At 35.8% G+C, this 72,089-nt stretch overlaps 1 protein-coding gene across 1 annotated transcript; it reads right to left on the minus strand.

The window, feature by feature from the left end:
• Positions 1 to 19,056: 19,056 nt before the first annotated feature.
• On the minus strand, positions 19,057 to 20,370 carry LOC125230838 (fork head domain transcription factor slp2-like). The gene has a single exon (XM_048136074.1). The coding sequence runs from the start codon at positions 20,315 to 20,317 to the stop codon at positions 19,343 to 19,345; it is 975 nt and encodes a 324-aa protein (XP_047992031.1). The 5' UTR covers positions 20,318 to 20,370; the 3' UTR covers positions 19,057 to 19,342.
• Between the last annotated feature and the right edge of the window lie 51,719 nt (positions 20,371 to 72,089).

The raw sequence follows: 72,089 nt of genomic DNA on the forward strand, positions 1-72,089 counted from the left end.
ACATGTTAATTGCTAAGGGTGGCACTGAAACTGGAGCAGTTTCATGTGTTCTGCCTACCTTTTATGGGTATATCTACAGGCGTGAATTTATGTATGTTCATATCTATTAAAAAATAATGTTATAAGTACCTAACAGATAACGAAATACATATCTATGAGCGTGTCGAAGTACATGGAAACTAGGAACAATATGTAGTTTATTACTTACAATGTATTTTTACAAGCATGTACAATATGTACATATAAATAGGTACTTATGTATGGTGCTCGTGTATAAGTAAAATATACAATGAATTGGAAAAATTAAGTACAAAATTATTGCTTGTATAAGAACAAATGTCTGTAAATAATGGGTGCAAATAACTATTGTTCAGCTTATAAAATGTTGTTTGGTTTATTGTAGTATTGTGGCGGTGTAAGGCCGTAGGTCTCGCATGTATCGTTCAACCGGAACGAATAATGGTGCTGCTCCACGTGTAAGCTCGGCAAACAGTATCTTGTACACAAAATTTGAGCAGCTTGATCACCTTTTATTGTACTCACCTACCTACCGGAATTGTTACCAATACCATGCCACAAAACACTTATATGAACGGTCAAACAACTCTTGTCACTAATGAAAATTCTACGTTCGCCCCTCACGTTTCGCCGCCGCTGCTGGTTGAAATTGAAAAACTCTGAACAATCTGAACGGACCGCCACCCCTGAATCCGCGTTGAGCACATTATGCTCGATCAATTTAAGAAGGCTCCGTTTCTAAGTAGGTATATTACTAGCGAGTGTACTTACAATCTCAACTCTATTGGGTTTTCATACATTAGCACACAAGTGCAAAAAAACACACGTGTGAAATAAAAGCGGTTCAATAAGATCCCAGGTGTTGAAACCATATCAATCTAATTTCCGATATTTTTTTGTTAAAAACTATATTAACAAAACTGAGCTCTTTCCGACTTCATAATAACGTTATAGTTGCTACGAACTCCCACTATTGTCATGCTTGTCAACAATGTCAACTCATATTATGTTTGTATTCAGAACGGCATATCAATACATCGATACTATAGGTAAACATAGTAATATCTGACTTGAGCGATTATTACCATTAGAATTTTAGAAAAGTTAATTAATAGTATATTATATAACGGTAACGTTATGAAGGCTATAAAAGTCTCGTACCTTACTTAGGCCATTCGGCATAATATACTATTGTATATTATATAACGGTAACGTCGTGACCTAACCTCGCCTAACCGCGGTACTCAACTTTTATAGCCTTCATAATGTTACGATTGTATACTATACTTTTTCTACGACAGCCAAATAAATACCTATTCGAGAACAGAGATGTTAACTATTTGAAATAAAAGCATTTCAAATAGAAATACAAAATACCTATTTTGTATTTGGTATTTTAAATACTTTTATCGAAAACTATTTTGTATTTTATTTGAAATACTTTTTAGTACAAGTATTTTGTATTTTCTACCACTTCAAAATACAAAATGCTTTTTGTCACTTTTTGACGTAAGGTAGGTGGTACCGAGCGCGTATTCTATTTTTTCTTTGTCTGTCTAAGTTATGTACTGACCGGAACAACACGTTCGGAAGCGCTTAATTTAATGTTTTACAAAATTCGATAAATAGTAAGCGATTTGTTGCAAGATCCCAAAGCACCCTGACCGTGAACATCGAAAAATCGGTGAAAATCTATATCGATTCCTATACCTAACCTAATGACTGTAGGCATTTCTATTTAGTACATCTGTAATATATGCTTAATTAATATTACTATTGTTTTAGGATTTTTTTTTCATATTTCATACATATTGCAATATAACTCTTTCATTCGATTTTTATAATATTAAAGTAAAAGACATATAGACAGTCAATTTTTGGCTTCACTTTTTAACGTGTTAATTTTATAGAGCAAGGTTTCTGGGCTCTCTGGCGATTCTGTGTTTTAAACACATCTTTAAAATAAAAGTTTTACCTTATGTCAAAAAAGTATTTTATTTGAATAAAGGTATTTTGAAAATACCTATTTTGCATTTTGTATTTCAAATACCTTTTTGTAAAACTATTTTGTATTTTTATTTGAAATAGGTAAAAAACCAAAGTATTTGCATTTTGTATTTATGTAAATACATTGCACTACCTATTTTTTAACATCTCTGTTCGAGAATAATAAAATGGGTTGCTTACCTACCTACTTCATATAATGAATGGGAATATTTGTGTGGATCTTAACTCTTATATTCTGTCCACAATGTTGATGGCGAGAACTTGTTGCACAATTCTTCAAACAAAATATGCCAACAACGCGGTTTCAGAGAAAGTTGAAACATTTTTTTGCAATTTCCATTTCAAAACAATCATAACATTTTTGGTGCGCTTTATCCGACTTTTCAGGTAACGAATTGTCAGTCACTTTGATCGCCATAGCGTTAATGTCTTCGGAAGTACATATTTCACCAGAATCACTTATAATTACTTAAGTTTTTAAATATCGTCGAATTAAAATAAACTACACAACACTATAAAATACTTAGTTCAAAAAGTTTCGTCAAAAGTTTACAAATGTCAAACATGCCATAGACAAGAGAAATAGAAAATAAGCCGGTTTTCAATTACGAAAAATGTCGTTGCGTTCAAGAATATTTAAATGTCGAATGTAAAATTATTTGATAAACTTATGATTTTTACCTTTGTTTTGCAATATCTAATATGTAAAACGCATTTCAGTTTATTTTTTCATCTTGATTTAAATTATGAACCTTAACATCATATTATTTATTAAATGTTACAAATGAAAATATACCTGATAAATTGGAAGTTGTGTTTTAAAAAAAAATTACAGAACTCCTATAATATTACTGCTAGCAGTAATCATATGAACCTATAGACAAATAGACTTTCTTATCGTTACTCAAATGAACTTAATTTGGATACCGCTGACAATAATCTAATTGGCAGATTTGAGTGCTGGAGTCATTGAACTACTATGTACTACGTACTAGAAATGACAACTCGAACATATTCTGTGCGCCGACCGGCAGCGGCGGCAGCGCGAGGCGCATGCGCGTGAAGCGAACCGTGTCATAGAGTAAGACTTGACCACCTAGACGCGACACTTTTAGTGTAGACCTTTGTTTTATACTTTGTGTGTGAAATACTAAGTAGTTTACTTTTAGCACTATTATACATTGTGTTATATTTAATTTCTACTCAGTGAAATAAAAATAAGTAATTGTTTTTTTCATAAATTTTAATTTCCTTTGAATAAAATTAGTTTTGTAAGTTTCTGTCGCTCAGAATAATAATCGCGCCATTCACCTTGTTTTACCTCCCTTAAACACCGGTTGCATTAAATACTATTTCAGTTTTTGTGTCACTATTTTTCGTCAATCTGTGTCTTCAATAATGAAAATCCATTTCTCTCCATTTAGTCCTTTTGGTAGTGGCCCAAATAAATCTATTGACAATACTTCAAATCTTTGATTGATGGCGGTGGACTGGAACAAGCCACTTGGTTTTTGATTGGATGGTTTGTACCGTTGGCACTCAGTACATGTTTTTATATATTTAATGACATCCTTGCGTAAACCTTGCCAAAAGAAGTTATTCTCAATGCGTTTTACAGTTCTGTCTACTCCAAGATGACCAGCGATTGGTGAATCATGATATGTTTTCAATAACTGTGGAATTTCATGTCTTGGAACTACTAATTTAGCGTCCTCATCTTCTTATACAATTTAACTCCATTGATAAACTCTTCCACTTTAGTGCGGTCATTTTCGCCATGGAATCGAATGGTGCATGGAACAAAGTTCTTCGTAGGCATCTTAGGAAGGCGTTTTAATAACTCTGCAAACTGATCTTCCGTTAAATGTACCGAAGACACTGATGATGCTTGTGCAAATGCTCCCCGGCAACACTGGTACGGGCAGCGGTGTCCATATAAGCGTACCCCATCTCGTCCATAACTTTTAACTGTGTATCACTTCAAACAATGTGTCAACAGCAGAAAAAGTGAATTGGACTTGCCCTGATTGCAAAGCGGCATCGAAGAAGGGCGGTGATAATTCCAACTCTCCGATTCGTAATCATGTCGTCGATAACGTTACGTTGCGAAAAAAGGCAATACAAAAGTCCGTGGAACCTCTGGGACCGCAATCCCCTTCGACTTTGGAACCCAAAACCCAATCGTGTGATGTGACGGCCGTGACGGGCGATAGTGAAAGTAGCCTTGCCCGTGAATTACAACTGTTTCGACTAGAGTTAGCGGGCATGCGTCAAGAACTTAGTTCGATGAACATCAATCTAGAAAAACTCACAAACACCGTCAATGGGATAGACGACCGACTCACTAGTCTCGAACAAAGGGTACAGGCGTTGGAAGATCAGCCCGTGCAGCCAGCTGGCGTGCCGCATGATATCCAGGATTTGATGAATACCGTAGATCGCCTAAAGCTCGAGCTTAACGATCGGGATCAAGAGCTCCTATCAACCGAAGTCGAAATAACGGGAATTGAGGAAACAAATAATGAAAATCCGGTCCATTTGGCAGTTCTTGTGGCGCAGAAGTTGGGCGTGGAAATGGATTCAACAGATGTGGTTAGTGCTGAGCGCGTGGGCGTGAAGCGCGCCCCGAATGACGGCGACGGCAGCGGCGGCGGCGACGGCTCAGCCGGGCGGCCGCGGGCGCTGGTGGTGCGGCTGACGCGCCGGGTCCACCGGGACAACCTGCTGCGCGCGGCCCGCCGGGCTCGTGGCGCAGACACCTCCGGCTTCGAACTGCCTGGCGCGCCTCGTAGGTTCTATGTGAATGAACGACTTACGCGCAACAATCGGCAGCTCTTCTACAAGGCGCGCCGCGAGGGCGCGCGCCTTAACTGGAGATACATCTGGACTCGCGACGGTCGGGTATACGCCAGGCGCCAGTCTAACACTCAATCTCACAGGGTGCGCTCGGAAGACAACCTAGTAAAAATTTTTGGTGTTGCTTCTGTTGGCTCGTAATATGTTGGTTATGTTATGTAGTAGGTCGTTTCTTAGGCACTGTCATATTAACAGTATTGTATAATTTAACCCTAGTAATAACCGTACTATTTAGTTTTTGCTACATAATAAGTATTATGGGGGAAATTTTGTATAGTAATTGTTGGCTTAAAATGTGCAAAATTAATAATGCAAGTAATCGTTCTATAGTAACGTTTGCAGTGTTGTATAATTCTATTCTGATATCAATCATAAAAAGTAGTTACGACGATCTTAAACATATAATGGCGTTAACTTTGTATACATTCTTACATTTACTCGGAATAACTTATTATTTTAAATTATATGTGGAGAAATATGATGAGTATGATGTTATATTGCTTATATTTCTACAATTCTGTCCCGGTCTCAACATAATAAATGTCACACTATATATTATCTACTATACTATATTTCAGCATATTATGTTTCATATCTTATCGTATAAGTATATTATTGGTTTATTATTTTACATTGTAAAGATTATCATAACATATATATGTATCAGGTTTTGTACGCCGCATGAATCTATATATGAATAAACCGGTTTCTTTGAGAGTACTTGTTATTTTTCATTTTACATTTTTGCACTTTCATTATGACTATTTCTTACGGTTTCAAGGGCGCGGTTAAGCAAAGAAAATTGAAATTAGGATTCCTAAATGCAGGTTCTCTCGGAACTGGTCATAATGAATTTATAATTGGTGTACAACAACGTAATATTGACATAATGGCTATCAATGAATCCTGGCTCCATGAGGGGAGGAGGAGGGCGCCGGTGGTGCCCGGCTACCGCCTGCGCCACGTCCCGCGGCCGCGGGCCGTGCGCGCGCGCGGCGGCGGCGTCGGCTTCTACGTGAGGAGCGGCGTCACCGCTCGGCGCCACCCCCACCCCCGACCTGGGAGTCGAGCAGATGTGGCTCAAGTTATCAGTTAACGGGTTGACTTTATTAATTGGAACGGCGTACCGGCCGCCTTGGCTAAGTATTGATACTTTTATAGACGCAATGACAGACACTATTTCCTCGTTTTCTAAATATGATCATATTTTGTTGATGGGCGACTTCAATATAAATTTATTGATAAGGGATAGTAACTCTTCGAAACTCTTACAATTTTTAACCTATTTTAACTTGATACAGCATGTTGACGAGCCTACGCATTTTACTAACACCAGTAGTACATTGATAGATGTGATATGCAGTAATAACACTACCGCGACAAATGTTCTTGTAGATCATATTCCTACCTTGAGTCATCATGCGTTTTTATCCTGCGAATTAAATGTAAAAAAATGCAAACCTATACCACATAAGATAACTTTTAGACCACTTAAGGATATTGACCTAGTTCTATTTGGCCAGTCACTAGAGACCATTCAATGGGAAAACATATCTTCCTTGATGACTGTTAACGACATGGTTAATGCCTTTAATTTCATAGTGTTAAATTTGTTCAATGCGTATGCACCTCTTAAAGAAATCGTGATTAGAGATAAAGGCTATCCATGGATAACTAATACGATTAAAGAAATGATGCGCTTACGCGATGAAGCATATAATAAGTATAAAGCAACTGGCTTAGACGAACATAAAAGATATTATCTTGACCTAAAAGGCTGCGTAAATAAAGCACTGTTTAACGAAACTCGGGCCTATTTTAACCAAAATATTAATTGCAATGCCAACAACCCTCGAGCTCTCTGGAACAATCTTAAACGTAACGTCCGAATAACCGATAGCTCGCACAAATCAGAAATACCTGACAATTTATGTGATCCGGATACTATTAACGCACATTTTTTAGAAGTTGGGGGCAACACAGTCGCACCAAAATCATACGTCACTAAATTCATAACTAATCGGTTCCACGCCGCGACCTTCACACTAGAGCCAGTGAGTGAAAACCTAGTGCTTAAAGTAATCAAGTCACTGAAGTCTGCTGCTTTGGGTTATGACGGCATCTCTTTGGACATGTTGCTTCTTACTCTTCCACATTCTCTAGGCGCGATAACGTCCATAATAAACAAGTCCATTATGTCCTCTGTTTTTCCTGATGCTTGGAAAGTGGCATTAATAACGCCACTTCCTAAAAAAAGTAATGTCTCTAACCTTAAGGATTTAAGACCTATTAGTATTTTACCGTGTTTATCTAAAATACTCGAACGAGTGGTATATATGCAACTATCAGCTTTTCTTGAAAAACATAAAATGCTTCCCTCCCTGCAATCAGGTTTCCGCAAGGCCCGTAGCACCACAACGGCATTACTGGATGTGATCGACAACATCTTATCTGCACAAAACGTGGGCCAAGGGACGATAATGGCACTCCTTGACTTTTCTCGTGCATTTGATGCCATTAACCCTCAGTTGTTGTTGTCTAAAATGGAGTATTACGGTTTTGGGTCACATACAGTTGCATGGTTTGCCAGTTATCTTAGTGGTCGTACGCAGGTTGTTAAACTTCAAAATGACAGAGGTGTAAGTGCAAAGTCAAAGCCTTCCGCTGTCTCCAGAGGGGTACCGCAAGGCTCTATCTTAGGTCCACTGCTTTTTATACTTTATACAGCGGATGTCCGTGACGTCATAAAATATTGTAATTATCACCTATACGCGGACGACATTCAGATCTACATCTCCTTTAATCCAACTTATACGAGTCAAGCTATAGCCAAATTAAATGAAGATTTAGAACATATTACAGCTTGGTCAGAATCTAACTGCTTGGTGTTAAATCCAAATAAGTCTAAGGTTATGTATTTCGGCTCCAAAAACCAGATTAAGCTCATCGAATATCATAAACCAACAGTTATAATCTCGGGAAATGAAGTAGAACGTGTATCCGAAGCACGTAATTTAGGACTACTAATGGATGAGTCGTTGCGTTTCGAAGGGCATATCGCAGAAGTGACGAAAAACGCATTTTATAGACTCAAAATACTCTATAGAATACGGAATTTTCTTAGTGTCGATTTGCGTATTAAACTTTGTAATTCTTTAGTACTTTCCAAATTTGATTACGCTGACTTGGTCTATGGTCCTCGCTTGTTAGCCCGCACAGACCGTGTAGTACAGAGGGTACAGAATGCATGTGCTCGATATTGCTTCGGAATTCCGCCTCGCGAGCATGTGACGTCTTACTTGAACTCGGCAGGAATTCTGAAAATGGCACTACGCAGAGAGCTGCACCTGTCATCGTTATTGTTTGGGGTGTTTAAAACCTCAGAGCCACAATATCTGTACGATAAGTTCAAGTGGCGTTCAAGCCGATCGAGCTTATATGGCGTCAGATCGGTATGTAACGATCTGATATTACCACGTTGTCAAACTGCTGCGTTTCGAGGTAGTTTCAAATATACTGCAACTAAATGTTGGAACAATATACCTCCACCTCTCAAAAACTTAAATATAATTACCAGTTTTAAATTAAGGGTAAAAAAACATCTTTTAAGTATTCAAAACATGCTACCTCCTGGTACTAGAGCCACACCGACATATTTATAACAATATTTATATTGATTGTATCTTAAAATTAATATTAAATTATTATATGTTTTTGCCATTTTATAAATATTTCTCTTTTTTTATATTTATTTCCTACACGTACTCCGATCTTGTGACTATATATATTATATTATTGCGAACACTACTCCAAAATGCCATTCTACCATTTCTTTATTTACACACAACTCCACATTCAGCACAATTTTCAAGCTAATCGGTTTTCGACTAACAGCTGTAAGGTGACAATATATCAAGGGCCTGCCTGAAAACCAGCGTTGTAGTTAGCATGCTGCAACATTATGCTGAGGCAAGCTCCTATTTAACGCACATGAATATTTTAATCTCACCTGTATAACTCATTTTCTTAGATGCTTAATCTAGATTTAAGTTTTTTTACTTTATCAAATCCTAATGTAACACTTCATTGTTTGTAACATTTTCATGTGATGTTGAATAAAAATTTTCTATGTCTATGTCTATGTCTATGTCAATAATGAGAATTATAATTCAAAATCATAAATTGAAATAAATATTTTTATATTATATATTGAAAACAGAATATGATCACAATTATTATACCTTATTACCTACATGTCATGTCTGCGCGATTCATCTATGATTCCAGTTGTCAAAATGGCGGCCATAGCATCGCGTTTAAGGAGCCCGTCCCTTCATTATAATAATTACTTAAATTAAGTTAGATCAAAATAGCTTGTCTACTAACCGATGAAATGTGACACAGTCACTTTTATTAGATTTTCTCGTATGGCTTCAACAGTATCTTATAGCACAGGAAGGCATTTTTTCATTTTATTTGTGTGCAGTCAGAGACAACCTCCTCCCACCACGCGCAGAGACTGACTGAGGCAACATAAGTCCACTGGACTTATGTTCGTGGCGCAAACTTTTTGTTCGCCGTGTCCTCTCTAGTACATTATATAGTCATAGGGCTTACGGAAAAAAACTGCATTTTATGCAGAAAGCAAGCCACTTTGCACAGTGATACTAGGGACCAATACAAATGATTTCATCCGAGGAAACACGATTTTCATCCACTAGAATTCAAGATGGCGGACATTTTCCAAAATGGCGGCCGCATATTTTTAAAAATTTATAGAATCGTAACGGCTGCACCGATTTTGATGATTGAGGTGTCTATCGCATCGTATTAAAGCGTTCATTAATATAAAAAAATAAAGTTATAAAAAAATTTAAGATGGCGGCCGAATAATAAGAAAAATATGAAAATTTCAAACTATTTTTTTCATTCTCGTGCAATTTACCAATAAATTTTCTATGATATGGCCACATTTTTATATATTTAAATTAAACCTGATAATATTATCTACATAATAAAATAAAAACCATGAAAATCCGTTAAGCAGTTTTTGAACTATACTCATTTGAAATGGAGCGCGCGGATTTGAAAGACGTTTTCGCACGTGATGTAAACAATTTTGGAATCATAACGGCTGCACCGATTTTAATGGTTGGGGTAGCTATCAGTTTGTATTAAAACATTTATTTATATAAAAATTAAAATCATTTAAAAAATAAAGATGGCGGCCGAATAATAAAAAAAATATGAAATTTGCATTTTTTTTTATTCTCACGAAATTTACAAATAGTTTTTCTACCATATGGTCACATTTTTATTTTTTTAAATTAAATCTGATATTAACATCTGCAAAATAAAACAAAAAAACATTAAAATCCGTTCAGTAGTTTTTGAACTATACGCATTGAAAATGAAGCGCGCGGGTTTGAAAGACGTCTTTGCACTTGATATGTGATGCATCGTATCGTTTGGTACCGCTATACACGCAAGACTGATTATTTATTTTGGTCACAACTTACTATATTACTATTCAGAATCAATGTTTTTAGTATTTATATACATTATTAGTTTTTTATTCCGAGTTTAGGTATATTTAGATAACCCGCGTAAACTTGACCATCGCATAATTTGTATTTTAATACGTAAAAGAACTTAAATGCACATAACATAACATTTGTATTAATAGCAATTGTCCTTTCCGAGGACTCCAGAGATAATTTTCGACAACTAGGAGCGTATGTTTTTGTAGTGCTGGCGATGTTGGTGGGATGCTGGTTATTAATTTTGGTTGGAAACAGTTCCTTGCGCACCAAATTAACCGATAAATGTTGAGCCTGCGGATCAAGTTTTCAAGCTTGGCCATTATTCCTCCAGGAATACACTGTTCAGCATGACAACCAACAAGACTTTTTCCAGAAACTATAGCCTGTTGATGTTATTGTAGTATTCTTGATTAAAACACTTGATGGTGGAAAACTGGTATTTATTTTAAGAATTACTTAACTTAATTAATATTAGTACATTTAGGTGTTTGGTGCGACATCCATGCGTCACCGTGGCTGGCTAGCAAGAGAGCTGTCAAAAGTGACAGCCACCGATATGACATTTAAAGAGTGCGTTCATAAACGTCACTCTGCTACATCATCCCCTTTTTGAAAGAAGATCAATTATACAGAACTACGATGTGATTTTGCAAAGATGAAGTACTCTAAGTACAGTTAACTACATTTATCATAAGAAGTTAAAGTTATACATAATTACAATTTCAATCTTGGCAAGCCAAGTAAACTTTGTATCATAATATATCAAATTAAAAGTTAATGTTATACATAACTGACATATAAGTTTGGTAAAGCTACTTATCAATACAGTGAGTTACATTTAGAGAATGTTACACAGAACTACTACAATAAATACTATGTTAACAGGAACTTTAGGGTTATCTAAATCTTATCATATCTTTAATTAATAATAACTGCAGTGGGGATGCAATATCAGCCAAGTGAGGTATGAATTTTCTCAAGTAATTAACCATGCCGAGAAAAATTTGTAATTCTTTTTTATTTTTAGGACTCTTCATATTAATAATGGCAGTGACTCTATCCGGATCAATTTGCATACCTTGGTCTGAAAAAATGTGGCCAAAATATTTGACTTCTTTTAATTTGTACTGAAATTTGTCTTTGTTAAAGCGAACATTATGTTCCTTAGCTCTACTCAATACCTTGTCTAATATTGCATCATGTTCCTGCTCGGTATCGGCACATATTAAGAGATCATCGCAATAAACAATAACACCCGGAATGTCTCCAAAGGCAGACTCGCTGTATCTTTGGAAAACCTCTGGGGCTACTGAAATGCCAAAGGGGCATCTTAAAAACTTGTAACATCCGAAAGGGCTATTAAAAGTGCACAAATCACTTGAACTTTCTGTTAACTTAATATTGTAAAACCCATCTGACAAGTCTAATACTGAGAATATTTTCTTATTACTTAATCTGGGAACAATTTCGTCTAAGGTTGGTATTAAATGATGTTCTCTTATTAGTACCTGATTTAAATCTTTTGGGTCAAGACAAATTCTAAGTGAGCCATTTTTCTTTTCGATTACAACTAAGTTACTCACAAAACTTTTTGGATGATCGACCTTAGCTATGACTTTGTGCCTCACCAGCGCCTCCAGCTTCTCCGCAAGACGTGTGAGTAGTGCGTTGGGCACTCTGCGGGGCGGTCTCACCACAGGCTCCACTCCTGGTCGAATGCGTAGCTCCAATTCCTTTTTAAATTCTCCAACACCCTGGAATAGTTCAATGTTGTTATTAATTATTTGTTCTTTTTTACTATTGGCACTAACAGTTATATCATTAATTTTTCTCTTATTTATCTCCTCTATGTTTATTAGTTCTAGTTGGACCATGGACGGCAGACCCAAAATGGGACGAGCATTTATATTAATAATTAAAAAGTCAGTCTCAAAAAATTTTTCTTCATTTTTAGAATATAGTTTTAGTGTGACTTTGCCTAATGGTGTTAACTTGGCACCTCCATACACTTCAAGTAACACTCTTGTCTCAGACATTTTAATATTAGCCTCATCATCGACAATTTTCTTAAGAGTATTTAAGCTCATCACATTTATTTGAGCCCCTGTATCACATTTGAAGTAAACTCTCTTATTTTCTACCCTAAATGATTCAGACCACTCAATTGTATCAAGATTGATAGAGTAAACTTTATATACTAGTCACAAATTCTGAACATCATTGCAGGCATCGTCACCTTCATCCTGAGTTACATAATGTACCCTACGATTAGCAACGGTACACCCCACACTAAAGTGATTAGGTTTGCTACATTTATTGCAAATTTTGCCAAAGGCAGGGCACTGCCGTGGCCCATGTTCTGTATTACATTTTCTACATTTGTAAAACATCTTGCTATAGTTAGCATTATTGCCATTTTTAAAATTTTCAGAGGGTGACAAGACCTTACTATTATTATTGCTATGCCTATTGAAATACTTAGCTTTGTTGTACTGTTGTTCATGGACTGCTGGCCTGCCGGGCTGGACCGCATGCACCTCCGGGTTGTTGAGGCTCTTGACAAAGCCCTTCGACAGCTCGGTAGACCGACATATGTTCACCGCCTTGTCCAGTGTGAGGTCCTTCACTTCCAAAAGCTTCTGTTGCACCCTCTGGTCCTGCACTCCGATAACAATCTTGTCCCTCAGCATTCTGTCCTTGTTCTCCCCGAAGTTGCAGTTGTCCGCGAGCTTCCTGATCGCGGAGTAGAACGCGTCGAACGATTTGCCTTCTTGTTGATTTCTTTTATTCAAATTGTAGCTGTTGATGACCTCATTCTGCTTCGGTTTGAAGTAGTCGTCAAAAATTTGTATTACTTCACTCAGTTTGTCTTTGTTTTCGTCTCTTAACACGTTGAAGTATAAGTCCTGGGCCTGCTGGCCTATGCAATTAATTAAAATCGCAGCTTTTCGAGCTTCCGACAACCTTTCAAAGCCCGCTGCCAATATAAAGTTTTTAAATGACAGTTTAAATTTTTGCCATTGCGGCCAGCAGTTATCAATATCATCTAAATTTAGACTCGCCGGCATTTTATATTCAACCGCAATGTTGTCGACTCTTAGTTGTCCAAGCTCTTCTTTCACTTCCTTGTCTTCTTCGCCCATGATGTATGTCCGTCCGGCACGTGGTCCCCTTAATCTTGTTTAATCTTCGTCAGGTTTCTTCCGTTACGGCTGCGCCATGTAGTATTCTTGATTAAAACACTTGATGGTGGAAAACTGGTATTTATTTTAAGAATTACTTAACTTAATTAATATTAGTACATTTAGGTGTTTGGTGCGACATCCATAATGCGTCACCGTGGCTGGCTAGCAAGAGAGCTGTCAAAAGTGACAGCCACCGATATGACATTTAAAGAGTGCGTTCATAAACGTCACTCTGCTACAGTTATAAGTGTGGTGATTTTTTTTTTCTAAACAATTTACTTCCTCAGAGAACATTTGCTCTGCTATTTCAGGGTAAACCATAGGAACGTAACCGGAAGAAGCTGATAGCCTCATTGTACCTCGCGCAAAAGATATGGCGGAACAGGTACTCACGCGTATCATCACATCTTCCGATACAGATGTCTTGGTATTTAAATAAAAACTACTGGAGTCTTCGGGTGAAGGATAGACGTAAAGTCAGTGGCCAGATTCGGGTTTGGACCTAGCTTAGAGCCTCGAAAGGTCTTTGCCTCATGTGAAACCTCGAGTGAGTTCAGGGTGGTAACGGATGCTAGAGTGTCCCATGCCCTTCGTTGAGTTTATCTCGCAGTTTGTAGCCGTGGAGGCTTTCAGGGCGTTACGTGCGAGATCGAACGTGATGTAAATGGAGGCAGGAATGACGGCAAAACGACACTTTACGAGTGCCTCAGCCGCCAAACCATACCGGTAAACCGGTCTGAGTCCATGCTTGCTCACTCAAAATATGTGTTAAGAACGGTCACAATTTGGCATTTAAGCAAGTGATCTATGGAGCTTTATATAGGGAAATTTCCAATTCTTATCTAGTATATTTTCTTAAGACTTCAAATGAGAATAACCTACCGGAGTATAAGGTACTACTGCTATTCGTGGTTTTTACGCTTTTACGTCTGATACCACTTCTTTTTTCAATAAAAAAGGAAATAATCATGTTCTAAAACATTGTTTGTACACACACTGAAGTTATTGATAGAAACATCGCAGTAACTACAAAGTCTTCCTGGAGGAATAATCGCCATGCTTAAAAAGTTCACTCCAGTTCAACTTGGTGAGCAAGAAACTGTTTACCACCGAAAATAAATTAGTACCTAACCAATATCGGCAGCACTCCGTGTCGTATAACAACGCCCCATATTCTGGATATTACCTATGTGCCTATGCCATCATCCTGAGGTTGGAAGACGTACAATGATAGTTGGGTACTGCAGTGGTCTGAAAACAGGGAGATATGGTATGAATATGTATACATGGTCAATTGCGGTTGTGAAAAAGGTTGCGAAACAATACGCTGTACGTGTTGTGGGTCTACCCTGCGCGGCGCAATGCAAATAATGCAATGTATTAATAATGTTATATTTGCAAAGGGATCTGCCAAAATAAAAAGTGTTTTGCAAAAATGATATTATAAATTATTATGTTATCATTATTTCCTTGTTTGATATTATTTTGTATATCTTTTATCTTTCAGTATAACCTAGACGAGAAGCAAAAAAAATATTTTGTATTAATATAATTATGTTTCCGTAGCCCCCTACAGAAGTTGTCGAAAATTATCTCTGGAGTCCTCGGAAAGGACAATTGCTATTAATACAAATGTTATGTTATGTGCATTTAAGTTCTTTTACGTATTAAAATAAAAAAAAAATGATGTGATGGTCAAGATTACTGGGGTTGTCTAAATATACCTAAACTCGGAATAAAAAACTAATAATGTATATAAATACTAAAAACATTGATTCTGAATAGTAATATAGTAAGTTGTGACCAAAATAAATAATCAGTCTTGCGTGTATAGCGGTACCAAACGATACGATGCATCACATATCAAGTGCAAAGACGTCTTTCAAACCCGCGCGCTTCATTTTCGATGTTTTTTGTTTTATTTTGTAGACGTTAATATCAGATTTTATTTAAATAAATAAAAATGTGACCATATGGTAGAAAAACTATTTGTAAATTTCGTTAGAATAAAAAAAAATGAAAATTTCATATTTTTATTATTATTCGGCCGCCATCTTTATTTTTTAAATGATTTTAATTTTTATATAAATAAATGTTTTAATACAAACTGATAGCTACCCCAACCATTAAAATCGGTGCAGCCGTTATGATTCCAAAATTGTTTACATCACGTGCGAAAACGTCTTTCAAATCCGCGCGTTCCATTTGAAATGATGTTCAAAAACTACTTAACGGATTTTCATGATTTTCATTTTATTATGTAGATAATATTATCAGGTTTAATTTAAATATATAAAAATGTGACCATATCATAGAAAATTTATTGGTAAATTGCAGGAGAATGAAAAAAAAAAGTTTGAAATTTTTATATTTTTCTTATTATTCGGCCGCCATCTTAAATTTTTTTATGATTTTATTTTTTTATATTAATTAACGCTTCAATACAAAGCGATAGACACCCCAACCATCAAAATCGGTGCAGCCGTTACGATTCTATAAAATTTTAAAAATATGCGGCCGCCATTTTGGAAAATGTCCGCCATCTTGAATTCTAGTGGATGAAAATCGTGTTTCCTCGGATGAAAACGTTTGTATTGGTCCCTAGTATCACTGTGCAAAGTGGCTTGCTTTCTGCATAAAGTGCAGCTTTTGACCATAATTTCGCCGTATAAGCCCTATGACTAATACCTCAATGGCTGGAGTAGAAAAAGTTAATATGCGCAACATTTCTATACATGTAATCATTATCGTAATTTCCCAGTATGCATAAATATATGAACAATAATGTGAATTCACAAGAGTCACAAGCAAGTTCTCTGGCCTTGGCCGTAGAATTTGAAAGCAACGCATAATTTCTCATAAAAGTCACCTATTGTAACCAATCAAGCTAACGAATAATTTAATAATTCGGTCCCTATGCAACGTAAGGCAAATAATAAATAATAGTCGAAATTCTAATAAAGCATCAATAGACACATATTCGTATACTGATGTTTACACAAAATAGTTGTCAGAAGCAATCAATGCAGTATGCAAGCACCTCTTTTACTTGGCCCATACTGTCCATAGATACAGTTTGTTTCATAGATGCGTGACTTAGATTGACATGCTAGGTGCTTGGTACAAGTACAATTTACTGCGTAGCTCAAAATTAATTGGGAAGGCAATGTGGTTTCACATTCACAAATCTTTGATTATCAATTTAAATGATTATTTTTAATCAATTATCGAGAACAAGTAGGTATACAGGTGTAGCGTATAGGTGCCGTCACTATAGTGTCGTCTCTTTCAAATTAATGTGTAAGAAAACGGGTCGGCATTACAATGTTGCTCCTTAATATTTTCTCCAACTTCTTGTCGGATTGTAAGCTAATTTAGGTATTATTTGATATGATTTTGTATTAAATCAATCCGGTTAGCGTGTTGTAATTTGTAATTCGATAACAATGCGTATCTCCATCATGTCACAACATTAGTTATCCGTTATCGCCAAGATATACGTAAATCAGCTATCGCTGTAAATATTTTGCTCAAAATATTCATTGTTTAATCTTCAGTCAAGGTACCTATAGTATATATATTGTATACTTATTACGTTATTATAGGTACGTGTAAAGTAAAGATAAATCAAATTCTTAAAATCATCGCATCTACTTTTGGTACTCATTCATTCATCAAATTTATTTCAAATACTTAGAGATGTAGCGGGAGGTCAAAATGTTCTGTCAGATCTCTGAATAGGCAAATATCAATGTTAACCAGCCAATGTACAATTGTACATAGATTAGATAATACAATTAGCTACTAATGCTGATTAGCGAAGTCGGTGTCAACGTACTTCACGGCTTTAAGATTTTTGAGTTTTAAGCATCAACCGGTCAGTCAGAACTGTGCCTTCAGAACCAAAAATGTAACCAATTTTGGTTAGATTTTTTTTCAGAGTAAGTCCGTTTTCACATTATCCGATCCGATATCGGATGTCGGAAGGATTTCAATGGAAAAAATCCAAGATGGCGCCTGTAATGTATGGGATATCGGTCCTACATCCGATATCGGATTGACATATGTATTACTATATTCTTGTTATTACCTATGGTACCCGTAACTAAAATTGTGATATTAAATAAAGCCATTCTATGTCTAAATCTACGTTTCGAGCGTTTTTAGGAGTCTTCGTTTTATGATCTTACAGAATTGCGAACATTGAAAATTTCAAAGCGTGATGATGGCGTACATTGAAGCTAAAACTTTCTTTGCTTGTATGAAAAATTTGGAGTTGCCGAACTAAACTATCTTCGTTTGAGAAGCGTCGTATGTGTTATGTAACTTATGTAGGAAACACCAGGTATAAGATAACATAAATACATACAACAGGTATAACATAAATACTTAAAACAATTCTTGATATAATGTTTTAGAATATAAGCCACTATCAATAGGTACCCAAAAACTCCTTTGATTCGTTTTATTCCCCATCTTCCATTCATTTATTTTATGGTTTCACAATTTTGTATGTTTCGGGACATTAAAGAAAGCTATACTTATTTACGAGTAAAATAAACTTCGGATTATTTCAGTCTTTCTATAAAACATAATTAACGTTAATTTTACCAATGTATGGTTCACCTGTTCTCTTCGGCTAGATGAATTAAGAATCTGTAAAGAACAAGCTTTCAAACGTTTGGTGACAAATTACTTGAAAACTTGTACTTATTTATTCCTAATCATTTTGGAAGTAAATATCGATTAAAAATGTAGGATTATTCTGAATAAACAATATTTAAAGTAATCTATTTTCCCGATCTCAATATGCAATTTTGTCTAAACTGTTCTGAACCCGGTACCCGATATTATTTTGATTCATGCAAAAGATTATTTTTGGTATTGGCGATAAAGCATAACGATAAACATGTTATCAAAAACTTTAATACATCGAAACCTTGTAGCGACCGGTAGATATCAAATATTTTGTAATACACACACGCAAGATATTTGTTTAAAGTAAAATGTGTTTTGAAATGAAACTAGTGTAAATAAACATTTACAATGAAGTTTATTTGAAGCAGACTTCAAAGGCGAAGTTGTTTTAAGAGTTAATACTTCTATTTCAAATCTAGTGCGTGGCGTGGCGTGGGCGCCCAACACTTGAGGATGTTTGGTTAATGAGCCGCCTGTCTTCCGGCAGTAAACACATTCATGATCCTTTATGACTAATCCGAGCCCACAAACAATTGCTTTTCCTTTATCTTTCTCAGGGATTAAAATAGGGAACTTGATTGTGGCGCACGAGATTATATCTTAATTCAGGTTTACCTGTTCGTAAAGTTTCTAATCCATCCAAAAACAATTCATCTGTTTTATTACCCTTTTGTTTGTCACTAGCGTAAACATCTTGGTTGTCAGCTAAAGTAAGAATAAGGTGGATAAATAAAATCAAGTTGTAGGGGAAATAATATTTTCATTGTATTTATTTATTATATCTCTCTTATCATTATTTTAATCCTATCTCAATAAATATACATTTCTGCAAATATTTACATTTTTTACAATTGCTACTGCGGAATGCTAAGTGAGGTCACAACGAATGTTGCTAATATTGCGGACATTGTTCAGTGCTAGAAACACTTGTTAGTAGAAATTACCTCATTTCCACTGGTCCATTTGGTACACTAATTAATACTAGATCACAGATAGGAACGTCAAGCTTTGCTCAGCCGTACGGAAATTGGCAAGTCAGTGTCGACTGAGAACGGTCACCGGCTTGTAGATGTGTGGCGTGAGGGGGTGATGCGACGGCGACGGCAGCTCGGGGCTCGACGCTCCCGACGTGGGCGGCGAGTGAGCCATGAGGGGAGGCGACGGCGGCAGCAGAGGCGACGTCTGAGCCATCATCGCTGATGTTTGAGCGAGATGTGAGCTCTGCAGTAATGAGTTTTGGCTCAGAAAAGGTGCCGACGGTAATCGCTCGTACAGGGATGGCGAGTATGGTAGACCTCCAAAACCCATCGCTTCCGCGCCTCGGAACGCTGGGTGAACAGCGCTTGGCGCTACTGGAGGCGTCTTCATTTGCATTGGGGCATATCTTTGATATAACAGTTGAGAGTAGAGACCGACCAATTGTGAGTAAGAAGCCGGAGGGTACGCGCCGGGCATAGGAGCGCCCGGGAAGAGTGGGCGTTTGAAGCAAGCTAAACGCGAGCGGCCGTTGAGTGCTGATCGCCGACGGAGTTTGCCCGTGGTTCCGCCAATGAACACATCTTCGGCAGACGCGTCGAGCATCCAGTAGTTGCCTTTTCCGGGGTCATCGTAGTGGCGTGGCACTTTCACAAAACACTTGTTCAGGCTCAGGTTGTGACGGATGGAGTTCTGCCAGCCTTGTCTGTTCTCTCTGTAGTACGGGAAGTTGGTCATAATGTATTCGTAGATTCCGTTGAGTGTGAGTCTCTTTTCGGGGCTGTTGCGGATAGCCATCATTATTAAGGCATTGTAGCTGTAGGCTGGCTTCTCATGTTTCTTGTCTTTTTTCTCATCATCCTTTGGTTTAGAGCAGTCAACGGGTTCAGTTCCGTTAACATCCAGTTCCGAATCACTGAGATCTGCTTCAGAAGGTGATGCGCCAGTCGAGGAGGCGGCCGGAGACGGTGGCGCCTTGTTCTCGTGGTTCATCAGTATAGAGTTGATACTGAAATCTCCTTCGAACTTCACCATATTGTCACTTGTGTGTTTCACTTATCAGAACGTTACGTGCGCACGGGTGGCTAGCAGGGCGACGACTGGCGGGCGCGAGGGCGGCTGTGTCTATTTATACGGCTCGCGCGTCGACCCGCCTTTGAGAAACAGGGACCCGCATCGGCCAATCACAGCGCGAGCTTTCCGGTACATAGAGCCACGCCTCATAAGCTTCCCGAGCTTTGTTAGTAGTTCAGTCAGTATTTTTATTTTATTTGTATCTCGAGAGTGTCGACTGCAAAATTTGTTTATTCGTTTTTTCTGTGCATTGAATAGTATTGCGGTTCATTGCAAAAGGTTTTTAATTTAAAAAAAGTCTCAGAAAAACTGCAAAATAAAGTTCCGTATTGTAAATCTAACACCAATACGCGTATTAGGTAAATACCTATTATCTAATAATTGTCATGTTTGGTAAAAGGCTAAAACAATTAGATTGTTTGAATGATTTCGGCGGGGTCTGATTCATTAATGATGTGTGGTTAAATTAAATACAAATTTATTACCCATTTGAGGCGCGGTGGTTCTTGAACATAGAGACGGAGTAGGTACATTACAATAAGAAATACCTACTTGATAACGTTTCATCACCGGAGTTATGTAGGTCATTAATGTCGCAAAAGTATTTGGATTTCAACGAACTACTTTAAAGTGTTTTTTTGGAAATGATGATGATGAAACTGATGAATGATGAAGGATAAGCAATAATAATTAGGAAAAAACTTTGTAAGTGTAGAGTTCTATGAACTAAATGTACATGACAATTAGGTAGCCTAGGCAGGTACAGAGGCTGTCAAATTACTTCTAACGTTTTCTGATACTATCTTAATTTTAAGAAATCTCAAGAATATAAGATTCAGATAATGAAAATGTTAGGCAACACAAAATACCTAATATCTACTTGAATTAACATAATTTGATTACCTCGACAATTCTCTGTGCCTACCGACCTATACAAATATTAAAATACCTACTTCATTTTGACTACCCCGCATACTTAGGCATAAGTAGGCAGGTGCTCAGCTACTTCTACTGCTGTCAATCTAACTATACCTACAATCTATACATCAATTTGAAGTCGAAATCGTTAATAGTAGCTATAAATAGTATAAATCCCCTGAACAGTTATATTCTGAGAACAGTGTTAGTAACTAAAGCCTATTGTTTATACTCGTAGTTCTTAATGCGTAAGTTTCGTAATCTTCATTGTTGATGATTAGAATTATCGGTAATCGGGGCTAATATAAACACAGCTTATTATTTTGTTGCTTAGGTAGGTATTAAAACATCTAACTTTGAAAAAGATAGTATGTACTTAGGTGTTATAGGTAAGTATTAGGCACTTGTTTTACAACCTAATATTGGAGGGTCGGTTAGGTTTTAGTTAAGAACCATACCTATAATGGTTACCTACGGTATTTTGTATACTATAAAAAAAAACTGAGATCCTTTATACGCAGAAACACCACACCATAAAATAAAAACATTCCTAGGAATGGCTAGCGATTATTTGATTATCCAGTAGTTTTAAACATTTTCATTGAAATATTTCACAGTATAAGTACTGTTTGTGTCCTAAGCATTTGAGGTGCCTACGTGACTTTTCGCTCTTACTATTAATAACTATTACTTTAATTCTAATTGATTTCTGGAAATGTAGTAATACAGGTACTTTATTACCATTTTTAGGACGCCGGAAAGGCGCCACAGTTTGCATTTCGCAATTATAATAAGATCATTAAATATTGGTAATTATGCGTAACGACTTTATTAACGAGGTATTTGCTTAAACACGTTAATGTTTTGTTTTGATGGTAGTGGTAATATAAAAATATGCATTAAAAAATAAAATCAGACGTGTAACATCGGGATATCGTAATTAATTAGGTACCTACTTATAGCTTGTTGCACCAAACATAAAAGTGAAGTTGAATGATTTTTTATTGTAGTATCGGACCATAATATTTATATCAAATTTGAGATTTTTGTATGAGCATGTAGGTAAGAAATGTATGTTCGTTTGTAGACTGCATATTTTACTAGTAGGGTATGCAAAAACCGGTTAACTTAAAAAACCGGTTAATAACCGAGACTTTTCCTTCAAAACCGGTTAACCGGTTATTAACCGGTTTTGAGGATTTTTAGTAAATGGCCGTACTACGCAATAATTACCATTACCTTTAAGAATTCTGATGTTGATGATATCGTTCATTTTTATCCAGTTTTTGGAAATTTGGTAAATGCGGAAATTGCTAAAAATGGCGTGTGTGGTTTGAATGTGATTCGTCTGATTTGCGTTTTCTAGGCATGTCGCGAAGGTCTACAGCTCCCAGAGCCCCTAGTAATACAAGCAATTGATGTAAGAAAACCAAGATCTCCATTTTACCTTTCTTTTAAAAAATATAGTTTGAAATATACGGTAGACTCTGGTTAAAACGACGCTCAAGGGACCGCTGATATTACGTCGTACTAACCGGATGTCGTACATCTCTATTACTAAAACATTTCAATCAATAGGTTTATTTACAGGGTATTATTATCATAGTATTAATACCTTATTTTATTGTGACTTGTTTAGAAAAGTCCTTTTTAGTATGCATGCTTGCTCATCATTTGTAAGTAAAGCTAGTTTATACGCAATCGAAAAATACAAATTGGGTTCTATTTAGCTTATAAGATTAGACGCGAGGCGAACAAATTGTTAAAATTTTAAAAGCAATACTCCATAAGTTACATGGCCACAATGTAATCTTGCTACTTGTTGTAGGCAAGACAGGGGGCCGTGCTCGGGTGGAAGTAGCTTTGTTTCCTCAATTTACTAGTAAAGCTAAAAACGTTGTCGCTCGTCGTTGCAACCGGACTTGACGGACGGATTCTGTGTAAAATGTGTCGTAAAAAGCGGCTGGTCGTTAAAATCGGAGTCGTAATAAACGGATGTACTTTCATACTATCACATACGAAAACCAAATAAATACTTGTGCTTATGTCGTTGTGAGAGGTTAGACGTTAGGTCTATGCGGAGTCGTAATATACTAACCGAACTCTACTGTCTTGTATAAAATGTATAATTGAGTAGACTCGGGACTAATTTTTAAAATAAAATCATTACAGATAATAATGTTGTCAATGAAAAGTAATGAATAAATCTTTATTATTACAAAACATTAAATAATTACGTATTTTTGAACCTTTTAATGCCTAATTTTTGAAATTTTGAGAAATAAATACAGTTTCGGTTATTAACCGGTTAGAGACTATAAAAACCGGTTTTTAACAGAGGCCAAAAAGTCTCGGTTAACCGGTTTTTCGGTTAACCGGTTAACCGGTTTGCACACCCTATTTACTAGGTAGTACTTTTGTACAAATTCATGATGAAAAACTGCAATGATATATAGTGTATTACATGAGACATAACATATTACTAAAAAAACTATAATAAACAAATAACATGCAATTAATCAGTAACTTTAAATATGAAAAAATCATAACATTGAAAAGGCCAACTATTTTCATCACTAGCACAAAGGATTATTACAAGACTACCTACCTGAAGTATTTAGTGAGATGGAAATCACTTACAAAAAAAAAGTTCTAAGAAAAAACATGAATGAGTTTGTTGGCCGATTCTGTAACATTAATTTAATTAAGATAACTAACGTCATTTCGTAGTTAAAAAAAATCTAATGGTGGGTATCAGCCGTATGTAAGAACTCTGCTTCGGTCGTTTGATTAACGACAAGTGTTATAAAATAACTGCTTGACGTAGACTGTAGGTACCAGTGGCGTAGCGTGAAAATTATCGTTGGTACCTAAAGCCTTCTGCAGATACTGGAAAATTTTAGGGAACCCGTTGGGAATCGAGTTATCGACGCTACGCCACTGGTAGGTACTTACCTAGTGTTATCTCCATTACCGCAAAACATTAACTCGTAAATTTGGCTTTAATATGAGATAGCACGCGTCAAAATAATAGATGTTTAATATTATGAAACTCTATGATGTTTTAAACGCGCTTGCTGCATTGAACATCGATACGTATAATACTTATTCCAGTAACACATCGTCACTACTTTAAAAAAAACTTGTATCTTCGTTTGTCAATAAAAAGAAAATTGTAGTAAATATGTATGGAATGCATATAGACTTACTGCGTTTTAACTTTGAGGAACAGCGTGAGATACGAGATTTTTTAAAAGTAGTGACGACATTTTTCTACGTCTTAAAATTTTATTTGTACATAAATAAATAAAGAAGGTACTCGACCGAAATGTGTTCTATATGTTATACGCCATATATCTTTAGATAGATTAAAAGTGAGTATATATGATTGTATTGTAAATAACATTTCAAACATCACTGGTGTATATTAGAGCTCCGGGCGACAATCGAACTCTATTCGGACAGTCGTTATTCAAAAGTAATTGAATCACAAAACCTTCGTTCGTGGTTATAAATCACTGGACTTAGCGGATTGGTACCGACCGAAAAACGTTCAAAATTCACTTTGGTCATCTTTCTGTTTTGCAACGACGACGACGGGTTGTCATAGAAAGTCGGGAAGGTCATAGAAATCATCACATATTTTTGCCGGTGAATGTACACCGGCAAAAATATGTGATGATTTCTATGACCTTGTCACATTAACGTCTTGTTGGAAATTTCATACGAATTGTGAAACGATTAAAAGCGACAAGGTACAGAAATCATCACTTCTTTATGCCGGTGACTGTACCTATTATGCAAAAAATGCACACCCAAGCCATGAAATTAAGTGAATTTATAACGTCGTTGCTGCTAAGTAATGTTATTGCATGGTTGCATACTCTTGTTATAGTCAGCATCAAATATACAGTGCGAGTGCCAGTCAAAGTGCAAAATATACCGGAACACATCCTTATTTTTATGGTAATAACGGTTACGATACTTATACCTATTTGCCGACTTGGCTGTCACAGAATATTCGATGTTCACTTAACTTCAGTGTCGATTCGAACAAATCAGTGCCATCTCGATTAGTCCTTAAAGTGACGATATAAATATATATAGTGTGCTACATTAGTTTAGAAATTAAATGCTTCCCACTCCTCGCTTGCACCGCGCCTCTATCGATCGCGACCTAATTGTGACCACAGGCCATACTTAATCGAATTAAGCGCACAATACAACGATACGAGCACGATATGAGTATCGTCCACTATCGGGAGACAAAGCGGGCATCTCGCGTCAGTCCGGCTGATGGTCAGCTTGATGCTATCTAATCAGATGCAAGGCGTGTGGTGTGGAATGCTGCTTAGTCATAGACTTTACACTCTACAGCATCTAAGTTTATTTTCTCTGCATGATATTTTTGGTAAGGTACAGCGGGGCAATTCTCGACTGGAAGGCAATTGTAACTAAGTAATCCATTTTTTCCATTATTACAGTATGATGTTGAGTTCTACATGCATCCACTGAACACGCCTACCATATGTAACCGGTGGACACTCTATTTAATAATGCAAACATTGTAAAACATGGACAAAATGGACCAGTTACATTTGCCCCCTAGTCGAGATTTGCCCCGCTGTACCTTACAATGTTTTAATTATAAAAATAAAATATTACCTAACCTATACCTATTGAAAGGAGATGGCGGGACGACCTGGAAGCATTCTACCCAAAATGGTGGGAGAATGCCGACAACAGGGTCGAGTGGAGAAAGCGAGGGGAGGCCTTTGCCCAGCAGTGGGACACAAAAGAGGCTAATTAAAAAAAAAACCTATTTGTAATATTTATAGAACATCATTTTTCAATACTAAAAATTATTTCCCTCGAATCTTTTCTCACAACACAGTCGATTTAACAAAATAGATCTTTCGTCCCACCAATACTAGACGAAGCCGAAGCTACCATATCGCGCAGATGGCAAGATGTATCGCAGGATATTTTTATAATCAATTCGTTTCACCGAACATGTCACGTAGTCAGTCAATAGTGTCAATACAAGTACCTACATTAAAAAAAAACAGTGCAGTGTACCATATTTTCTTAAACTACTGTTAAACAAAATTAAGTCGCTATTTGCCTTTGTATCAAATTACAGGTAGGATAAAGAATAATGAACTAATCTACCGAATATTATCAAATCAAATCTTCAACAAAATAAAAAAATATGCTTTTTATCGTTGATTTAGGTATAAATATTATAAACTATAAATTTATTATAATTGTGGTCCTGGGCTGGTGTAGGTACGGACATTCATGATATGATGGCTCTGACTTCAGACATTGTCTGTAAATATGTAAATTTTGTTTGAACAATCGGAAACGAAAGATGGCAGACGAAACGTAATAGTAAGTTTAATGGTATGATATATAAGTAAATATTACATAAAATTATTTTCAGCTGTACCTAAGGTAACGAACCCAATTATGGACAGTTTAAGAAAAAAATTCGCCTGTTTTTGATATTTCACTGATAAATGTAAAAATTCTACCGCTAAGCGTGTTAAATCTTGAATGTCCTATCCTTCTTTTACATTTCAAGCGTATTGCAGAATAGATACTCCTATTGGTTTCTTCATGCTTAACAAATTAAAACCAGGTGTTTTTTCTCCAATTATGGACGGCAGTTCTCCAGTAATGGATCCCCCATTATGGACAGTGAAATAAGTTTAAAATTTTAGTTTTAAAGCCAACTGATACTCAATGAGTCAATTTTATATACCATAAATACAATTAGTTTGGGTAATTTTAACATAGGATTGTTTTATGTAAATTTTGGTTTTGTAATTTGTTCCTTGTCCATCATAGGAGGTACGCAGTTTTTCGGGTCCAGTAATGGACACTCGCAAAATAACGCCATTTCTTTATATATTTGGAGCAACAAACTAGTATGTTTTATACCTTATCTCATGCTTAATGTAGTAAGTAAAACGCAATCAAGTTTACACCGTGTATTATTTTTTTATTATTTTATACATGAACTCAACTCTCTTAGCAATATTACTAAGAATTCGTCTTGATATTTTTTTCAATAAACTGGTGAATTTTATCTTGTCGCCAAATCCTTCATTGAAACTTCAAAATGAAACAGCTCTACAACTCTAGTTTATGGTACATAGCCGTCAGTTTTTAGAAACTTATTTTAGATACTTATTTTTAAGGATTTGTATTTTTTTGTCCATAATGGCATCACCGTCCATTATGGGGTATTTTACGTTACCTATACATCCAAACTAATATTATAAATGGGAAAGTGTATGTGTCTGTTTGTTTGTCCGTCTTTCACGGCAAAACGGAGCGACGAATTGACGTGATTTTTTTAAGTGGAAATAGTTGAAGGGATGGATAGTGACATAGGCTATTTTTTGTCTCCTTCTAACACCCCACTTCTCTAAAATGGGGGGTGGAAGTTTGTATGGAGCGTTCCGCGATTTCCGAATTTATCGCGAGCGAAGCCGCGGGCAAGAGCTAGTATATACTATATATACAATACACCTACACATACACAATATTATATGTAGACTTATTAATCCTATTATTTATTGTAAACCTTTGTGAGATAGGTTACCTTCCCGAGTTAAAGATTCTGACACCAATGAACACATAATACGAGTACCCGAATCGCAGATCCAACCCCGTTGACAAATGATCCTTTCTAGCCGAAATGACAATCGTTGAAGCTAGACGCCGATCAAATGCAGTCTACCTCTGTCGCACCAGTACAAAAGAGCAATAGACAGAGCTACGAGAGACCCTTCCTCCCCTTAGTCCGTACGTAATACTTGAACGGCCCCCTATCTACATATGTAAATTTTGCGTTAAGCAAAATATGTATCTAATATTATGGGTATGTATAACAAAATAATAAAAAAAAAAAATCAGGGAAGAGAAGCAATCCTACAGTTTTTCGCTCTATCTCAGTGCGACACTTATTTAAGATGACAATGATGACATGAATATGCTTGACTCTTGGCTGGTCTAATTCGGCGGCCAGGCGTAATGTTTGTGACCCGCACCTTAACTAAGGTTAAATAATTGATGCCCACTCTCGCCCCAGTTTCCTAGTGATGGGCTGGCAGTAATCAGATTACTGACAATTAACTAGTATGATTAATGTCTTACCTACATGAAAATCAATTACTTGTTACTTACTCTACTATAGCCAAGAACACAAATGTCATTTGGATGCTGCTCAAATACCTGACACAAATGTGAAGACCTATTGTCAGTATTATTATTATGTATGATGATTGATGATACCTACAATGATGTAAGTACTTATCTTATATTTGAGAGAGGTGTCCGATTGTATGAGAATTGCAAAATATTGTGCAATAAGCCACTAAGCCTAAACTTATATTTAACAAAATATTTTACACGAGTGCGTAGCCTAAATTACAATCGTTCACGCTAGACGCCGATCGAATTCGAAACGCAGCTCGCAATCTGGCTCTGTCGCGCCAACACGGATGAGCGATAGAGATAGCTGGCTACGATAACGATATTATAGTAAGCGTTTGCGCATTTGGCAACGTTCTCATGTCACGCTACATAGGTAAATACTTGAGTCTGATAAATGAAGACATTTTGTACGAGTTGAACACGATCATGACGTGATAACACGGTGTTTAATATTTTTGCAGTTCATCGTTGTGACAAATATCAAATGGAATCAATATTTTCAAATACTATCATCATAATCATAATATTATTAGGTAGATACGACATGTATCTAATCTACGTATCAACTGCAGTATTGTCAAAAGGGATGATGAAATATTAGTTCATCTATATACCTGATGCGATACCAGGACACAATTTTATTTTAATCAATTACATAAGTACGAGTAAATTGGTACAAGGAAACATATTAACTCCCTATTTGTTAAACCTACAGGTGATTCACAACACGTGAGTGAGGAACGGAGGACTAACCTTTAAAAATTATAAATACAATACTCGCACTTATATGTTACATGTCTTGTATTGAGTACATTTTAATCACAATTTTGTCCTTGTAACTCTGCCAAATACGGAAATCCTTGAGCGTTATTAAAAATGACACACTTGAGATACGATGTTTCAAAAGTAGCTAGACTCTGATAACGTCAAATTGGACACTTGTTCTGAATAAAAGGAATCGGTCTGTTGGGATTGATTACTATGAAATATTGGGGGAGGAGGTTTAAAATAAGCTATAAACGCATGACGTGATTGATGGACGCCCCTATGTGGTTTTGGTTATGTTATCACCTTGTCTCACAATGTTTACGACATTTAGAATAAGTAGTCCTGATTAGTTAATTACTTTGACAAGTTTCTTGAAATGTTTCAATTCCCTGGATATGATGTCCCATCACTAGAGGACGTGTGTATGAAAATTGAATTAGCGCAAGTGGGGTCGCGCGTGGGCGCGTGCTCTGTGTCGCTACCAGGGTGGCTAGCCGAATGGCACAATCGCTCACGAAACGCTCACGAAACGAAGCGCTAGTAGGTATCTATCTCTATTGCGCTTGCGTCGCGACAGACCAGGAGTTTTTGGCGTCGGAAATTCGGCTACGGGGCCAGGAGATTTAAATACGTTACTCGATAGCGAAAACTTCACGGAACCTGAGAGTCATTGTACGGAGAACGTGAACATCGCCCTCAAACAGTTAGTTACTAGAACCAAAAATTGTTTAAGGTCATATTCTGTGATATTGAGTAATAGCCTACATTAAAAACTTATGGTAACGAGGCTGGAGTCGTTGAGATTGCACTCAGTGCTGAAGGAATTTAAATAAAGGACTAAGTATCATAACTTACCTATATGAAAAGTTGCATGTTAATAATAGATGTATAGTGTGTAGTAACAGCTGCGATCAAAGCTAGCGGCTCAGAAAACACATCATGAACTGTACAGGATATATATTATGTAAGCAAAAACGAATTTCGCCATATTTTGTACGTCTGTTTAGGGCGTTCTGTATACAACTGTGTGATAAAGATAAAACTGATAAAACGGTATACTTGGGTAAACGAGATCTGCGGCGTTGCCAATGGGAAATCCAATGATAGTACGACGCTCTATATTTGTTTAGAAAAGTGTGACTAACTTGAGTTTTTAGTACATTAATCGATAGCACAAAGACTAAAATAATATTGTAGCTTCCTCCATACAATGAATTTCATTTTCCGTGACATTTACGTTATCGAAATAAAAGTTAAAAAAAAAACAATTGTACGGCCAGTGGCCCGTTTCTCGAAAGGTGTGTTTCCATGACAACCCATACGATTTGACAGTTCGCACACTTGTAATACAAGGCTTGTACCTTTCGAGAAACAGGCCCCTGGTCATAATAATGTAGGTACACATACTTATTTAAGAACTTGACGGTACCTATTTCAATCACATTTATTTAGGATTTTGTTTTAAAACAACCATTTTTTATGCAGAGGTTTTATGTTGTTGCTATTAATAGCATAGTCTCGATATTGGCAGCCTGCAGGATCTACACAAACTCAGCAGTACTTCGTCAGTCGATCGATAATATAGTAGATCTCGATGTTTTACTTTTCCTTCCTGATGAAAGCAAACAGCTTACTATGCAGCCTCCACAGAAATACTGTAATTTGGGGTGAGTTGGGCCAAAACACATTTTCAAACCTCTATAACATTTTATTTTTACATATGCAAACTAAATGGTGTAAGTATACTATAAGTGGTCCACACGTTTGTATTTTCGTTTTGTTGGGTAGTTCCATTTCATGACTTTATGTTAAACAACTAATCACATCTCACCCCGTAATTTGAGTAAAATGGGATTTTATACAAATGTGATTTTGGAAGATTATTTGATCGATGTTTTTAAAATTTATATTTTACGTATAGCTCTATTTTAGATTGTAATACATTATTTCCGTAGCAGTAGCCTTAAAATCCCATCTCACCCCCCATTCGTCCCGTCCCTCGGGTCCTCCCTGTCATAACCCAACTCCCCCGCGAACCCTACTCACTCCAAATGATGGTAGTTGTCCTGTATAGGTGCCAATGCGATTTAAGGACCACTGAGTGTTATTTTGTAACGCTGTCCCGTGATGATTTCTGGTCGGAGTAATTTTATGCATGGATGTGTCGACGGCGTGGCGTGTGGTGGCGAATAAATCGCCGTTCTTATTAACTTTTTGCCGTAAAAAGGTGTGAAACCCAGTTTGATATCCGACTCCTTGTAGGTAGCGGTATCTGTGGTTACTTTACGGATATTATATGTTTACTTACATAAGTTACTTATGCTAAGTTTTATAATGTTTTTCTAATTGTATAAACAACTAATTGTATAAATATTTTTTCAACGAATGACATAACAATAATGGTTTCGTTGTTTTCTAGCCCTGAAAACGCGTACCAAACAGCCATGTAATGTTAGTATAGTACGTACTTACATTACAAGCACTTCAATGCCTTCTACTATTTTATTAATTATTATGACATCAATTACAATTACCTACGTAATTATAGTAGACATATGTTTTTATTTATGCAAAGTAATGAGATAATTAAAATGAATACACAATCATAAAAACGAAACATAGAAGCCACATGAATAAATAAGATAATATAGTTTATTACTAAATAAATACAATATTTTATTCAAACGAACCCGCGCATGCTCCACGGTTTTTTTTATCGTATTTCTATTGAAATACATTAAGACTTATTATGTTATTAATATTAAAATATAAATCTATTTATTACTTGGGTGAATAATATTTTTACAACTCAAATTTGTTTTATCAATCAGCTTCTGAAGATAAGACTATTTATCAATTAAATTGGTTGATTTGTACAAATATTTATATGGTCAGATGTAAACAACACGACAAAAACAATTTAATCTGTGCTAATACAAAGAGGTCACGTAAACGACAAAATTTTCAGTTTTTTAATTCTTAGTACGGCAGTGGCAAATAAGCATACGGCCTGCTTATGCAACTCCAAAGGTGTTACATAAGCGGTGTCGACCTTCACCCTCGGCATCCTTTTAATGTTTTGCAACATTGGCAACTCCACTCACATGAGTCACACACAATGCCCATACTTCTCTTTCGGGCATAGTATAAGGACATACAGAGTTCAGTTCACCAGCTTAATACGTACCATTTAAATAGCATGGGAAGTTTCTTCTGCGAGTAAATTATTGATCGCCGATCGGCGAGCGTGGGAGTCGGCAGTCGGCGAAACGATTACCACTAAAGCGCGCTTCCACCTCAACATCAAGCTTGTAAAATAATAGGAGGAAGTACCTACGGCTTACCCCGAATTAACTGTACATGAAATATGTAACGTTTATATCTAGAAATCTTGTGTGGTGGTGGTGTAAGCGGGGTAGCAGGGATCAGCAGGTTAACAATAAATTAGACAAAAATTCCCCTAACAGTAATATAAACGTGGTTGATGAGCATCAGTTTACTGAGTTTTTTACAGTCAAGATAAAACTAGGTACTTAATATGTTAAGTTTAGGTATTTTTTTCTATAATTCCTCCTACACGTTTTGGACTTATTATCTTTTATAGGTACGACTAAGAACATGCGTAGAATGAATCCTGTACGTAAAAAACCAAAACGTAACAAGATTAACGACAGAATAAATAAGACGTCATGTATCATCAGTACAATTAGAGATAAGCCAGTCTTATGACGCTCATATCAGTTTAGAATTAGAATGTTTGCTTATCATATCAAATTAGGGTCTCCCCACATCTAGCGTCTCGCGAGCGTAATAGCGTTGGACCAACTGTATGGAAAAAGACGCCGCGTCGACGTTGCGTCGACGTCGCGCCGACCAGGCGTCAGGCTTTGCCATACAGTTGGCCCGACGCTACGCTTGCGAGACGCTAGATGTGGCCCGGACCCTTAGAAGTACGCATATTTGCAATCTGGATCCATATAACGTTGATCTGGATTGAAATGGAGATAATTGATTTACTCTAGTAAGCGCGTACAGGTATCATAGGTACGTTATTGTTAATTCTCAACGCTCAGACTGGTGAATTGACGCCTACCCCCTGTGGCGGTCGTCAGAGTCCCACGTTACGTTCAAAAACTCTTCAGTAAATCCAACAGGCATCTTGAGAAGCGAAATTTAGAACATTAAAAGTTGGCAAATCAATTGTCAGGCCCACTTATCTTGCTCAACAGGTCCCCAAGCAGCGGGGGTAAGTCTCTCGTCAACACTTCTTACCACGTGGATAAACTTTTAAGTGGTTCTTACATTAATATAATCATCACTTGCATTCTTAAGAACATTAGAAATAAAGTTACAAATATTTTAATTCCATAAGGCATTGTTATTTTCAATTGGTCATCTTGGTTCGACTTGGTTCACTAGGCAGTTGATGAGGAAATTGTATTCCCATGAGAAAGTCTAAAAGCTTGTTTACAATAATTTTATAATGGGTAGTACATATAGCCTGTACTGGAATGTTGTTATAATTTTCAAATAGCTTGATGGGTATCTATTTGTAGGTTACACTTCAAAGATCGTCACCCATATATAGATTATTTACTACTACAAAATTAGAAACGATCAAATCATATTCATACAAACAGATACGATATACTCGTATCGTATCAGCTTTAAAAAAAAAACAAATATGACGAAATGAACCGTGACAGGAGTGGTAATTACGATTAATTAGGGCCCTGCATAGTAAAGTAGTTAATGAAGTAAACTGTGACCACAACATTTCAATAGGTTTTTTCCTCCGATCGCTGTCAGCTGGCCGTTTTCTCAGGCCCCGCCATGGCAGTGGTTTACGTACAGTAACTTCTGATTGTATAGAACACATTGACTTGTTAGTGAACAATCATTTACGTGAAGGACTAAAGTAATAAGTACACACAAATGATGTAGGGAACAAATCAAATTATTTTATTAAATATTTTTTGAATTGTTTTTTAAGTAAGTAATAACACTACTATATATAAATTAAAAACTGCAATAGATACCATACACTAAAGAAAAATGATGAATGAATGAATGATGACGATGATGAGATGAATGGTGATGATGATGATGATGATGATGATGAATGATGAATGATGATGATGATAATGAATGATGAATGATGATGATGTGGACTTGATCGCTTTTTCTTTAGTGTATGGTATCTATTTCAGTTTTTACACACAAATGATTTAAGATTTTTGTATTTGGTCAAGTTTAACTCTAATTCAGTCTTTACCCTCATCTTTATAAGAATAGAGTTTAGTTTGCGACACTACGACAAATTATAATAACTAAGTTCAAAAGCAAATTTTGTTAAAACAATTCAACGCTAATGAATAAATTGAAAATATGTATACATTCCAAGCAGTACAGCTTGGGTGAATCGGAAGCAATCATAAAATTGACACTGACTGAGACAAGTTAAATTCCCGTATGTCCTCTATAAAATTACAAAGCTCTTTTGTAAGCTCTCGCACTGTATATAAATATGTGTCAGAGCAGCATTGTATTGTGTACAAAAGTAAAGTACCATCACACAAACCCCATTCCCCTTGTTTCTATAATATAATAATCCACTCGAATATGCAAGCGATTAAACGGAGCCACCCGCTTATTACCGCCGGTATCGGCCAATGCTTCCGTAATTTGACGGGGAAACAAAACTGTTATTTGGACTTGTGGGGACTCTTCGCCCATTAATAACTTAGTGGCTGTTCAGGTTTTTTACGGGTTTGGATAAATATGGTTTCGGTCGTAGTTACGCTTGTATTGAACGCGTATCTACTTATATCCTATTGATATTTCATTGGTGACATCTGGCTAAATAGTAAGTAGCTCGTGCTGTACGGTATTTACTTACAAGTAAACACAAACTCAAAATGACTTTCTATAACTCACTAACTAGATAACAGTACATAATTTTTCCTTTGTAATTCAACCGAATAATGACATTAAGAACAGTAGTTACCGCCATAGGGTTTTTTTTAGTCCGTTGTTGGCAAACATGCAAAACGGCCCGTCCGATGGTGAGCACCGTAGAATACGGACACGAAACTCCAGAGAAATTTCCTACGCGTTGTCAACTCTTTCTGGTCCACTTCTTTTTGACAAGCCCTGCAAGACCCTTGGAGCATCATCGTACATCGACATTCCTCTTAAACTGCAATAGAAGAAGAATCGGAGCATCCGTAATAGTATGTGCTCAAAACTCCTAAATATTTTTTATCTCATTGTTGCTAAATATAAGTAATTTGTAATTTGATTATGAAATAATTTTGTAGGTATTTTTTTAAACTGCTTTTAAGAAAAAAAATCAATATACCGCCTTTTTGGGGTTCTGGTGAAAGCTCCTTAACTTAAAAAGCGAAAGTTGGATTACTTATGTAGAAATGTCACTATAAGTGTGCCGTATTTTTTTCTGAAACTTATAAAAATACCAAAGTCACTACAAGCGTGCCGTTCAGATTTGAGGAGTTCCGTTCTGACCATCTGACCATCAAAGTCAGCAATTCCACTGCACCAAATGTCACTGTTCCGTACGTAAATACATGCTGTTCCATTAAAAACACAAAAATTTCATCCTTTCAGATTCGAGCAGTTCCCTCGAATTCTCCAGGATCCCATCATCAGAACTAGGTTCTAAAAAAATGGGACCAATCTGTATGCATATATATTAAATAAAAAATTCAAAATCGGTCCAGTAACGACGGAGATATCGAGGAACAAACGTAAAAAAAAATAAAAAATAAAAATACAGACGAATAGAGAACCACCTTCTTTTGAGAGATTTGAGGCGGCGGTTAAAAATATTAAAAATATTATGAAGTAAAGGTGGATGCTTTAGTTCTTGCTTTCTTTACAAACCCTCCCAGAATTACATGGCCATGTAATGTCAATTAGTTACAATTATAACCGAGTTGTATAAGTGGAGGTAGAGGTGAAGGAACCGTTAGGCGGTGAAATATGCAGCAGCGCGGGAACCCGCACCTGGCTGATCGCCGAGGGAGGCGTCGGCACTGGAATCACTTGTGTGCCTGTCTGTTTCTGTTACGTGTGTTGTCATTGTGCTGTAATTACCATTTGAAGATGAAGGTACTAGTAGAAAGCCTGTAAAAATACCTACGTCGGACGGTGTAAATTTGTTTTTTCGTTTATAACTAGATTTAGCTACTGTTTTTTGTTGTTAAATAAGTACTTTTGTAAGTTGGAGGTGACGTTTACCTTAGATGTCTTAGTGTCTGTCATGCCACGTTTACGTCACATCTCTTGTTTACACTATAGTTGGTGGAAGGTATTCCTAAGTTTGTTATTTGTTTTTCTATTGTTGTTTTGTTATGTTATGTATTGTTTTGTTATTTGTTTTTCTAAAGTATTGCAATTGCAAGTACAAGAATTAGGTACCTGCTGACGTTGATTAAAGTAACATGACAAAATACGAGCGTTTCCGAAAAAATGCGATGGAAAAATATGAACACGTTTGAAATTAATTTTGACAGCACCTTTGTTCACGTACAGTAGTAGATCTACCGTTTAACTGAAAGCTTTATATGGGTCATATGCTTACGTGCGTTTTCACATTATCCGATCCGATATTGGATGTAGGACTGATATCCGTCATCTGTCATTTCCTTCCGACATCCGATATCGGATCGGATAGTGTGAAAACGCACTAAGGGTCAACTAATGAGTATTAAAACTATCTTCTAAACTTACATCCACTATAGTTGTAGTAGGTAGACTATTGTATTTACTCATTTATTAAATACTGATTACTTGTATTCCAAAAAGGAATATTTTTTTTATTATACCAGCATAATCCTTAGCTTTCCTGTTCCAGTGGAAGATATTATAGTGTAGGTATGTTGTAATGTAGATATTTATTACGAAACGGTGGCCACCTCATGCAATATTCACAATATAATGACTGCGCGTGGCGTTGCCCATGTCCCCAACTAGACATTACCAATACTGTCTAGGTATTTATGTCTATAGCTTATGTCATTGGTTTTGTAAACGTAAAATATTAGTTAGGTACCTACCTACCTATATTTCTAGACTTAAAGATTTATACCGACGTTTATACTGACGACCGATTTGGCGTTCGAATCCAGGTAAGGGCATTTATTTGTGTGATGAACACAGATATTAATGTTCCTCAGTCATGGATGTGTTCTATGTATATAAGTATACATTTATCTATATAAGTATGTATATCGTCGCCTAGCACCCATAGTACAAGCTTTGCTTAGTTCTAGGTTGATCTGTGTAAGGTGTCCCCCAATATTTATTATTTATTTGTGTATAAATAATAATAATATAATAGCTTTTTATTTCCACATTACATTTCAATAATACATTCTTATAGTGTTTAATTTCATTAATTTAATGTGGATCCTTTTAGGGTAAAATCCTCCTCACACTTTCTCCATTGGTCTCTATTTTGGGCTGTCTTTAATAGCCAGTCTATGCCTGCTACTGAAATGATGTCCTCGGACCGTCTTTTTGGTTTCCCTTATTTCTTTATCCAGCTGGTTCATTTTTATATAGATTTGTAGATTCTAATGTTCACCTGTCTTTATACTACCTAGGTACTACTTTAAAGATTTATCAATGTGTTAAAAATAAAAGGCATAGTAATACACTCGCCCATTTTTTAAGGGAACTGGTCATCAGCATCACAACTACCATCACAATAGTCAGTCCTATTTGATATTAAGTTACAAACAAAAAGCCTCGTCCAAGAAAGTTAAACCACAAAACACGAACGCACCAAAACAGTGTGAGTGGCAGGTCGTGATCGCACCCGTTCGGCTCCTCGGTAGCGCATGCGCGTCAACTGTCAAAAGCAACTGGCAGCTACAGCGCGCCTCAAGCAACTACCATCCTTGGAATATGGATAAACTTTGAACACTTGGGTGAAAATTGTGTGAAGTATTTCTTTCCAACTGACATACGAACGGAGGAATTTATATATTCGATTATAGTTCTTAATATATGTGTAGTTTAAATGAAAATGGTGTGAATCGCAAGAGTTGTTGGTTGTTAAGAGTTCCTTTGGCAAGCCGAAGCGATAGGTCAGTATTAATATAGTAGGGATACTGAGTTTCAAGGCAAGAAGTGGACAACAGTTGAGTTATTTTTGTTAAAAGCGCCAAATGAATAGGTTAACTTCAACCTCGGTTAAATCCACGCACCCTCTTAAGAAAGATTACCTTTTCTTAATCCCGAAATCCCAGATTCTGGCCCTTATCCAGGTTTAAAAACACAAATCGAATCAATTTATTTTTCGTCTAGCGATATAACGACGTCGATATCACAATTAACTTTTAGCGTACACCAATAATAATAAATTAGGAATATATCCCATAGGACGTAAAAACTTGGTCACCCCAGGTCAAGTGTCAGGCGGCGCAGGCGCACAGTAATAGAGATCTCGTATCGCTGGCAATTTCACGCCACCTGGACTTGATGGACACACGCCTTTTTGCTTCACTCTCAATCGTGTTACAGTACAGATCTTATTTATATTTATTTTAGAACCGTGTTTGAGCGGTTGCGTACACGTGTAAAATTATGAGACTGTTCAAAAAGGTCACAGTTACAAATTTATTATTGTAATTTTACTTGGTGAATGCTTTCGATTGAAATTAATAAAAGTAAAATCCGTCCCTTGTTGAGCTTACCGCGGGGCTCAGTCAATCTGTGTAAAAAATGTCCTATAATATTTATTTATAAGCCCTAGACTATACTTACGGGTCCGGAGGCATTCAATAGCGCTGGTAGTGTATCTGTAGTTATGACCTTTAATAAACAAACAAGAACAACAGCAGGGTTAGTTAGATAGACTACCCGTCCTTATGTCATTAATACAGTTAGAAGAAGACGTGTCATCTATCTCGCGGCGACATACTCCCGCGGCAATCATGTGCTAGGCCTACAGTTAAGACAAAAATGCAGTTAGGTACATGAATGATTTGACTCCAACGATTAATGGTTTTAACATGTGATTGCCAATTACCTTCTATTGTTTCTCTGCCGTCAAATCAAGAGTGTTATGTGAAAGTTAAGTTTTTTGTCTTAAATAAATATGCAAAAAAAATCAGGAGTTAGGACAGACAGACCAACGTTAATTAATTATTTTAAACTTTGGCGTCTTCACAAAAAAGTACGGTTCTTATTCATGAATACTATGCTTAATAAGGTTTATGTTGTTTTAATTGTACGAGACGAAGACCTGGATACTATTATATTTATACATTTATAACGATATACAAAACTTTTAGAAATAATGACGTGATAAGTAATTAAATAATGCCCATCCTAATGCGGGAATCTTCGGGCAGCAGGGTCACTTCCAATCAGGAAGTAAAACCCGTAAAAAAGATTTTCTCTAGATAAAAATATACTCAATAACTTTAACATAGGAACATCAATGTACTTATCTTTTTATTGCCGTGTATTTTATTTCTGACAAATACGCCTCCCTCTAATTATATCCCACCTAACAACTTCATGTTATTATTTGAAAATATTTTAGTCGCATCAACTTTCGCCAATTATTGGGGTAACAACAATAAATCACAATTAGGGGCTAGTTTCAATAAGATAATATCTAGAAGCTTATAAAACGGCCTTTTAGAGTGTAATATGACACTTTATATATTTGTAAGGCCGGTAGCTTGTAGATAAGTATCTCAAAACATATTATTTTTCACTCAACTGCTCGCTTTGTGTTTGCTGATCAATATCTCTTTTATTCATTGTGAAATTTTCAATCTTCAAAGGATCCCAATATGTTAGAAAAGTTGAAGCATATACTACCTTTTTAAATGAGATCATCAGGTTGTCGTGTGAAAGGTGCCTATCAGAAAGTTTTTACCCGATTAAGTTGTGCGCATCAAAGTTCATTAGCATTTAATGTCGTAAAGATAAACGAACTTACTCGTAACATGCACGTATATTGTACCATTGTATGTACCATGAACTTCTTTTATTGGATATCGGATGCCTTCAATTGTGATTTGCCTAGAAATTTCAATATTGGTAGTTTTTACTTTTTTGGTACAAAGAAATTTTTAGTTTAGTAAGAACGTATTTTGATGTCACATTATGTAAACACTGTAATTAATAATTATTATATGTACATATAAATAAAATAGATACATAATATATTTTTTTATGTTCATTTATGAACTTAGTCAAAATTATATACATATGTAGGTATATTTGACATTTATAAAGTTCTATTTAAAAATAATTTTGAAGATGCGATCCTATTAAACCTGGCGTCGTTTTAAAGCAAAAAGTTAAGTTGTACAATACAATAACATTCTTCAATAAGTAAATTGTTAAACCACATAATTCCACTGTTATTAAAAAATCGCAAAACCTCACGAAAATCTACACCGGACACAACCACAAGGAAGTAAAATGACACTTCCACCAAAATCCCATTCTTTGACGTAACATTGTCACTGTTGTGTTCTATATTGTTTCCCAAACACGAAACTCCTGGCCACCCCAACAGATAGCATCTATAAAAGGAAATATGATCTGCTTATTATAACGATATTTGCTATTTTTCGGCTTTCGTTCTTTGTTGGACGAGATCGCCGATAGTGTCGGCCTTTGTGCGACTAATGCGGATAGAGTTACGAGGTTTGTTTTTCATGCCAAGTGATATGTAACTGTCATTTTATTGTGAATGAGCTCGATGGTAATAACAGTGAAAAACGTTCGTTCTCTATTCCCGTGGTAGTGAACGAAGTTATCTTATATTATTATTTTATAATACGTCCTTGATAAGTTTACAAATTATTCAAAAGTAGTGTAATTATGATTATTATCATCCTCCTTGCGTTATCCCGGCATTTGCCATGGCTCATGGGAGCCTGGGGTCCGCTTTGACAACTAATCCCAAGATTTGGCGTAGGCACTAGTTTTACGAAAGCGACTGTCATCTGACCTTCCAACCCGAAGGGTAACTAGGCCTTATTGGGATTAGTCCGGTTTCCTCACGATGTTTTCCTTCACCGAAAAGCGGCTGGCAAATATCAAATGACATTTCGCACATAAGTTCCGAATAACTCATTGGTATACGAGCCGGGGTTCGAACCAATAGTGTAATTATGATTATTGAAACTTCATAATGACTCCGTTTTTTTTATCTAAGATTGTATACAGTGTAAGTCTTATACGGGTGATAAATTAAACCAGACATAGAACCAGACACTAATGAATAGTGTTATCACTAAAATTAAGAGGTGTTTTTTAAGTTACTCTTAATTTTCACATCACGATTATTAAAAAAAAAAAATTTGGAAAATTTTCTGAGCAGCAATGTACTGTAAACATGCTTGAGCGTGTAATACTCGTATGTTAAATTATGTTATCATTACATTGCAGGTCAAATTATTTTGTATGGATTAAAATTAAATTCTAAGTAAAAGTTATCTAAATACCTACATTTCTTATATCCTATACAAACCACCGTTAAGAGTATTAGATTTACACACTGTATTGTGCAAATAGCAACCATACCGCAAAATTACAAACCGTACAAAGTTTATTGGGGTCACGTTAAGTTGGTTAGTATACCTCTGTTCTTGTTCTTGGTCTACCTCCAGTGTCAAAGCGATGTGCCATTTATGGGACATCCTGTATATCGTGAGCCTATAACCTAATGAAAGCAAAAAACATTTAATCCTAATTCCAAATTATCTGATAACTCTAAATAAAACGATAATTCACACGATAATTTGCCATCAACATATTATGATTGTCATTGTGACTCTCTGTAACGAAATGATTCATTCAAGATGATGATTGGTTAATAATATATTAAGGTTTGCCCTAAGTATTCTTATTTCGCATAATAATTCTTCTGACCTGATAGTGGTTGTAACTAACTACAAAAAATCCAATTCTCTTTTTTTTTTAAATGTTCTGTTTTGGAATTATGAATCAAATTATACCTAGATCGATGAGGCTTTTTACGATGTACTCGTTGTTATATGAGGTACTTAGAGGGAGTAAGGAAAACAGTTACAAAAACAGGCTTGCGGCCATCTTCAGCTACATTCACTTTGACGTATGTCTTTCCATGTGCACACCATAAGTAGGTGTATACACAACTGTCGGTACATCAGTAGCAAATCACAGGGAGCGTCAGCAAAGAAAGCCGAACAATGCTTTGCCGTGTCACGCTCATTATACACGCCCCAATTACGTAGCGTCGGCAGAACAAACAGCTTTTTGAGCAGCCGCCTTTTGTTGACGGTACAATTATAGACCTGTAATAAGTATGTAAGGAAGACGTTTATTATTTGATTTAGTGTTACAATACGTGTGAATCAATTAGGCATGTAGAAAGTTTAGCCAAAAATATATAATGGCTTATACTTCGGCCTAACCTTCAAATACCTACATCGTCATTATTCCTGACTTTTAGGCATCTGAAATCTGAACAAAACTAGTAAATGTGTTATCTATAACATTGTTTTAAAAATAATCTTTTAGTATTCTATGACAACTTAAATATCCGTTTCTCGTATTAAGACGTGTCAACAACATATGTACCTACTCGTATTTGCAATTGCAATTAATTAATTGAGTAGTGAAGGTCTAAGAAAATAAATCAGTAAGGAGCCATTTACATTTCATGGTATTTGTAATTGTTCCGAACTTTCCTGTAGGTATGTAAGTTATGAAAAACTAAAATATCTAAAGAGAGGAGAATAAATAAAGTCTATAATATCTTTAGCAAATGATATTTCTTATTTAGGTAATACTATTAGGCAAAATATAGCCGATGTCTTGTATAAATATTTCCTAACTGGTTCAGATAAACAAGGTACATATTTGTAAAATACGTAGCTACCTAAAAGAATTTTGCAATTAACAGTTTTTGGTTAATTGCTTAAATTTACAGTAATCCGATAACAGGCGTAAGAATAACAATCCTTATTAGGTATGAAAACGACTAATTTCACAAATATTTAAAATTAAGGCGCAGAGAAAGTAGTGTACCCAGTATTTATCAGGAAATTTACACCGCAAGTCACGAAACGAAACTTATCAAAACGAATTAAGATATCAGCAAACACTCCCGCTCCCAAAGCTGGACGATTAAAATAACTCCCGGCAATAACAAGGTGGGTTAACGAAGCAAATCGTATCACAACAAGAAACTGGACGCCGTCGGCGAATTACAATATTAATAACGAAGCCTGAATGCATTAGCTACCGATTCAATTCCGATCTTTATGGAGCGGTGTTGGTGGACAACGTTCCGCACGATACGACACTCTAATACACCTTTCTAGCTTTATCCAATCATTTTACATGAAAAATGACCTTCCATGAGCCATGGGAGCTTGAGCAAGGTGGACCGCCTTGGCGACTAATCATGAGTCTGGTAGATTTTACGAAAACGAATGCCATGTGACCTTCCAACTCAGGGGAGTAAACTAGATCTTGATGGGATTAGCCTGGTTTCCTTCACTGAAAAGCGACTAGCAAATGTGATATTTATTAATTTATAACTTAATAGTCGCAATGAAAATATCTTATATCATATAAATTTAAATCGAAGTAGTAGTAGGTATGTGTATTTTCTTCTCGTAACTGACATATTTGAGATACATATATACATACATACATATATCATAAAATAAAGCAAGTGGTAGTTTGTTAAGAAGTAAAAGACTCATGTATCATCTAATTTAAAAGCCAACTGAAAATAGTGAGAATATGTAGGTGCTAACTGAAAATAGTGGAAATACGAAAGAACAATTATTGTTTATGTACTTAGGTACCAGCAGCGGCTGGTCCATATAAGCCGATTCCCACCGGCTTCCCTAAAATTGATCACTAGTAAAGTACCTAATGTTAAGGTAGGTTTCTATTTGCTTTGGTGTTGCCTAGCAGAAATTTTCACGAGCCGCCACTGTTAGGTACACAATATTTAAAAAAAAAACCGGCCAAGTGCGAGTCGGACTCGCCCACCGAGGGTTCCGTACAAACTTTCTTTCAAACTACCTAGTAAAAATAATCTCATATTTTCATATAACTCTAATGACTTGACTAGAAGACAAAAGTATAGGCACTAATGAGTATTATAGTGTATAGCGCCATCTCCCGGTCAATTTGCTAACTAATTTGCGCGACCTGGTTTTTCAGGGATAATTCTTTATAATGTTAACCGATTTAAACAGTTTTTACTTTATTGGACAGAAGATGGCTTACGTAACATCTCGTATTAATTTTAAGTACGATATACATCCGCAAGGGTGGGTAAATTGAAAGTAAAAATCTGAAAAGATTTTTGTGAATTAAAAAAAAAGTATTCAAAATACAAACACGATTATATTTTTCCCGTAATATATAGCATAAAACCAATGTTTACTAAAATTTTCATAATTTTTCGTTGGTAAACTTCGGAGATAAGGGGGGAACGGTATTTTTTTTACATTTTCCTTCAAAATTCTGTTTTTTTCCACAACAAAAAAATTATAAAAAATAGTTTATTTACGTTCAATTTAAGCTCTTTCCAACGATACCCCACTTGACCTAGTAACTTGAAATTTACAGTTTGCCCCCTTTCATTTTGGCCATTTTCTACAATTAAAATTAATATATTTAAAAAAATTATACTTTCTATTTGTAGAGGTTTACAATGTTCACAACTATTCCAAATTTCAAGTTGATAGCATTAGTAGTTCTCGAGATATTTAGGAATGTGACAGACGGACAGACAGACGGACAGAGTCGCACCATAAGGGTTCCTGTTGTACCTTTTTGGTACGGAACCCTAAAAACGTCATGAATCGCTAGATTATCACAAAGTTACAAACAGATAACGGGCATAGTATGGCGTGGCGTGGCGTGAGATAAGAAATATCTCTGACCTTGCAGATCAAACAATTTTTATGGGTTTACTCAGTTTAGACAGTATTTAACCGTCACAAACATAACATACATAGCAAAATTACCCACGATATCGCATGATTTCCCCACAGCAATCGACAATTATAAAAACAATTTAAATTTGTTGTCATGGTTTTACAAGTGTGATTTTGATTGTACGGATTACATAATATGTAGCTTAGAATGTTATGGAAACAGTGCCCACTAATGTCCATCGCCGCCGATCGAGCCGGCTGTCGGAGAAACCGCATTAACATCTGAATTAATATGTATTAAAGACGATACTCTAAATAACGCGCCTCTCCACTGCGCCCGCGCACCCATTCCCAAAAGTTGTTTTACCTCATTTAGCTTTTATGGGCACAAACAATTAACGTATTTTTAATGTCCCGTCAGATTTTTCAGTTATTTTTCAATTATACTAAATTAAATTAACTGAATTTTTGACTTTTCTTTTTTACAATTGGTAAGTGTAAATAAAGCGACTAACACAGCAATTCTCTTAATGATAAAAGATAACAGTTAGGTAAGTATTTAGGTAAGAATTTATCAGTGACAAAAGGAAACGCCTAGTTTAAAAGAGCAGAGCAATGTTCACCATCGAACCCGACACATCAAAACCAATGGACAACACCGGTTTCTCTAGTTTCCCAACGGCAAAATATTTACGATACAGTTTGTTAATGAACTGTTAATACTTAATATGTGATTCATGCAAATCGATACGTTTGTTTTCAAATAGAAACGCCGCGATAGCCTTCCTTCGACGGTAACAAGCTACATGCTTTAGCGTTTTCATCTTGTGATACAATCACAGATACATATGAGGCTCTGAGACTGATTACCGAGCGCTGGGTCCCTTAAAATCCACTCTCCGAGCTTGAAACGCACAAGGAGCAAGTTTATCAGACGTACGTTGCCAAAAGTCCCAAACTTCTAATTGACGCCGAAAAAGCAATACTTATTTTTTGACTTCAAAGCGCTCTTAGGCATCCGTCGCTGGCTCGATATTTCTGCTGGTCGCTGAACGGTGCCAACATAATATATTGCTATAGTTAGCGTCCTGCACAACCTAAGGCTCCTGAGCTACGAGGACGATGCTACTGATGAGTGCCCTTTTCAAGATCTCGAGCAAGGCGGAATCGGCAGCGGGCGCTCGAATAGCAGCCAAATACGTGGTAGCCTAACAGGCGATTTACGGTGCTCCCAGTAACATGGTCTAATGCTATTCATCAGCCCCCATTCAAATGTGCCAGTAAATAAATGTAGGTACAGTCTCAACATATCACAAGTAGGCGCTTCGTTTATGTCTTCTTTTATAACGAACGCTGCCGCTAGTTACTTATACCCAAGTCCGGCAGCACTCGTCTATATCAGTAATAGCCGATTAAGATGCCGCCGAGAAGTGATGTTTCTTCACTCCAACGACAACTGCTTCTCGATAACGGGGCTTTACTGTTACGGTAATGGACACCATTACCAATTAAGTGGTAATGTTCCTAACCCAAACCGTAAACATGCCGACTTCACGCTTTCACTGGACCGATCAATAGATATCAAAATTTTGTTATATAAAAAATGAGGTGAAAATTCTATCCTTTCATGAAATGAAATACTTTAATTGCTTAACTCGCACTCCGATAAATCCATTGGAGTTTTTCAGGGAATATCTACCTATCCTGCTACTTTTCCCAGTACCGAAATCGCACAATCTGACTTCGATAAGATAGGCCTAATATACCCAAGTACCCACTAATATTGAACAAGTAGGTAAGATTCGTTTTTATTGTGTTCCTGATACTAATCATTATTTTATTATTTCGATGACGCATACATGCACTCAATATAATGTAGCAAACAATAAAAATCATCTGTACAAATAGCAATAGAATTGCAATATCATCCAAGTAAATAGCAACACATAACTTTTATTACTTGTGGGAAATATAACCATTACTTTACATCCGACTAAAATGAGAACAACAAGACTTTCAGCAGATCTAAATACATTACTTGCATCGTATGTAATTTTATTAGATTTGTAGAAGATAGCACTTAGTGACACAGAATCATACAACATCCAATGTGTAAAATTTTGCTGTCTCATATGGGGTGGTAAAAGGGGGCGCGTACGGAAATATGGTGATTTATTTAATGGCATGTACACACTGGGACGTATTGAATAGTGACAATAAGGCTAAATTGAGATGTCGCATTCGCCACGCATTCTGGTTCCAAGCTGTGGGACCGACAAAAACCATTAATGCTTAAATAAAGTCATGTGCCGCGGCAATGTTGAGCTTACACACTACAAACACAAAATTATCCCCTACTTTTAACCGCATAAAGTTCAAATGTACATGAATTGGTCGTACGGATAAAGTTGGAATGGTTTTCATAAATCAATATTTTTTATCTATAGTTGCCGATGTCAATTTCTATACCTGAATGTGGTAACGGATTAATAGTGTTGTATTATTATTTTTGTTTTATTGTGCAATAAATTATAATCAAATGTGATACAGTTTTATTATTATTATTAACTGAAGATTGGTGGTAAATGAAATAAGTGTGAGGAGAAAATGTGTTACAATTATAAATGTAATGTAATAATGGGTAGGCGTATGTATAATTTAAACCGATAACGTCAAACAAAACAAATTAATTTGTGAAGATTTTTCATGTTAAATAAAAATAAAGGTAAAAACGCGGGTACAGTTGTTGTAACTTTTAGTCGCAGGAAATACATAATAACAACTTTCATTTACGCGTATAAAAATATGAGCTCACATTACAAGAAATCAAAACAACCCCATATACTTTCTCGGGCCACAATCACTGTTTTAAAACTACCCTTCCATCCAGTTCGACACGGTTGCAATGTTAGTCAACATGGCTCCTCACCAAAATATGTTATAAAGGGTGCCAACCCTACTTATATTTGAATTATTTTCATTCCATTATTAACAATAGATTTCACCCGTTTTGAAATATGATTTTGGCCGCCATCTTTTTTATACTCCCCTTGCGCAGGAGCAACTTTTTGATATTTTTTAGACACAATGGTGTAGCGAATATACAAAAACATCGGCGGTTGCATTAGGTTTAATTTAAGCACAAAGGCCCGGGACGAATGCGTTTGCGCCGCCATGTGTTGTGACACTCTGTAATGTGCTAGGATTTACTCTACTTGTGTACATATCCCTAACTCTTGCCTTTCTTTATTAGGTAGAGACAGAAATAATTCATACAAAAAGAAAGTAATAGATCTAGATCTACGATCAGAAAAGTGCAAGGTCATGATTTAATTAAGGTAATATAACTAAGTTAACCTTCTTACACACATGGAACATGGATCTGTAGGTATATATAATATATGTATAGTTGTATACTATCATTATTATATGTATATCCATCCTTTAATCATATACCCACGCTTAGGGACGCTGCTTGAGTCTACTAACTTTTTTCAGTTAAGTAGGTATTAAAATCGATTAAGTAATTCACGAATGCAAAAAAAAAACATTGTTTCGATAATAAATCAGCAATGTTAGTTAATATGGACTAAACCAAGGCAGATTTTGTTACAATTTGTTTCAAATTTTAACAAGTCAAATTACACAATGCGACAAATATTTAAGCGACCAAAAACACAAAGGAAAATTACAAAAATATAAATGAACATGTTATTGTCAAACAACTCCGCTGTGATTAGACCCTCGTCCGCCGCGACCGACGCAAGCTCACGCTGCGCGCTGTTTGACGACTTAATAACTTGTTGCCATCGGTATTTGGTTGGAATAATTTGCAATAAATTCAATGAGAATAAGATATGCTTTTGTGTGTTGCTGCGAGTTACGAAATTACCCATTGTGGTATTCTGCACGAAAACCTTGATATTGCCAATAAGCTTATTCTTTGGTTACTGCTCAACATTCGTTTATGGCCAACTTTATTATTTTACACAAAATCTAAAGTACAAACGCAACTGAATATTGAAATATGGTAGAGTAAAATTCACATTTATAAAATTGAGTGGTGATCAAATGATCAAATTTTTCGTCAATGGCAAGAAGTCTAGTAAAGCTGTAGCAATATTGTATTTCAACTAACCAGATTCAATTTGCCCCATTTGTTACATGGTCCCACAATCCCTCTCGCCCCAATAATGCCGGCAAATATTTATAAATGTTTTATTCGGCTGCGCGGGAGCAGCCAGCGGGTTCACTCAAGTTAGGAGCGCTAGCGTTTCTCTACTTGGAATAAACGAATAAATGTAAATTAGCCCAAAACCCAAAACTATGCAAAGCTTGTATTAGGTACCATGACGGCGATGACGCTATACATAGAAAACACCCATGACTCAGGAAAAATGCCTGTATATGTAGTTAGGTATATAAAAAAGACGTCTAATCGACGTCGACGTCTGGAAAATTTAGAATACAAATTTGCATGTGAGTTCTCGCACCATGTAAATGGGACATAAGGCTAACATTAATTCTACAAATCGTACATACTTATTGGGTTAAGTGTCTGTTACTAGACTTATTTAGTTAAAATAAAAAACCGGCCAAGTGCGAGTCGGGCTCGCGCACAAAGGGTTCCGTAGCAGCAAATATTTAACCAAAATTACAGTTAAATCAACCTATCTCAAAAACTATAAGAGATACTTTGATCAAACCAAAAATCGTTGAAAGAGTTAATTAGCATGCATCACCTCTATTTTTTTTAGAATTTTATACCCCGTAGTTATAAAAATAGAGGGGGGGGACATACTTTTTACGACTTTGAGAGCTGATATCTCAAAAACCGTTCACTTTAAGAAAAATGTTTTTTAGAAAACTTTATATCATTTTAAAAGACCTTTCCATTGATACCCCACACGGGTATGTACATCGACAAAAAAAATTTTCATCCCTCAGTTACATGTATGGGGGCCCCACCCCCAATTCTTTTTTTTTTACTATTTAGTGTCATAATTTTGTAGCGGTTCATACAACACATATTCCCATCAAATTTCATCACTGTAGTACTTATAGTTTCCGAGTAAATCGGCTGTGACAGACGGACAGACGGACAGACGGACAGACGGACAGACGGACATGACGAAACTATAAGGGTTCCGTTTTTGCCATTTTGGCTACGGAACCCTAAAAATAAACGAATACCGTACTATAAGCAGTTACTTGATAAACGCTAGCGCTTATACGACGCACCCTCAAATTAGTAGTATTGTTCGCACCCCAGCGCAGGGTGTCGAATATGGGTCGCGGCGGGCTCGCCTCTTGTAATACGACGACATTCACTTGTGTACGCTAATCCAGAGTTTGTAGTAACGATTATAACGTTTAAGGTTTGATGATTTAGAGTAATCGTAAACTAACGGTTTAACATGGACTCATATACATATACGGTTTTATATGTGTATAATACGTATCATATACCTAAAACAGTATCTTTAGGTACCTATATTAAACAAACGTGAACAATATCCATATCCATATACTAATATTATAAATGGGAAAGTGTGTGTGGCAAAACGGAGCGACGAATTGACGTGATTTTTAAGTGGAGATAGTTGAAGGGATGAAGAGTGACATAGGCTACTTCTCTCTTTGTCTCTTTCTAACTAAAGGGTGGAAGTTTGTATGGAGCATTCCACAATATTTGAATTTAACGCGAGCGAAGCCGCGGGCAAAAGCTAGTGTTTTTATAATTTCGAAAACGTGAAATACTTATCAGTTAACCGGCCCAAATATCTATTATTCTAACAAAGTCTCTGCCTCGATTTAGGTTATTTAGGGCGAAGTAATAATCAATTATCAAATCATCCTTAGCTTGTTCGCATTCCCCATAACTATAATACACGACTAAGTATGCTTTGCGAACTATGCTCGAACTTTGCTTATTTTAGGTTGTTATGTGTAAGATTATCCTCAAATATATATTATATATCGTTGTAGCTATCAAAAAATATCTAGAAATAAAAACAAGAAACGGGTTTTTCTTTTGATGTACCTAAGTATAAAAAAGTTTATCTCCAAGTGTCAGACCTACAATCAATATTTTCTAAGCTGACCATTTATTAGGTACAAGGTATTGTGAGAGCCCAAATTGGTAAATGGTCAGAAAGTCAGAAAAATATTCCACACTTTTTAATAACATGCCTGCAGTTAGTTATTAAATTTTGGTCTACAACTTGTGTACACAGCAATATTTTTAATAATATAAGTATTTATTTATCACAAACGGCAATGTCCGTACACCCTAATAAACACATTGAGACATCCTTATTCAGTGCTGTGACATGCGCACTGACATGTCACACAATAATGACATGAATGCGCGCTAATTTCTCTCGATCCAGCGCTTCTATTCTGTCATAAAACTTGACAATAAAATTTTTGTAAAGATCTATGCGTCATGTGAAATTAAACTATAATGTGAAAAGTTAGAGTCTATACTAGATTGTGATTTTCCTCAATAGGGTGACAATGATTTTGACTTCCGCGTGGACAAACTTACCCACACATTAGCGGCGTCTGCGCGGGTAAATTCATTATGTAGGGTACCTCAGCTTTAAATTATGTGCATTATGTTGTCCATTTAATATAAACATTCGTTGGAAGCAGAGTGTCAAATAAAATGTTTTGCATGGCTTTATATGCAAATTTTTAGGTTTTACTATGTCCCGTTAACGTGCTTTCACTAAACAAAATTTATGGGATTTAATAAGTACATTTAAACATTCAAAGACGAATAAATGTCGATTATGCTAGTTAACATTGGTACAATAAAATTGTCCTTTTTTTATTAGGAAATTTATGTTATATTTTATCATGTTCATTGGTGTTACTACTGTGTATTTGCTTGCAAATAACCTATTTTCTCATGATGAACATTAAGTGTTGTTTCTCAAAACTGTCTGAATAATACCGAATCTAAAGCTCCAATCAAACCAGTGAAATAGTCGTATAAAGAATAACGATGGAATAATTGCCATCCCGCTATATTTATACGATTGTGTGAGCGCTTGATTCATTAACTTACATTAATTAACTCATAATTAAGTTTAAAAGGCCGTATAAACCGGGCCACTTTCAACCAGAGTTGTATCTTTTTGACACGAGTAGCCGACAGGAAACGTGGTAAAATTTAAATCTATAATAATGTGTGTAAACGGGTTTCCATTCGTTAATTCGACACCGGATCTGATTAGGGGAGCATCCAACATAAGGTACTTAAATAAACCATTTTTATACTTAGACGATCCATAGCATTTAATCATATTACTTAATACCAATAGGCTTAGCTACTTACCTTAGGAGGTTCTCTGTGTACTTACCACATTTACTGTACGTCTGGAACCACTTTACGAGTATTTATATTTTTCGCACTTTTTAATTGAATCTGTCTGTTCAGGCACGCCGAACACTGCCTAATAAGAGGTAATTTTAAAACTTATGAACTGCAAGCACTTTTCAACGATTCATTATTAGGTACATATTTTACTAATTACCGAACAATGCATGAAATTGAAGCTAATACTTAGAGCCCCCTCTGACACTTGAATAATTACATTATTAAAGTATTAATATGGTTTGACCGCTATTGGCCTTTCGCCTTGTCGATGTAAAGTCGCCGACGGCATCGTATTAACACATTAGAACATCTTAATTTCAATCTCGAATTCTCGATGAAGCACTTAAAGAACGGCTTATGAGCCGAAAGCGATCGGTAAATACTGCCAGTCCTCCATTCGTGCTTCAAAGAAAGATATAAAGTTTTGTGAGCAGTTAAATAGTGGATGGAAAAGTAGTGGTATTCTTTATACAATGCCTACAGCGTTCTTTTTTTAAAGTACAGTGTTAAAAAAGATGTTTTTGCTAGATGAACTGTCACTTTTGACTCTGATTTGAGTATAGTGTCGGAAACAAATATCAAATAACTAAAATTTGAATTAGACAAGCAACTTGGAAGAGAAAGCCGCCATTCAAAATTTGAAAAATCAGTAACGTAAGAAAGAAAACATATAAAAACATATGCTACGTTAAATAACGCTTATTAGGCTCATGAGGTTGTCCAGTAAAATTAATCAGAATATTATTTTCACATCCTTGTCATATTGTCATGAGTACGAATGGCCCGCTGCGCCGCAAATAAGATGTCAGAGATATTAAACAACGCAAGCTCATTTAGATGAAGTGAGAATTCTCTTGTGGGTTTCATTAGAATTACATTGCGTTATTGGAACGATGGGTTAAATTTATGTAACGTCAATGGTCCGCAATGCAATAAAAATCGTGCGAGTAAAATCGCTCGCGCGCCATCTAAATGAGATCCGCTCATGCATTATTTTTCATTAGCACCTCTCTTCCCGAAATAAAACAAATGATGCAAGATCAATCATTTACTAATTTCCTTGTAAAATATCCACAAGTACTCGTGATACGATAATATGGAGCTTTCTTTATGTCATTGTCATAGATAAGTTGTTTTGTTGCTCGAAATAAAAAAAGTTTGAAAATAAATCTTATACTAAAATATAATTTAAAAAACCGGCCAAGAGCGTGTCGGGCCACGCTCAGTGTAGGGTTCCGTAGTATTCCGCATTTTTCTCAAAAACTACTGACCTATCATGTTTAAAACAATTTTCCTAGAAAGTCGTTATAAAGTTCTACTTTTGTGATTTTTTTCATATTTTTTAAACATATGGTTTAAAAGTTAGAGGGGGGGGGGGGCGCACTTTTTTTTCCTTTAGGAGCGATTATTTCCGAAAATATTAATATTATCAAAAAACGATATTAGTAAACTCATCCAACCAACAATATATCACACGTTGGGGTTGGAATGAAAAAAAAATCAGCTCCCACTTTACATGTAGGGCCCCACCCTAATAAAACATTTTTTTCCATTTTTTATTTTTGCACTTTGTTGGCGTGATTGATATACATATTTATTGGTACCAAATTTCAGCTTTCTAGTGCTTACGATTACTGAGATTATCCGCGGACGGACGGACGGACGGACGGACGGACAGACAGACATGGCGAAACTATAAGGGTTCCTAGTTGACTACGGAACCTTAAAAATAGGGGACACCCTACAAGATCGATTTGGCCTCAAACTAAACATAGCTTGTATTGCTTAGGTATACTGTGGTTGTATTATGGGCATAGGTGTAAGTATATTTAATAAGGGTTCCTTTTGAACCTCTTATGGTAAGGAAACCTAAAAAATGATAAATAATTTGATTACGAGCCTAATGAACACAAGTTAAATTATAATCTATTGAAAATCTATTCTTTTTCTTTCATATGTGTAATTTATTTCGGTTTTAATTGATTACGAGCCTTTGGTTTTTCTCGGTAAACATATTTCTGCCCTAATTTTGCGTTATAAAGGTTACTAGCTAACTTGTTTGTCAAACCTACCTGTAACTATGATATTTTGTCCTATCTTGTCGCTTCGTTGCAACCGTACAAAATTAATTCTTAATCTATTCCAAGGTGGTCCAACTCAAGTACTTATTTACTTCGATATCTATTCAATGTTGTACGTCACAAAGCCGTGCCACGGATAATTTGCCGCAAAAGCCTTGCCAAATCGGGATCAACCTAAAAAGAGCCAAAATAAAGTGATTAAGGCCCGCTGCGTCCGCGCAGGCCTTTTGGATAAAGAATAATCCCCCATGAATAAATAATACCAATAGCTTTGTGTGACGCATTGTTCATTGACAAGTATTTGACAAAATAAACTTTGACAACATGAATTTTCTGTTAAAGGAAAATAAATCTAATTTGGTAGATCTTTAAGTTTACTTGAAGTAAAATAACTCTGTATTCGCAAGCTGCAGCAGTTGACACTCGGTACATTTAAAAGCAAAGAGTTCTTACTCGAAACAAATTTTCAATTGAAGTTCAATCTTCGCGAGCTTAGCTTAAGCTGTAGGTTACTATGGCTGTCATTTACTCATCCATATTATATTTGCAACGATTGTTTTGTTGCTCGCATTTGCACTTGGCTAAAACATGTAACTCTATCCCCATGTTATAAGGTACCTTTTCGTACTCAGTCGTTAATTCTCTAAATCCATCTATCCCTAATCCGGCGGCGCTTAGTTTGAAGTTCTTTTTTCAAAGAAACGTTCACTTTCGGCACTACGCTTATCCAAAATAAAAACGCACAAAGTATGTAATAGAAATAAGTGTATTTTCAACTGTTTGCTAGACCTTTTAAAGCTTAAATTAATGTTTTCGGTTCCGAACTTCGTGATACTTTTTCTGTGTAACGACATCTGTCTTCGATAATTAGGTACGACTGGGTGGCCTATTCCTGTGGTCCTATTTGCGACATCTCTATTATTCTCATAATAACCCCTTTTGTAACATTGTCATCGATGTTTTCACTTTTAAAGTAATCCTGTATTCTTGTATTGGGTAAACAGTAATCGATAGTTTTGGCTAAGGCTTTGAGTTAAGCCGAAAAGGGTTTAGTAAAGTTTTGTTTTGTAAGTCAGTCACGTATTAATAACGACAAAGTATCTATAGACTTGTGACACAAGATAACAATTCTTAATTTCACTTTCACTATTGATATTTTAGACAATAGTGCAAGGTCCGTCTCGTTTACCTTGGTTTTTAATAATGATTTGTACTGACAAAGAGATTGAAGTTTAATAATCATATTTGCTTTTAAAGTACGTAGACTTAGTCATAGTGATATGTTTCATTTCTATTAGGAAGATGTACCCTTCGTCTTCTTATAACGACATTTTTAACACTGTTGTCACACTGGTCACCGATTGTCACCAGATCGGCAATTTTGACATTTGGTATGACGTTTTAGTGCTTATACTATTACCGTAGCCTGTATCATTCATGGCCCGACACGCAAGTGGCCGGTCGGTTTTTAATAGTATTCGTAATACACAGTTATAATTGAACCAAATTTAGCCCGTTAACCCTCTTATTTCCATTGAATCGTCAAAAATTACACTAATGATTCACACAATGACTGGATCATTTTTATTTCCAAATTATTTACTTTCTAACGTATAACAGGTGCGAAGAACACAATACAACAAGGTGGGAGTTAAAGTAAAAAGTGTAATATTTCATATCAAATCGACATTGCAAATTGGGTGTCAAAACAGCGTGATAAAATTAAAATTGATTGTGTTCTAATTTTGACTAATGTCGTTTTACTCGTAACAACGAGGAAACGCGGTCTAAAGAAAATTGAAACCCTTGAAACGCCACCCATAGATACACCTCGCGCTAATAGCGCCCCTGTACTGAAACGAACTAAGGCGTTTTTCCCACAAATGTGCTTTGTTGTCCGTTTTGAAATTCGGCTACAATTATTCGAGATTACCCAATTATTCGGCTAAGGCTTATTAGTGCGAATGACGCGGTGTTCTCGCGGTAGTTGGGCATAGAACAACTGCTTTAGAGATGTGTAAAACTTAATGCCATATACTGTTACACTACATGAGAAAACTGAATAGATTTAACAACGTATTCCTAATCATATTTTAAGATTATAAGGTACCCAGTGATGTGATATCATTCTTCACAATTCTAGCGATTGATTTGAACTGACGCGTCTGCTGTAGCCATTTCCTTCTGAAAAGCGGCGGTTTTGTCAGTTTTGCCAAACTGTTATATTATTCAGTTACGAATTGAAAAGGAGTAGGTAGGTACAAAGTAACGATGGAAGATGGATTACTTGATCACCGTTCTTGCGAAGGACTTGAGCTGACACGTCTGTAGTAGCTATTCCCACCTGAAAAGCGAGGCTTTTGCCGGACTGTTATTTATTATACGGTTACATAGTGAGAATAGTAATACGTAACAGTAACGATGCACCAAAGCATTGATACCCGTCATATCGTTGCTTATTTGCAGGTGCCGTAGCCGAATGGCATTTCTGCGACGCGAAACGAAAACGAAACGCCGCGAAAGGTAGTCTGGCTCCGTCGCGCCAATACGCAAGAGCGATAGAGATAGATATCTATGAGCGTTTCGTTTCGTGAGCGTTTATGTCTTTCGGCTACGTACTCAGTTCCCTGATCGATTTGAACTGACGCGTCTGCAGTAGCCATTCCCACCTGAAAAGCGGCGCTTTTGCCAGGCTGTTATTACGGCCGGCGCGGGCGCCGCCTCCTCTAATAAACATATCGCTTCGCACGGCACAATGGAACAAAACAATGGAACGACTAATAAGCGGTGCGTTGACGGCCCTGTTTTGAGCCGCTACCGTTTCTGGCACGTCATCGTGTTGGACTCTGCAATTACTATTGTTTGGTAGGTTCAATCAAAAAGTGACGGTTCTTTTCGCTTTGTTCGTGGTTAAATATAATAGAAGTTTGTTACATTAAGGAAAATTCATGAATCACGATAAAATGGAACATAGATAATAACACAAGTATTCACTTCACATTGATTAATAGTGGGTCTCAAAAGTGACCTACTTTGTTTTTCAAATTCCAAATTGTCGATTTTCATTTCAAAATTCAAGTGGTTTTATTTATGTGTCAACATTAAATTAAAACCCTATTTAAACGTTGACGTTAGTGCTTAAGTGTCGACAAAATGACAGACATTTTAATTTAATGCCGAATGATATTAAAAAGCACACCAAAAGTATGGCCCTCGCAAAATATTGACGCAACAACTTAATTAAAAGGCCAATTCAAACGTGCACTGACACAGAGCGATATGTGAATGACGTAATTTATCATCGTGCTTCTCTCTCGCGCCAATACAGCTACGGGGAAGCACAAACGAAATGAATGATATACTTTAGATGTCCTAAGGATTAGTGTAAGTTATAATAATTGGCGTGTAAGCCTCCACACTCCGCTGTGACTAATGGCGGAGGATTAAATATTCGCAAAAAGTTTATTGCTTTGTTTGTTGTTTAACTTCAATGCCGAATAAAATAATTTTTAAGAAAAAAAAAACCAACGCCTTCGGGTACTGGTGAAAGCTACTTGCGAATGTTGGATTATGTAGAAATGTGTAAGTATTTTTTAAAACTGCTTTTAATGCTTTAATTATTAGATGGAAACACAAATGAATATACGTATAACGTTAAGGTTTGAGGAGTTTCCTCAATTCCTCATGAATCCGATTATATTATAAGAAATCGAAGCTTGACAAACTTTGACTTCAAAACATATGCTTAACAAACATAACTAAATAAATGTCACTGTTCTGAACTTAAATGCATGCTTTTCTTACAAAAATACCAAAGTCACTATGAGTGTGCCGTTCAGGTTTGAGGAGTTTGGTTCTGGCCATCATCAGCAGTTCCACTGCACCAAATGTCACTGTTCTGGACGAAAGTGCATGCTGTTCTTATAAAAATACCAAAGTCACTATAAGTATGCCGTTCAGATTTGAGGAGTTCGGTTCTGACCATCATCAGAAATTCCACTGCACCAAATGTCACTGTTCTGGATGAAAGTGCATGCTGTTCTTATAAAAATGGCAAAGTCACTATAAGCGTGCCGTTCAGATTTGAGGAGTTTGGTTCTGGCCATCATCAGCAGTTCCACTGCACCAAATGTCACTGTTCTGAACGAAAGTGCATGATGTTCTTATAAAAATACCAAAGTCACTATAAGCGTGCCGTTCAGATTTGAGGAGTTCGGTTCTGACCATCGTCAGAAATTCCACTGCACCAAATGTCACTGTTCTGGACGAAAGTGCATGCTGTTCTTATAAAAATGGCAAAGTCACTATAAGCGTGCCATTCAGATTTGAGGAGTTTGGTTCTGGCCATCATCAGCAGTTCCACTGCACCAAATGTCACTGTTCTGGACGAAAGTGCATGCTGTTCTTATAAAAATACCAAAGTCACTATAAGCGTGCCGTTCAGATTTGAGGAGTTCGGTTCTGACCATCATCAGAAATTCCACTGCACCAAATGTCACTGTTCTGTACGAAAGTGCATGCTGTTCGTATAAAAATACCCAAGTCACTATAAGCGTGCCGTTCAGATTTGAAGAGTTCCGTTCTGGCCATCATCAGCAGTTCCACTGCACCAAATGTCACTGTTCCGTACCTAAATGCATGCTGTTCCTTTATTAACACAAAAATCACTATATGTTTGCCTTTCAGATTTGAGGAGTTCCCTCGATTTCTCCAGGATCCCATCATCAGAACTGGGTTCTGAGAAAAATGAGACCAATCTGTATGTATATACATTCAATCAAAAAAAAAAAGTTTCAAAATCGGTCCAGGAACGACGGAGATATCGAGGAACAAACATAAAAAATAAAATAAAAAAACATACAGACGACTTGATAACCGTCCTTCTTGAGATATGAGGCGACGGTTAAAAAACCGGCCAAGTGCGAGTCGGACTCGCCCACCGAGGGTCCCGTACAAACTTTCTTTCAAACTACCTAGTTAAAAATAATCTCATGTTTTCATATGTGACAATCCATCACAGAAAGGCCCTTATGGCAGGTATTGAGTTAGGCACAGATCCTAAATCTGCATTAAATAAGCTATCTAATACAAAAAAAATCATGGCCCTAGGCCACGTACTTTTTTTTTAAAAAATCATCAAGCATACACATGCTAAGTATTGCACTTTTGAGAAAACGTGAAAAGAAGTTTGAAACTCACTTTAAGGGTGTTCCCATTGGAAGTTACATAGATGACGATTGATTGTGTATCTCAAGGTACATTTCTTTGAGAATCAGTTGTGATTGTGTTTCATCGACTTCCAGATCATGAAAAATCGAGCTTTGATTAGGGCAAGTCGCTTATAAGAAAAAATTAGGAAAACATATTTTTTTGGCTTTTCTTCTAATATGTTGCTATCTGAACTATAGTACATAGTTATATATGTTTCAACTTACATTTAAGGATAGAAATAAAATCCCATGGTTCATTAAATATGTATATTTTAATCAGAATATCACAATTAGAATATTTAACATCTGCTCCTATAATAATAATAATTTTCGTATAGAGACTTCTAAATTATATTTAATCAGTCTACACATTTATAACTAAAGTGTCAGAATTATTCTGCATGTCTTATTTTTTTATTTATAAATTTTTAAAGTTACATAAAAATCACAAATTATTGACTCCCATACATTTGGGAAAAGGGCCCTTATGACCATCACAGATAAAAATTACTCATTGCTAATGTATTTTATTATTTTAGTTACTTATCTTGTATTATAACAGAATACCAAAGAAAAAATGTTATATGAAGTAAACTTAAAATCTTGATCATTAATCAGTAATTCTCATAAAACGTTTATTATAATTATTAATTCACACAGTACCTACCAGATCGATTTGTAATTCTTAATATTTGTTTTTTAATTATTTAAGACACAGTATATCGGAAGAAAACACATCTTACCACCGATAATGTCACCAATAAGGGACCATTCATCCGCGTGAAGAGCGCGGCGTGCGAAGTGTCGCGAGTAAGAGAGAGACAGTGGTAACGGCGGCATTAGTCAAAGGAAGAACATCTTCGCTTTGACACGCCGCCGAGTGAGGTTTGAAGTCAGATTGCACTTAGTAGCTACTCACGAGTAAGATTTTTATTTTAAAGTGACGACTAGGTACCTAAATCGGGTAATTTTTAAATTAGGTATCAAAGTACTTCATTGAATCGTACCTATATAACATAAACTAACTTATAAACAAAAGTTGTAAGTAATTACAACATTTTTTAACAACAGTTTTCATATTTTCGAACGCGCTCTGGCATAAGGGCCCTTTTCTACTAAACTTTGAGCTGAATTTTAATATAGAAATACTTAACGTACACTACTGAAACCAAGCTACAATTGCACGTCTATTCGTATATTTTACTATTTTGCATAAATTCAAAAATCGATAATTTCGAACGATTTTACAAAAACGTCGATATCTCCGTAACTAGAAACCGCCATAAGGGCCCTTTTCTTATGGATTGTCACATATAACTCTAATGACTTGACTAGAAGACAAAAGTATAGGTACTAATGAGCATTATTTAGTTTGCACGGTTATGTGTTAGCTTTTACCCGCGGCTTCGCCCGCGTAATAAAAGTATTCTTATTGAAACGTTTACAAAAAATAAGATTTTCATTTGGATCCGTAGGTTTCTTTGTAGGGACATCTGTCCGCGATTATTTCGATTAAGGTAAAGCGGGGCAATTCTCGACTGGGGGCCATTGTAACTGATCTATTTTCTGTACGGTCAGCCAAGAAAGTGGTTTACCACTTTTCGACTCTATTGATCGAAAAGTGGTAAACCACTTTTTTGGCTGACTGTACCTACCTTACACATATTACTATTGTTTTAAAATAAATTCTTGCAATGATTGTAGAATTGTTACACAGCGACCACAGCGTAGGTAGTAGGTACGAATATGTATGTATTTTACCTATATAAATATTTATACTGGGGAAACTTCATACAACCCACATAGCCAGTATCTCGACGCTTATGGTCGGTAGGGTAAAAAGTACTTCCTTGCATTATCGCTTACAATTTTTTCCATTTTGCTTATACTTATTGCAAACGTAAACATATAAAAGGCAAGCAAACAACGATCTTCTTACAGCACATTGAATGTAATATTAGTTATTACGGATGCAGTATACTCGCCGATGCCTACTTATTAATCCCTTCCCACTGAGCCACCTGCATTTTACACTGCCTAGATATCGATTGCCGACCGATTATTCCGACCCCAATCCCTATTCTTATCCCCGTCCCTATCTCTATCCTTGTCCCCGTCCCCGTCCCGTCCCTCCCCTATCCCTATCCCCGTCCCCGTCCCCGTCCCCTATTTCTATCCCTATCCCTATCCCTATCCCTAACCCTATCCCGTTCCTGTCCCTGTCCCTGTCCTTGCCCCTGTCAAATTATCATGCTAGGAGGTGAACTTTGAAAAAGTGCTCTCTTAGTGCTCCTCTAAGGAACTTCCGTGTCAATTTAAAATCTCTTGAACCAGAAGTAAAGATAAAAACTATACCTATACTTATGGCTATTTTGGATATTTTAACCCCATTGCACAACAACAGGGGAGAAAATTTCTTTTCCACCTCATTAGATTTTAAAATCCTTGTATTTATCGTGATCAGCGACCCGATAAACCATAAAAACGATACCCATATTGTGTTTTTGACTTTACCCCTTTGCACCCCTTTAGGGGTCAAATTTTGAAAAAACCTGAAACATGTATTTAGTCATATGTCTTTAGGAATCCTCCTGTGAAGTTTCGAATAAAATAGTCAAACTAATCTTGTTTCCCCATACAAACTTTGAACCCCCATTTCACCCTTTTAAGAGGAGATTTTTTTAAAATCCTTTCTTAGTGCTCCTCTACGCCATAAATAAGGAACCTATGTGCCAAATTTGAAATCTCTAGGACCAGCGGTTTCGGCTGTGTGTTGATATATTATGTCAGTTAGTCAGTCAGTCAGTTTCTTCTTTTATATATTTTTTGATATTTAAACCCCATTGCACTACAACAGGGGAGAAGGTATTTCACTTCCGCCTCGTTAGATTTTAAAAACGTTGTATTTATCGTGATCAGTGACCCAATAAACCGTAAAAACGATACCCATATTAGTTTTTTGACTTTATCACCCCTTCTCACTCTTTTAGGGGTTAAATTTTCAAAAAACCTGAAACACGTCTTTAGTCATATGTTTTTAGGATCCCTCCTGTGAAGTTTCGAATAAAACAGTGAAACTAACATTGTTTCCCCATACAAACTTTGAACCCCCATTTGACCCCCTTAGGAGGCGAATTTTGAAAATCCTTTCTTAGTGCTCCTCTACACTATATAAGGAACCTACGTCCCAAATTTGACATCTCTAGGACCAGCGGTTTCGGCTGTGCGTTGATATGTCAGTCAGTCAGTCAATATCTTCTTTTATATATTTTTTGATATTTAAACCCCATTGCACCACAACAGGGGAGAAGTTATTTCACTTCCGCCTCGTTAGATTTTAAAAACGTTGTATTTATCGTGATCAGCGACCCGATAAACCATAAAAACGATACCCATATTGATTTTTAGACTTTATCACCCCCTTTTCACCCTTTTAGGGGTTAAATTTTCAAAAAACCTGAAACACGTATTCAGTCATATGTCTTAAGGAATCTTCCTGTGAAGTTTCGAATAAAATAGTCAAACTAATCTTGTTTCCTCATACAAACTTTGAACCCCCATTTGACCCCCTTAGGAGGTGAATTTTGGAAAATCCTTTCTTAGTGCTCCTCTACACTATATAAGGAACCTACGTGCCAAATTTGAAATCTCTAGGACCAGCGGTTTCGGCTGTGCGTTGATATGTCAGTCAGTCAGTCAGTCAGTCAGCTTCTTCTTTTATATATTTTTAGATTTTAAAAACGTTGTATTTATCGTGATCAGTGACCCAATAAACCGTAAAAACGATACCCATATTAGTTTTTTGACTTTATCACCCCCTTCTCACTCTTTTAGGGGTTAAATTTTCAAAAAACCTGAAACACGTCTTTAGTCATATGTTTTTAGGATCCCTCCTGTGAAGTTTCGAATAAAACAGTGAAACTAACATTGTTTCCCCATACAAACTTTGAACCCCCATTTGACCCCCTTAGGAGGCGAATTTTGAAAAATCCTTTCTTAGTGCTCCTCTACACTATATAAGGAACCTACGTCCCAAATTTGACATCTCTAGGACCAGCGGTTTCGGCTGTGCGTTGATATGTCAGTCAGTCAGTCAATATCTTCTTTTATATATTTTTTGATATTTAAACCCCATTGCACCACAACAGGGGAGAAGTTATTTCACTTCCGCCTCGTTAGATTTTAAAAACGTTGTATTTATCGTGATCAGCGACCCGATAAACCATAAAAACGATACCCATATTGATTTTTAGACTTTATCACCCCCTTTTCACCCTTTTAGGGGTTAAATTTGCAAAAAACCTGAAACACGTATTCAGTCATATGTCTTAAGGAATCTTCCTGTGAAGTTTCGAATAAAATAGTCAAACTAATCTTGTTTCCTCATACAAACTTTGAACCCCCATTTGACCCCCTTAGGAGGTGAATTTTGGAAAATCCTTTCTTAGTGCTCCTCTACACTATATAAGGAACCTACGTGCCAAATTTGAAATCTCTAGGACCAGCGGTTTCGGCTGTGCGTTGATATGTCAGTCAGTCAGTCAGTCAGTCAGCTTCTTCTTTTATATATTTAGATGTCATTGTCCAGATTCCCGTCCGCGGTCGATTCACGACGGACGTCCGCGTAGTGGGTTCCTAGCTTAACTTGAAAGTAAAAATATGAAAAGTTTTTTGTGAATTAAAAAAAAAGTTTCCAAGATACAAACACGATTATATTTTTCCTGTAATATTTAGCATAAAACCAATGTTTCCTAAAATTTTCATAATTTTTAGTTGGTAAACTTCGGAGATAAGGGGGGGGAACGGTATTTTTTTTACATTTTCCTTCAAAATTCTTTTTTTTTCCACAACAAAAAAATTATAAAAAATAGTTTATTTACGTTCAATTTGCGCTCTTTCTAACGATATCCCACTTGATCTAGTAACTTGAAATTTACAGTTTGTCCCCCATTCATTTTGGCCATTTTCTACAATTAAAATTCATAAATTAAAAAAAATATACTTTCTATTTGTAGAGGTTTACAATGTTTATAACTATTCCAAATTTCAAGTTGATAGCATTAGTAGTTCTCGAGATATTTAGGAATGTGACAGACGGACAGACAGACGGACAGAGTCGCACCATAAGGGTTCCTGTTTGTACCTTTTTGGTACGGAACCCTAAAAAGACGGTATGACTGTGTACAAAATAGCGCTAAACTATAAAATACTGGGGACGCTATTGCACAACACCCTGCATTTTATGATTAAGCACTGAGACTTGGCACAGGTTGTTCCTTGGGTGGCCCTGAGTAGATAAAGATCGGGAGGCATCGAGAGCCCCCCTTAATTTAGGAGGGAAGAGGGGGGAAGGCTGGCGCCGCCGCGCTTCCTTTGAAACCATATTTCTCCAAAACTATACAAAATAGGGCATGCGATATATCATTTTCGGATAAATGAAGGACGAGGAATTCATTTTTGGAACAAAAAAAATGTATTTTAGAACAAAAATACAAAATAAAATGGGAAAATCTGAAAACGAGATTTTTTTTATACATATTATTTCACATTTTATGAAAACTGTAATGGTTTTTTCTAAATAAAAAATAATATTGAATAGCTACATTTATCTAGTTTTAGAAAATGTATAATTTGTTATAGAAATATATTATAGGACGAGTGATAAAAAATAATTTACATCGCCCGATAGGGTGATTTGAATGCTCATTTCAATAAGTTTTGTCAATGATTTCAGGTATAATCACTATTTTTAACACACGAAAGCCGTAATCATTGTAGTTTATGGCTATTTTAGTGATTAATGAACTTAAAATAAAATAAAATACATTTTTTTTTTAAATATTAAAAATGTGATTATTTTTTTTAACATTATCCTATTTGGTTCTTTCTACACAATATATATCTAAAAGCAATAAATATCAATAAAAAGCCACATTTATGCAGTTTATAAAAATATATAGTTTGTTATATAAATATATTACGAAACGCGAGATAAAAAATAATGAAAATGTAAATTTTAATGTACGGGTCAGCTTGCATTATTCGATGAGGTGAGGTAAAGGTACTACCCGCTATGCAGTGGAGTTCGTCTAGTAATACAGAAATATACTTATTCTAATAACGTTTACACATGTAGGTATATCACGACCCAGTACAGAAAATTGTAAAAGTCCTATAATATAGTTTATTTTGATTGTAAAATAAAATTGCATGTGACTTAACCCATTAACGGCTGAATTTTTTTCATGTCGCCGATTTTGATAATTTTTAAATATATTACTATATTTCTCTCCAGGATCAGAGACCGAAAGTTAAAATTTAAATCGGACCAATAGTTTTGGAGAAAAATACTGATGCCATATGGCACCTCTAGCCTTGTACCGTGTCAACAATTACAAGTTGTTATTTTTTAAATATTTATGTAACTTGTAAGTTTTACGTACATTAAGGATAAAGGCCTAAATCGTACTGGCAACTACGTTATCTGGATTGTTTTTTACACTATTATAAGACCCATCTAGGAGGTACACCCTCAGCGCATGGTACCAGAAAATGACTGATTGTTTAGGTAGATTCCAGACATAGCCAACTGCTTTATATTGATCTCACTAATTTTGTTCTAAACCGTTTGTGAAACAGTCTGAATATATCTGTATATTATTAGTAACCACTAAGTGACCAAAATCTTCATCACAATGTAGCATTGACATCCTAATTGTTCTATAATGGCTAAAAACGAGGTATATGAAGCTCCGGTGTAAGGTTATACTATTTATGAAGCTTTTAATTAAATTGATACCGGTATTGAGATTTCTTAGCTGTAAAAAGCATCATCCTATCACGCCATCATCCTATCTTAATCTCAACCAGTGTTGTTAGAAATTAATTTATAACCAAGTGGGTTAAACCTTGATATACTGTATGGGAAAGAGGACCAACATAGATGTTATAACTCAAAACCTTACTTTTCTTGAAGCAATTTCACTAGATATGTTGAAATAGGACAATAATAGTCTAAAACTAATCAAAACGCTAAAACATAAGAGGAATTAAAACATAATACACGTAATATTATATCATTTGAAAAGACAACATACTCGGCTACTGATGCCGTACGGCATCGGCAAATTTTGCCGTGCTATACACGGAAAGTGAAATTAAAATTTAATAGTTTTTGAGTACCATCGGATCAATAATATATACCAAAATAGAATAAAATGCATTTAATTTATACTTTACTAGAAATAAAACCATTTTTGACCATTTTCCTCAGACCGAACATGAAGAATTTGCCCATTTTTAGATACTATATTTTTGGGTACTCGAAATTAGTAGATATAATCCAAATTGCTACAATATATGTGGTTATAGTGATAACTGGTACCCTTAGGTATCTAATTCATCAAAAATCTGTTTAGTTTTTCTATAATTGTAACCTTAGACAGCGAAATACTAAGCACAGGAAAAGCGATGCCGTATGGCACCGCTAGCCGTTAATGGGTTAAATATTGCAAAAAAAATGTCTTAATCACGTTCTCCCCTCCTAAAGCAGTTCTGCATGCATAGGCTTGAAGATTTTTTAGTTTACTAGCAGAATTTAGTTACTTCCTTTGGGCCCCCTTAAATCGGTTTTACCCATCCATAAAAGATAAAATAAAAATCGTCATATTCTTCCTTTCAGTATCAATGATAGTTAGTTATTGCGCAATAGTGCCATAAAAAATAAACTAGATTCGTATTAGCATTAAACATTAATGATTTTTGAACTAAGACATTGCTTTTGTACAAAGGAGAACCTCAAAAAATGGTCTGACTAGACGAAAAATGTGTATCGGGGCTAGTACTCAAGGCTCTCAAAAAGTGTAGCTATTTTGAGTTATTCAAATAAAACAACATGAATAGTCTGAATTTAATTATGTATATATTACACTGCATACACACAACATCCACAACATCCACTGCATAAGCACATCAGCTCCGAACATTTAATTTAAAAAGTATTTTTTTACGATTGCACCTTACGCGGCACTGTTTTTTACACCTGCATCCGACAATTTCGAGGCATGTTTCTGCAGCAACAGGCAACGTTGCGGGCAAGTAGGCTCCCAAATCCCAATTGTTACAGACTTTCGTCCAGCCACAAGTAGCAAATAATGGCAAATTTTGAATTGGGTTTAGTTGACCCCATAAATGGACACCTTGATATACCTATAACCCTTACAAAAATGGTGCAAGGCAGCTTTTGTCGGTGAAATGCTGTTAATTTGTCGGTCTTTTTTGGTTAATAACTATTTTTGGCACTCGTTAACCAAAGTACAGGACGCAGATCTGGAATAATAAATATGTCAAGTAAGAATTATCCATAAATTATGCAAATCATATAGATAACTACTATTTCACAAGATGTATTAGGATCAGATGTATATATCTGACCTATCATATCAATCGATCATTTCATGTAATATAAATAGTTAAATTCAGACTATATAGGAGTATGTTGTTTAATTTGAAGTACTCTAAATAACTACACTTTTTGAGAGCTTTGAGTACCTTTACCTCACCTCATCGATTCATACAAGCTGACCCGTACCGTACATCAAGATCGCCCTGCCACGTCACTTTCATTATTTTTTATCTCGCGTTTTGTAATATATTTATATAACAAACTATATATTTTTATAAACTACATAAATGTGGCTTTTTATTCATATTTATTGCTTTTAGATATATATTGTATAGAAAGAACATAATAGGATAATGTTATAAAAAAGTTATCACAATTATTTTTTTTTATTTTTGTATTTGTATTTTTTTATTTTAAGTACATTAATCACTAAAATAGCCATAAAATACAATGATTACGGCTTTCGTGTGTTAAAAATAGTGATTATACCTGAAATCATTGACAAAACTTATTGAAATGAGCATTCAAATCACCCTATCGGGCGATGTAAATTATTTTTTATCACTCGTCGTATAATATATTTCTATAACAAATTATACATTTTCTAAAACTAGATAAATGTAGCTATTCAATATTATTTTTTATTTAGAAAAAACCATTACAGTTTTCATAAAATGTGCAATAATATGTATAAAAAAAAATCTCGTTTTCAGATTTTCCCATTTTATTTTGTATTTTTGTTCTAAAATACATCTTTTTTGTTCCAAAAATGAATTCCTCGTCCTTCATTTATCCGAAAATGATATATCGCATGCCCTATTTTGTATAGTTTTAGAGAAATATGGTTTCAAAGGAAGCGCGGAGGCGCCAGCCTTCCCCCCCTCCTCCCTCCTAAATTAAGGGGGGCTCTCGATGCCTCCCGATCTTTATCTACTCAGGGCCACCCAATGAACAACTGTGCCAAGTCTCAGTGCTTAATCATAAAATGCAGGGTTCCCATACAAGACATAGCAATAGCGTCCCCAGTAAAATACGAGAAATACCTAATACTTACAACAGGAAAACGTCAATATCAAAATGAAAAGAATTAAAAAAAAATAGCTGTACATATATATTTATGTAGAACTATTAGGGCCGGTTGCATCAAACCGTCTGTCACCGTTAAAGCGTTCGTTAAATTTTATTGTATGCGAAGTTCCATAGTCATCTGCTGCGTGACGATGATGTGTCTGTCAAATGTGGTTGATGCAACTGGCCCTTAGACTGTAGAATTATTGAGTGTAGAGTCTGTAGAGAAATATTACTGCATATTGATTTAGTAACATGATCTTCACAAGTTAACACATTAAATTCAAACAGGATTTAATAACGTCGTATAAACGTAAGTTTTACGCGATTAAGTGCCGTTTTAATATATATTACTGCGTTATTTTTTTGTTGACTGTACGTACGTCCCCTTACTGCAAATACCGACTATGTGCAAAAAAGTGATTTTGAGATAATGCGATTTTAATGTTTGAAGGTACGATTTCATATGAAAACATGAAAAAAATTACTATTTGTATACAGCATTCTACAGCCCGTATTGTGTTGTTTAATACTTAATCGTAAACAATATCCAGGCTTGATTTGATTGCCGATAAAACTACGATTTAAAAAAAATAGTAGCAAACTTAGTTGGTTTTTCCTGTAGAAATAAAAATTTGTATATTTCTCTTATTAATACATATAAAGCAGTGTTTCCCTTTGATTAAGCTTTGCTTTTAATACACTTTACTTATGATTTGCAAAAAAAGAAAAAATATACAAAAGTTTTGAACTTATTTCAAAATATATTAAATATTCTCAATGACATAGGCGGTTTTAGTTGCAGGAAATATAGCTGCTCTAATTTTATGTTACAAAACTTCACTTATCATTGTTAATTTAACTGGTACATTTGTAATTAAAAGTTTTTTAACATTACTAACCATTAATAATACTTTATTTATGGTTTTGAAGAGTTATTCTCAAAAAAAAATTTTGAAAAAAATCCTCTTCAACCGGTTTTAGGAGATTTTTCACAAAATACTTTAACCGATTTCAGTAAAATTTAACAAGAAGTAACGCAATAGCATTCCCTTGAAATCACAAAAAGAATTTTACAAATCGGTTAATGCGTTTTTGGGTAATAGCATAATATGCATAGGTACTTACTACATACTAGTTCACTGTCTCAGCAATCCGAAGTCCGCCATAATTTATGTTCGAAATTTCACTATCTACACTGTTACATTTAGTATAGGTAAATAGTTTTTGTACGCTCAATAACCTGAAGTAATAGTTTATTTAAAGTTTTGTAGTATTTACGCCAAAGTCACTAAAATGTAGGCGTAGATGAGGTAATAAGTAAGAAAAAGTAATGTGTAACGGTAATTACATAGGTTTCTGGGGCGATTTAAAGCAATCATGTTTGCAATATTCTTACGCCCCCAGTTACATGCAGTGTTTTTCATCACACTTGCAATAAAAAGATAAAAAAGTATTTATGGTAGTCCAAAATACAAATTTAAACACTCTTTTGGGAAAAAGTTTTTTCTTTTACTCCTGATACGCCTTCGTGCGATTGCACACTTACTGCGCAAGAGTGATAAAAAGTTATTAAACAACATCTTCATCGCTGGTGGAATTGGATACAAACACGTCCGTAACACGGCTGACAATGCTAGACTAACTAGGTATTAAGTGATTGGAAGCACTCATGGTACTATTTAGTTACGATACCTTTGTCAAAAAGTCTGCGTAAGTCCATTTTCTTGAACGCAGAGATAGCTAGTTGTTTATCGAGCTTTAGACCGAGATAGAAATATGATATGATACATTAAGAGGTTTGAGGTGGTTCTACTGAACTGGAGTTTAATTTGTGGCGTTGATTTTCTTGCCTTGTGCTACGTCCAGATCTCGACATGAACTTAAGCCTAGTGCCCACTAAGCTCGCCGAGTCGAATCTCATTAATTCGCCTTCTGCATTTCTTATGAAACTACGTCCATTAGCGACGCGTCGAATCGGATTCATCGTTCATTGTAAATGTATGCAGGGCTCGATTCGACGTGCCTCGACTCCACCTAAGTGTCCTCAAGACTTTATTTAGCCTTTGTGACAGAGATTTAATACCTAAAGGGTACCATGAGTGGTTTCAACCACTTAATACTGCAGTTGGTGAAGTGGTACACAGTTGTGACATCTGAAGTCTACTCGTACCGTAGGTATGCTAGTAAGTAAAGTAAAGTAAAGTTTATTCATTGTTAACTGTGTACATAAGATGGTATGATATACAGGAAATACAGTATCAACAGTGCCCATTTCGAGCGTACAATATTCTTAAAAACTACTGACTATATTAGCTTACTGGCTAACTTATAATTATTACCCGGTATATTTCAGAAAAAACTCATTTAGTTTGTAGAACATCGTATGAAAAACGAAGCTTTATTTAAGACAAACAATGGGTTATAATTATGTATAAAGAAGAGAAATATGCAAACATTTATTTCTACAGGAAAAACCAACTAAGTAGGTATTCGACTGTTTCATTAAATCGTATTTGATCGTCAACTAAATACATTCTGAATATATATACGACAAAGTAGTAAACAAAAAAATATAGGGTTTAAAATGCCATACACATAAGCGTATAATGTGAGAAGTATGTAGGTATGTACATTCTTCGCCACTTTAGTTCTAGTAAGTAACCGTTGAGGGTACTCATTCTTTCGATATCGAATAACGTACTCTAAATAAAACGTCAATAACTTAA

Source organism: Leguminivora glycinivorella, chromosome 1, assembly GCF_023078275.1.
Source record: "Leguminivora glycinivorella isolate SPB_JAAS2020 chromosome 1, LegGlyc_1.1, whole genome shotgun sequence".
In the NCBI taxonomy this organism is placed as follows: Eukaryota; Metazoa; Arthropoda; class Insecta; order Lepidoptera; family Tortricidae; genus Leguminivora; species Leguminivora glycinivorella.

Excerpts from the sequence above, each read along its gene's own strand:
- LOC125230838 (XM_048136074.1), bottom strand. The coding sequence starts at position 20,317 with ATGGTGAAGTTCGAAGGAGATTTCAGTATCAACTCTATACTGATGAAC.